The sequence below is a fragment of the Carex rostrata genome, chromosome 11 (assembly GCF_964058835.1).
Source record: "Carex rostrata chromosome 11, lpCarRost1.2, whole genome shotgun sequence".
Lineage (NCBI taxonomy): Eukaryota > Viridiplantae > Streptophyta > Magnoliopsida > Poales > Cyperaceae > Carex > Carex rostrata.
This window is the reverse complement of record NC_135928.1, coordinates 366,173-427,293: the sequence shown is the minus strand read 5'-3', so window position 1 is coordinate 427,293 and position 61,121 is coordinate 366,173. Positions and strand designations below refer to the sequence as shown.

The following is a 61,121-nucleotide window of genomic DNA, read 5'->3' as shown; positions in this document are numbered from 1 at the left end:
GAACTGCTAAAGGATTGCTTCTGAGTCCAATTTTGCATCCCTGGTTAACATAGGAAAACATCTTTAAAATTCATGAAAATTGACCTACATGTAGTCTTGACATCGTAGAACAAGTCTGTGAAGTTTTATTTAAAATCTCTGAACAGGTCGTGAGATATCATCTCTCAAAAATTGTCCGAACTGCTAAAAGAGTGCTTCTGAGTCCAACTTTGCATCTCTAGTTAACATAGGAAAATATCTTCAAAGTTCATGAAAATTGACCGACATGTAGTATTGACATCGTAGAACAAGACTGTGAAGTTTCATCCAAAATATCTAAACAGATCGTGAGATATTATCACTCAAAAATTGCCCGAACTGCTAAAAGAGTGCTTCTGAGTCCAACTTTGCATCCCTGGTTAACATAGGAAAACATCTTTAAAATTCATGAAAATTGACCGACATGTAGTCTTAACATCGTAGAACAAGTCTGTGAAGTTTTATTTAAAATCTCTGAACAGATCGTGAGATATCATCTCTCAAAAATTGCCCGAACTGCTAAAAGAGTGCTTCTGAGTCCAACTTTGCATCTCTAGTTAACATAGGAAAATATCTTCAAAATTCATGAAAATTGACCGACATGTAGTCTTGACATCGTAGAACAAGACTGTGAAGTTTCATCCAAAATATCTAAACAGATCGTGAGATATTATCACTCAAAAATTGCCTAGGCCATTTGAAAAAAGCAAAACAAAAAAATTTCGGACCGCAAATATTCTAGGCGGTCCGAATTTTTAAATCCAAAAAAAAAAAAAAAAATTTCGGACCGCATATATTCTATACGGTCCGAATTTTTAATTCGGGCCGCACAGAATATATGCGGTTTGGGTAAAAATAAATTTTTTTGAAAAACGTGGTTATTTATAATAAAATTATTTATTTTTTGGATAAAAATAAAAATCTCGGAAAATTTTATATAAGCTTCATTTTTTTTTTTTTTTTTTTTGGACTAAGAGAAACTGTCGTTGTCAGCGTATTACATAATACCATGCATACAAATATTGATGCATTAAAATAAATATTTGTATTTGATTCATCAAACACGTGCGTACATATTGTATTGGATGTATTAATTTCACCATCATCCAAATAAGCGTTTGAATTTTGCGAACTACAATTAACAAAACTAAAAAAAATTCATCAAATCTAGTTGCTATGTGGGCGCCTCTAGGTGTGGCGCTCCACTAGCTATGTGAGGCGCCAGTCTGTCTGGCGCTCCATGGGGAGTATGGGCCGCCCGTGGGCCTGGTGGTCAGGGCATAAATAAAATAAAACCAGATACAGGGTTATTTTTAAAATTTTCTTTTTTGAAGGGGATATTAATAAAAATGGCCGGAAATTAAATCACTGCACAATTTAATATCAAATAAAAGCTAGTATACATGTTCGCATTTATACCAGGTATTTTTATATTTTTATTTTCTTTCTCTCAAGGCAACCGCATGTCATTGTCAAGTCGAAGATTCCCTTTTTATAGTTCTCTTAGATATTTAAAATTCTTTAGCATGCCTTGCGTGCTATTAAACAAATCCAACAAATAGAGGATTATAAGTTCATTTTAATATATTATTTATTATTATTTCTTGATAGGTTAACTTCCAATTTTTTAATTTATATCCAAAAAATAAATCAAATTACAAAAAATAACCACTTCGGCATGGAATTTCAAAAACTACCCAATTCCCGGATTAGTGAAATGGGTCCGGTTATTGGTTAACCGGAAATGAGCAAAATATTTGGTATGCTATATGTCCAGTTAATGGTGCACCGGTTTTGTGTTTTTTTAATATTAGAAATGTTGAATATATTTCTTTGAAAATAGATTGAATACAATATAATTTGATTTATTAGAAAGACTGCAACAAATAACCCGGATCAATATTTTTCAGGTCGGATTTTTCGCGACTGTAAGAAAAATTAATATATTTATTTATGTGTTATTGGAAAAAAATAAAAATGCTTAGATTCCGAGTTATTGATCCCGGTTCAAAAGTCACTTCTAGGTAATCTAGAAAATATTATGATCTTTCTAGTACATTTAATTTATTAAAAGTTGTATCTAAGAATTATTTTTGAATAAAAATCATTAAATAAATTAAAGTTTTTGTTTTTTTTCAAAATAGATACAACTTTTAATAAATTAAATGTACTAGAAAGATCATAATATTTTCTGGATTACCTAGAAGTGACTTTTGAACCGGGATCAATAACTCGGAATCTAAGCATTTTTTTTTTCCAATAACACATAAAGAAATATATTAATTTTTCTTATAGCCGCGAAAAATCCGACCTGAAAAATATTGATCCGGTTTATTTGTTGCAGTCTTTCTAATAAATCAAATTATATTGTATTCCATCTATTTTCAAAGAAATATATTCAACATTTCTAATATTTTAATACAAAAAAAATAAAATAAAAATTTCTGTTTTAAAAAAAAAACACACACACAAAACCGGTGCACCATTAACCGGACATATAGCATACCAAACATTTTGCTCATTTCCGGTTAACCAATAACCGGACCCATTTCACTAATCTGGGAATTGGGTAACCGAAAAAAAAAAATCCGGTTACTGGGTAACCGGATTGGGTAGTTTTCGAAATTCCATGCCGAAGTGGTTATTTTTTGTAATTTGATTTATTTTTTGGATATAAATAAAAAAATCGGGTTAACTTCGTACTAAATAAATTCAAAAATTTATAAAATTTGCATACAAATGCATTATTCATGAAATAGATTGGTTTTAATAATTTATATTTATCATTCGAAGCTAATATATATGATAGGTTTTAGTAACTGTAGCACAACATGTCACTAAATATGCATAACACTAGTAGAAAATGCCAAAAATTTTATTGACGGGAATTAAAAAAAATAAAAAATGGAAAAGATATTTGTATTATTTAAAAAATGGAAAGGCATCCACTTTTTATGACACTTGAATGTCATGGAAAAAAAATGAACAATATAGACTGCATCCACAACGACGTCCATTAATTTAATTTATTTTTTCTGATTTTTTACTTGGACTTCATTGAAGGTGAAGTCCACTAATGGCGTCAGGGAATAGACTGCATCCACGACGACGACATCCATTAATTTTAAAAATGGAGTTGACGTCAGATTGCCTTCCCATTTTAAAAATTCTTGCAATACTCTTCTCATTTTTTATTTTCTGTCAATAAGAATTTCGGCAGAAAATGACTCTGATTTGGGAGTTAAGTGTTAACGATCATCTCCTAATAAATATCCACAGAGCAAGCCCATGGGCCGACCAAATGCATATGCACGAATTTGCGGGGTACTGGGCTAGGTCTACAAATATACCGAATAATTTGCAGCCCTCTTAAGCCCGTAAAAGCCCTTTCTGGCTTTCCCATTTTTTTTTTTTAATTTAATAGTAAATATAAAATTAAAAATAAATACTGAATCGGTTCCGTCCCGTGTGTTTGGAAATTGGAAACGCAGCATGTTGCACAATGAACATTCTTTTCCATCACTGCATGTGCTGCACAGAAGAATACATTTTTTCTACATATTTTTCCCAATTCAATTGAAGAAACATTATTGTATATTATTGTAATCATCGATGTGCGGGTTCCTGTGAATTGAATCGTAGAATTTCGTACTTGTGAAATCTCATCTTACAAAATTTTGCGACAATCAAACATACCTTTAATATATTTTTGATTAAGATATATTTTTTTTCGATATGTAAAAGTCACATAAAAATCTTTATTTTATACTTTCAGTTACCACTGTGACACTTGGTTAAACATTTTATTCCTCCCAAATACATTATTATAGTGTTATTATGAACTCTCTAATTCCTGCCTGATAATTATTTTCAGCCTGGATAATTGTTACTGAGTTATTTTACCGAAGAAGCCCCTGCCCCCTGGTAAGAGTTGACAAGGAAAATGGAGAATGCAGAATTTTAATACACAACCCGGCTTTTGCTCAAAATATAATTACCAGAACCGTCTGATAATTATAAATTTTTTCTTGATGCTGCTGTTTATTAAACATTTTTATTTTTTAAGCATAAATCAATAAATATATTCTTAATTTTTTATATAATAAAAAAATGAAAACATTTCATCCTTATGAGTTATGATTCAGTACAAGTTAGCAACCCTGATGAACTTTCCTCTTGTAACCTTCCACAGTTACATGGTGCCTTTGTTTGATGTTATCACCTAAAGTAACTCAAATTTTGAATTTAGATCCAAACCGTCAGATGTATTTCGGCACAAAATTAAAAGAATCGGACGGTCTGTATAGAAACTCAGAATTTGGGGTACTCCAGAGTATGTAGACTGTTTACCTTAACCTCTTCCTGACAAAATCCCAAATCACACTTCTCCTCTCTTCTTTCTATCTTCCACTCGACCTCGACTCCTCCCCTCTTGATCTGATCCAGATCTCACTTAAAACCCACCACCTCGTGCCCAACCGCTCCGACCATCTCCGCCGCTCCACGGAGGTTTTTCCATGGAACAGCTCAAATCGTTCGGTCGTGAGCTCGCCATGGGCTCCCAAGGCGGATCTTCGAAGGAATTCCTCGATCTCGTCAAATCCATTGGCGAAGCACGATCCAAATCCGAGGAGGACCGTATCATACTGCGCGAACTCGAAACTCTCAGGCGTCGTCTCTCTGAACCGGACATACCCCGCAGGAAGATGAAGGAGTACCTCCTGCGCCTGGCCTATGCCGAGATGTTAGGCCACGATGCCTCCTTCGGTTACATCCACGCCGTCAAAATGGCGCACGATGATAATATACTATTGAAGAGAACTGGATACTTGACCGTGGCTTTATTCTTGGACGAAGGGCATGACTTGATTATACTGATCGTGAATACGATACAGAAGGATCTGAGATCGGACAACTACTTGGTCGTTAGCGCAGCTCTAGTTGCGGTGTGTAAGCTGATCAGTGAGGAGACCATCCCCGCAGTGTTGCCTCAGGTGGTGGAATTGCTGGGACACCCAAAGGAGGCTGTGAGGAAGAAGGCGGTCATGGCATTGCACCGGTTTTACCAGAGATCACCCAGCTCAGTGTCACATTTGGTTTCAAATTTTCGAAAGGTAATTATATGACCACTCTGACTCAGTTTATCCCAAATTTACCTTTTATAAGTGCGAATTTAGGTGAGTCACAGACTACCATACTAGGAAGGACGCTTTTATTTCCAACTGGTAATGCTTGCTAAATTAACTAGGCAAGTTAGACTGAATAAAATTTGCTCTGTTGCTATACAGTATTATCATAAAAAAAAACTGTTAGCTTGGTTTCTCGTTTGGATTAAAATTTTCAAAAGCTGAAGCCTTCGGTTTGTTATTGGAAACTTTCTGATTGGAATTAGCTTGTGGAAGTTTATGGTTTATGAATTTGGGAAGGTATCATCTTTTGGAGAAGTTGTCTTATGATCACTGAGCATTTTGATACCATCAGTTTGTGAGTAAAAAAATGTATAAAGTGAGAACAAATAAGAGCAGTCATTACTTTCTATAGGTTTCATCAGAAATTGCCTTGATTGGTTTCTTATATGCTTCCAAGTGTTTGAAAGGTAGGTAATTTGTCTTTACTTCAGTTTAGGGACCTTGATTTCAATTTAAATCCTTGCATGTAGAACTTCTAAAGGATGAATAGACCATTTCTGGAAATCAGAATTTGACAAATCGCACCCAATATTGTAGCCTTCACAAGGCAGCAAACTATTTTTTTGTGTAGCAACAGTTGTTTTTATCTGCATATCACCTCCCAAGAAAATGTAAAATCAGGGTAAGATAAGTCAAAAGATAACAAAATAAAAATAATAAAGTAAAAAATCTATTTTAGTATTTCTCAAGCAAATTACATGTCATCCTATTAAACAATAGCATCTATTCTTAATGCCAAACTTAGTGATTGCCAGTCACAACAATGTGCAATATTTTGTTACCATTTGAAAATCACAGAACATATTAGAGGCTGTTATAAAAGTAACTGTAATTTAATTTGATTGATGATTAATTCGTAAAATGTAACTGAATAATTTATGATTGATGGAATGCCAGAGGCTTTGTGATAATGACCCTGGAGTGATGGGGGCAACGCTGTGCCCGCTATTTGACCTGATTTTGGAGGATGCAAACTCATACAAGGATCTGGTTGTCAGCCTTGTCAGCATTCTCAAGCAAATTGCTGAGAAGAGGCTCCCTACTACCTATGATTACCACCATATGCCTGCACCTTTTATCCAGGTATTAAAATAAACCTACTTTTATGTTTCACATGTCTGTCTGTAATCTGTGCGTAGTGTGGGTACGATTTGTGTTTACTCAATTTCTTTCTTAAATGTTGGGTTTCTCAAAAAAACTTTGGCCAAATTAAAATCAGAGCCTGATAAACAGCTATGGAGAAAAGAAGAAGAGTTTTTGTGCCTGGTATTGGGTTAATATGTGCTTTTGCTAATTGGTACATACATGCTGAACCTGACTGGTCAGCTAGCTACAATCAGTCCATTCTGAGACCACACTTATGCTAAGCTTGCCGGTACACACAGGTACATTATTGGTTAAAATGTCTATATTGGTTCGTACATATACAGTAGGCACTGCTTGGCTCCCCTGGTACAATAGTAGTGGGTAAGTTGCTGAGCATTACCTACTGACGAGGTATTATATTGCTAGGTGCTTAGGTCTGACTGGCATGGGTATGATGTTGGACTGGTCAAAACTAGTTTATATTTGTATTAAGGAAGTTTCACTATTCTCGGTTAATTTGAAATATGATATTTGCAGATTAAGTTACTCAAGATTCTTGCTTTGCTTGGAAGTGGGGATAAGCAAGCAAGTAGCCATATGTATACAGTTCTCACCGAGATATTTAGAAAATGTGAATCTTCAAGTAATATCGGAAATGCTATTATATATGAGTGTGTATGTTGTGTCTCTTCTATTTATCCCAACTCGAAAGTACTAGATGCAGCTATAGAAGCCACTTCTAAATTTCTCAAGGTTAGCTTCCCTAAATTTGGTTCTATCGTGTAATTTTACCTTTAGTAATTTATTTTGAAGTGTCTTGGTTAATCACATGATAAGGAAATTTGGTTATAGCAACACAATATCATTACTGGTATCCTACTGGTCAGTTTTAAGATTGCAATCTCAAATTCTGTTACAAATATTTCAGGTTCTTATTGGTAGTGATTGCAATCTGAAATTTTGCTAAAAAGATTTCAGTTTCTTATTGGTATTGTATGCCAGAATTGTTGCAAGTAGCAGGTCAGGCTTAGTACCTTTGCTATTACGGCCTTTTGCTAGACAAAAATATATTTGCTTTTTTCACCAGTTACAATTTTTTTTTATTTATTGGTAGTTGTGTGTTTAATGAATTGTCCTGTACTGAAAAAAACCCACTAGATGTTATATTTTCATGATTCTTCATTGTTATGTTTGATTATTCTATATGTCAGAGTGAAAGCCATAATTTGAAGTATATGGGAATTGATGCGCTCGGTCGGCTTATAAGAATAAATCCTGATATCGCCGAAGAACACCAACTTGCAGTCATTGATTGCTTAGAGGTTTGTTCTGAACTATACCTCATTCTTTACCTTTTCATTTTTCAGTATTGAATGCTTTTTAAGGAAATCTTATAACTCTATATGTTGTCTTCTTGTAAAGTATCAAACAAATGTGCTGTCCAAGAATTTTGCCTTTTCTTTTGACAGTTAATTATTTTTATGCTTTCTGGTAGACAGAAGTATTAGAACAAAATTTGCAAATGTGGCCAGTATGCTGAGTTCTTTAGGAGTGACAGGTGTGAACTACCTTATATCTTTGTCCAGTAGATCTGCTTGTGCACTTAACACAAGAAGCTGCTGAATCCTGGTTCCTGTGTTCATCCTATTGTTATTGCAATCTTCCAAATTTTTAGGATCCAGATGACACTCTTAAGCGCAAGACATTTGAGCTGCTGTACAAAATGACAAAATCAACCAATGTTGAGGTCATAGTTGACCGCATGATCGACTACATGATCAACATCACCGATAGTCATTATAAGACAGAAATTGCCTCGCGGTGTGTAGAACTTGCTGAGCAGTTTGCACCTAGCAACCAATGGTTCATCCAGGTGGGTCCACATTCCCCTCTTCCTCTTACTCTAGCTCTCTATCATTTCATTGCTTAAATGCACCTCATGTTTTTACAACGCATGAAGGTGTGATTTCTCTATTTTTCATTTTTCTTTCCTTTTTGAAAGACTAAAAACAAGTCCAAAATAAGCCATGTTATATCTTTGCATCGATGTATTCATTAAATTTGAGGTTAGGTATTGAATTTAGTTCATGCAGCTTTATTTTTGATGTGGTTGCGCAACATATTATGGGAAATGTAAAATTTTAACCTTTGTGTCTTGTGCTTCTTTTTGTCCATTTTTCTCCTTGGCTCTTTTAAAATACAACGGTCTGTTATTTGCTTGACACCACATGAAGAAGGCAACAGTTTTCTCATCTTATTGCTTAAGAAAGTCCAGTAAGTGTTGATTTAAAATAAGAAGTTAAAAAGACAGCAAAGGACTAGCCATTTAAGGACGCTACTGACCTAATTTTCAGTATATAATACTTTATTTCCCACTCATAATATTATCTTTAAGATGTAAATACTTCTGAGTTTTCTTTTGTTCGGATTATTTTCCATAAAAGGTTACACAACAAAACTCAAGAGGTTATTTTCTTTTTATTAATACTAAAGATTGCTAGTTCTCGTAGTGTGAAAAGCTTCTTTGTTAGTTGTTTTATTGTTATTTTTTCGATGTATATCCAGACAATGAACAAGGTATTTGAGCATGCCGGAGATCTCGTGAATCCGAGAGTGGCACATAATCTCATGCGGCTGATTGCTGAAGGATTCGGGGAAGATGATGAGGGGGCTGATACCCAGCTCCGATCTTCAGCTGTACGTAATCCGTTCCATTTGTTGGTTCTGATTCCATTTTAACATTTTATCTACTCTTTTAGATAACAACTTTGCAGAGTTGGAAAAACCAAGCCAATGCCAACACACCCTCAGAACCACTGGACCAGTATGATATTTGGTGTTTTTTTGTTGATCCTGAATCCTCGGGTAGCAAGACTAGTTTGGTAACACCACCTAATCTAACCTGAAGCTAAGCAAGTGAACCGAACAAATCTAAATCCTAGACCCAACTTGACCTGAAGAATTTAACCCAATCTAAACTAAAAGATTTTTTTTCTTCTTTACACTTCTGAGTCAATTTGTTTGGGACAATGTGTATGGATGCCTGTGATTTGGTAAGTGATATCTGAGTGGACTCAAAACCTCAAATGACCCTTAACCTGGAAAAGATCTCCATAACCAAAATTCAAATATTGCTGACACCTGGATTCTATTTGACCTACCTGCTTATCTATCTCTCATAATATTTCAATTGCACATCTAATTATGTGCTCTTTATGCAATTTTACGGTTAATACAAATTTCTACCGAGACCAAAATAAACCAGCCATACCTGTTACATCTGGGTGCCAGGGAGTTGCTGTATGACAAAAATCGGGTATCATCTTCCATAGTACTTGGTAACACCATCTTGAAAAAATTGAGGTGACTCTAATGTGACTTAGTTAAGTATGACTATTTAAACAGAAATGATGATTTCATATGCTGTTGTTAATCTTTGTGCAACATTCTGATGGCAATTTTATATCCTTATCATATGATATTCCAGGTTGATTCGTACCTGAGGATTCTTGGAGAACCAAAGCTTCCTTCTTTGTTTCTTCAAGTATGTTCCATGTTCTTACTAATATTTTCAATAAGGACTGGCCTGCTAAGGTTGCTTAATAGTTAGTAGGTGTAGTAACAGTTTTGGAATAAAGGTAGAACTTATTTTAAGCTCTCAACTGAAATATTATTTACTTCCATGTAATGATGTACCGAGATTTTAGCTTAATGTTACGCTTGTAGTTTTAAGTTGGTTGTATCTTGTAATTATCACTGCCATTAAGCACTGGGATGTAAAATAAATGTAAGCAATAAATAGTTTTGAGTTAAACCAGCATCAGAAAGGGAATTGTGGGCATCTGTTGTCCTTCAAGGATTGTTGACAGTAAACTAATTGTTCCTTTTTAAGTGTAGGTGATTTGTTGGGTTTTGGGAGAATATGGTACAGCTGATGGCAAGTACTCTGCTTCCTACATCATCGGCAAATTGTGTGATGTTGCTGAGGCCCACTCTAGTGATGATACTGTCAAGGTACACTAGTTCATGTATCCTGCTTGAGTAGTTTGGTATGGGAGCAGTCTGGTACGAGCCATATTGTTTTATTTTTCGGGTCTCCTCTGTTTTGAAGATTTGAAGTTGAAAATTGAAACACTTAGCATAAACCCAAGTTTGATTTTGAACCAACTGATGTAGGTGATGGTTTCAATTGAAGGGTAACTTGAGCATCTGAGTTAAATATAGGCTCATCTCTCTCTTGTTATTATTTATTTTGATGTTGTTTTTTGAAAGTTCTATATTTGTAGGATTTGAATTTTATCCAACTAATATAGCATGTTGTGTTCTTTTCTTGGAAGGCATATGCTGTGTCAGCAATTATGAAGATATTTTCTTTTGAATTAGCTGCTGGAAGGAAGGTTGAAATGCTACCTGAGGTAAAATAAACCCTACATTTTTGTCAAAAGAAAACTAAAGAACCAAAGTTTTCTACATGTTGCGTTTGTAATAGTTGCTTTGCTAGTACACTGAGGATTTAAAAATCTATTGTAATTTCCTTGCTGTACCAGTTCTTCACCTGTACTGCACAGATAGTATCTCTTTTTTAATTTGTATAAATCAAGTTGAGTTGGGCTATGGTGAGTTGCGAAATAAGGGACTTGTTTTACTTCATGCCCATATTTTCTACATTTGAAAGTCCAAGATAGGAACCGCTCAACATAATCTCTACATGAAAATGTCCTCGTATACCAAATTTTATATTTTTTTAGATAGGTAGAAAATCGCCGGTCCAGAATCCATCCAAAAACAGCGATTTTCTACCTATCTAAAAAAAAAAAAATTCTCAAATATATAAAATTTGGTCTCCCGCCACATTTTAATATGGTGATCATGTTGAACGGTTCAGATCGACTGTTTGGATTTTGAAAAGGAGGTATGGACGCGAAGTAAAACAAAGTCCTTTGCTTCACAACTCACCGTAGACTCACTCAATAAAGTTTTGGTTAATTATGTGCTTTGCTGAGCACGAACAGGTAAATTGTTGACCAACTTATTGAAGGAACCAATTAATGCCATTTTTGCAACACCGGTCAGGTCAGGATAGATTACTACTAGCAATACCACTACCAATGGAAAATCCCTTTTTTAATAACTTGCCTTCTAATAAGGAAATTTACTCCAATTCTTGTACAGTGCCAAACATTAATAGATGAGGTGTTAGCTTCCCATTCAACAGATCTACAGCAACGTGCTTACGAATTTCAAGCTTTATTAGGACTAAGCCCACAAGTCATCGAGAATGTGATGCCCCCTGATGCCAGCTGCGAAGATATTGAGGTATTTCGTTCAATCAACTTAGCTTCCGTTCCAGTGAAAATTGACTGATATTGTAGCAGCACCCCTAGTTATGCAATTATGTTGAATTTAACTCACGAGCTCTTAATCCCATAAACGAGAAGCGAGACAGAAGAAAGGCCCAACATACATGTAGCCTAAATTAAATCTGCTGTGCAATTGCATTTACTTTAGGCTAATGAGGCTTCTGTAAGCATCAATGGTGCTCAATTAGTCTCTATCTTCCTGAGGTGTTATTGAGTAGCACAGATATAGTACCAGTGCAGTAGGTCTGCTTCTTGATTATCACAGCAAAGCCCCACTTCAACTTTTTTAAGCCCTTGGTTTCTGAAATGAGACACAATGAAGCATCATTTCAACCTAATTAAGTAAAATTCCTCCCCAACTTGAACTCAAACTACTGTGTTGTTTAATAAAACAGAAAATAGGCCAAAAGTAAAAGTAGAAAGTAACATGACTGGGACAAAAAAAATGAACTTGGAAAAACTGGAGTTTTGCTACAATTCAGGTTGCAGAGGACATTGATCGAAACAATATTATAGTTTACTCGTTTTCATCTGTTTGCAAAACCAACAACTTAATTTTTGGTTTTTTTTTTTTCTTCCCTCTTTTATTTGTTCAGATAGATAAAAGTCTTCCCTTTTTAAGTAACTACATAAACCAAGCAATAGAGAATGGGGCTAGGCCTTACGTCTCGGAGTCTGAGCGATCTGGAACAGCAAGCACCATCACCGTAGCTAGTGCCAGCCAATACCAGCATGATACATCATCAGTTCACTCCCTTAAATTTGAGGCCTACGAGCTACCTAAGCCGCGGGGCCCAGCCCCCAGTATTCAGTCATCATCAATGTCTTCTTTACCTACTATTAGCAGTGACCTGGTACCGGTCAGTGATGCAACCTACACAACAAGAGAAGAACAGCAAAACCCTAAAGTTCAAACACTAGCTGATCAAATATCGGCTGAAATTGGAGTTCGCCTCAGGCTTGACGGGGTTCAAAAAAAATGGGGGCGGCAGACATACTCTTCCCCATCAGCCCCTTCTACATCATCGAGCTCCAGCACACAAAAGCCAAGTAATGGAATGGTGACAAGTGAGACAATTCGTGAAAGCACACTTGATTCAAGAAAGCAGCAGATCCCAGAGGTCTCGGCTGAGAAACAGAGGCTTGCAGCTTCTCTGTTTGGGAAGAAAGCAGTAGAAAAAAAGACACAGGCTGGCACACGCAGACCGGTGAAAGAGATCCAACCAGCTGTTGCCACATCAGCTCCGGAGGCACCGAAGGAGGACAAAGTCATTGCTCCTGCTGCGCCACCACCAGATCTACTTGATCTGGGGGAACCGAGTGAAACAGCTACACAGACCATAGACCCCTTTAAGCAACTTGAAGGGCTGTTGGGACCTGGAGCTGGCAGTGATGGGGCTTCTGGTCCAGGCCCATCTGTCAGTGATGTGGCAACAGCAGATCTGATGTCGATGGTTACAGACATGCCACCAATAATTGACAGTAAGAGTTCTGATAAAGGGGTAATTAGTTCAACTGTGGCTAAAAAGGGTCCAAATGTGAAAGACGCATTGCAAAAGGATGCAACAGCTCGTCAAGTGGGTGTGACGCCAACCGGGAATAATCCTAATCTTTTTAAAGACTTGCTTGGGTAAAATTGACTTTGTGGCAGTGATATGGTCAACTTGTTTAAAATGTCGGACAATAATGGATTGTGGCTGTAATTTTGACTGGATGAGAATGATGTGGCTCTTTTTTTTATTCTTTTTATTCTTCTTTGTTTTTTTGTTTTCAATATTTTATTATCTTTTCTTTGAGGGTGGAAGTGTAAGATGTGGTTAAGTTGTAGGTGTAGATGAATTGATGTGAGAAGAGTTGAATGGGTTTGCTTTCTTGCTTGTAGAAGGGGTAGTTGCATTGAAAAATAGTTTTGGCTGTCAAAAATATTTTTTGACGTTATTATGAAATAATAAATGGACATGTCTTAATATTTGGTCCGTTGGTCGAGTATGTATGTGAGGTTATTACCAATAACTGTGGCAATATTAGCTGAAGGCTAAGGTACATTTTCTTTGTTGATTCACTTTTTTATTTATTTTTTATTCAGACTTCAGAGTGGTTTAGCCGTTTGTTACCCACAGTTCTTTGTACCTGATTGTGCGTGTTTGCGATACGTCAATTAAAATTTACATTTCGGCTTGGGTTGATTTACTATTTTAAGACATGGCACCATCTACAGTTTATAGTTTATTCGAAACATGACCAGAATTACCAGCTGTTAATTTTCTTTACGTGGTGCTGCTTATCCCCACAACAAGAGCAGACAAAACAGAAATAACGACCAGCAAAATCCATACTATTTTGGGGACCTGATTGCTCGACATGAATAACTTGCAAGTTTTTAAGTTTCGCTACAAATTGAAGCCACTTGTCAACTTTCATTATCTTTTTGTACTGGCTTGAATAAAGACTTTCCCCTTTGTTTTGAAGGTTTACCTTCCAAAACCTTCAAAACAAAGGGAACTTTTTGGAGATTGGTGTAAAATGGGGGGCTTCGTGATCACTGGCTTACCTGATATCCAGACAAAATTTGAAGGAAAAGTCACATTTTATCTGGTAGTATGTGCGCTTATTGCGGCCACCGGTGGATTGATGTTTGGTTACGATATTGGCATTTCTGGTAATTTCTAAACGGTCCTTGTATGATTTATTTTCCTCTGCAATCTCTGGAACAAAAAATGATATGTACCCAGCTGGTACAGCAAGTTTCACCACTTTCACAGCACATCAACAATTGGGAAGGGGCAACAGGGGTGCAAATGTCACAACCCTGCCAACTCGTGGAAGGTTTCAAAGAAGCTGTGCAAATGTCTTGAACCATAAACTTTTATTGTATTAAGGGCAATCTTCGTTTCATGCAGAACTAGCCACTCTTACAAGTTTTTCTTTTAATTGATAAATTAACACGTATAGGTGGTGTGACATCCATGGACGACTTTCTCTTGAAATTTTTCCCTTTGGTTTATGAAAAAAAGAAGCGGGCGAAGGAGGATCTCTTCTGCAAGTATGACAACCACAAGCTCCAGCTGTTCACATCCTCTCTCTATCTAGCGGCACTTGTCTCATGCCTCTTTGCATCTAAGATGTGCCGGGGATTTGGCCGCAAGATAACGATCCAGGTTTCATCAATATTCTTTTTCATGGGTGTCATTCTCAACCTCGGGGCTGATAATTTACGCATGTTAATTGCTGGACGGATTCTTCTCGGCGTTGGTATAGGGTTTGCTAATCAGGTGATGTTTTTTGTCCCTTCAATCTATTTCTATCAATATTTTTAGTGGTCAAAATAATAAATTTAATTTTCTACAAACACAATAGTCAAGTGCATCAATATTTTTGGTGTATTATTGATGTGAATTGTTTATTTTGTATATAGCGTGCAAAACCTTTTTATTTTCTTAATACAATTGTTACTGGGTATCTTACCTATTTTTTTTTTGAAGGTCAGCTAGCAATGCTGACAATTCTGATTAGATAAAAGAGTATTTACAAAGCTCGCCCTAAATAATTACAATGAAATTACATAGATGCTCAAGTAATAAAGATGAAAATTAAGACAAAATTTGTCACTCTATCCTATCCCTATACTGATCCTATTGGAGGAGATTGCTGCCAACCAGTTTTTCGCATCCTGTTTGGCTAATTCCCCCAGAGGGTATCTTACCTATTAACCTTAAAAAAAAAAAAAGTGAATCAATTATCCTGAACTTGAAATTATGGCATTTATAGGCTATCCCCTTATTTTTGTCGGAGATTGCACCATTCCACGTCCGCGGTGCACTAAACATCCTTTTCCAACTAAACATAACCATAGGGATCCTAATTGCAAACATTATCAACTACTATGCATCAAAGATCCCGAATGGTTGGAGGCTCTCTCTCGGCCTCGCGGGTGTCCCAGCACTAATATTGTGCGTTGGTTCCTTCCTCATCTCTGAAACACCAACGAGCCTCATCGAGCGTGGAAGACATGCCGAAGGGCTAGAAGCCCTGAAGAGAGTTCGTGGGACCCACAACGTTGAAGCAGAGTTTAAGGAGATGCTGCATGCCAGTGAGACAGCAAGACAGGTGGAGCGACCTTTTATGAGCATATTTCAGAGAACAAGTTTCCCGCAACTCGTCATTGGAGCGTCCTTGCAGTTCTTTCAGCAGTTTACCGGGATTAATGCAATCATGTTCTATGCCCCTGTGTTGTTTGAGACACTCGGGTTTAAGAACAATGTGTCGTTGCTTTCTGCTGTCACAATTGGGATTGTGAATGTTTTAGCTACTATTGTATCATTGTTGACGGTTGATAAAGTCGGGAGAAAATTGCTGTTGCTAGAAGGATGCTTGCAAATGTTCCTTTCAATGGTAAATAATATGCTTTGCTTCCAATTTATCTTCTCCACTCTCGAGACATGAAACTTGCAAGTTGCAAGTTGCATCAATATTCCCATGACTAAATTGTTATTTTTATTCAGGCTGCGATCGGAGCTGTGTTAATGACAAATACGGGGCAAAACCAGGCACTAGACCCCGATTCTGCGAAGGGCGTCGTGATATTCACAGCCTTGTTTGTCACAGGTTTTGCCTGGTCGTGGGGCCCGCTGGGCTGGTTGATTCCCAGTGAGATATTCCCTCTCGAGACACGAACTGCGGGGTACGCGGTGGCAGTGAGCTCCAACATGCTCTTCACATTTGTGATCGCTCAGCTCTACTTATCCATGCTGTGCCGTATGCGTGCGGGGGTGTTCTTCTTCTTCTCGATGTGGATTGCAGTGATGGGTGTCTTTGTGGCGGTTTTCTTGCCTGAGACAAAGAATATCCCGCTGGACGAGATGGTGACGAGGGTTTGGAAGAAGCATTGGTATTGGAAGAGATACATGGATGATGGCACCAGGAGTTTCAAAGCAACAGATATATTAGATGCGTATAGTTACTGATTTCAAATAGCTAGTATGGTAAATTAATGATCATATATATTCTTTTTGAGGGAAATGATCATATAAATTTAGTGTTAGCTCACTCTAGAACTGGTACAATATAATATTCTTTTTCTAATATTATATTATATTATATATATAATGTTAGTCCATTTTGCCGACTTTTTCTTCTTCTTTTCTTTAGAGGATGAGTACCAATTAATTTACTCTCGCTCCCCGCTTTCCTAAGCGCCGATAACCATGCCGAACTCCAGGCGAAAAATAAGAAAAAGAAAAATTAAGTTCAGGATTTGCATGTCGTTCTAAACGATTTGGCCATTGTTCACTGCTCCATCTTTGTTAGAGCATGCGCTTTTGTTTAGCGGATCTTACCATCATTTTTCGGTGCTTCATTCAACCACTTTTCTTATCATCATTTTTCGTTTATTGGATCTAATCACCGCGCTTTCCTTCGACCACCTAAAGTTTTTATTCAACGCCTTTTCTTCTCTTCTCTCGAAATCTTCTTTTCCTCTTTGACAATAGAAGAGTGGGTGGAACGAGCTCTACATATAGTTATTTACTTTCTATGTTGTTGTATGTTTTTGGCTTGTGTTGATGTTTGTTGTGCTCTCTTTCTTCTGCTCCTCTTCTTTCTGGCTCTCACACTGGCGGCTTTCCATTGAGACTTCTAAGTAGTGACTGGTCAAGTCTAGTTGATTCAGTTCTAGGTCTGGTCCTTATTCGGTTGATTCAGTTTCTGGTCAGGTTTGATTCAGTGCCTCCATTGGGACTTCTAAGTGGTGACTGTTCTGGGTTGGTTAATTCAATTCTTGATCCGATTTAATTTAGTGTCTTCTATGATAAAATATGCCAGCTGGTTAAACTTTGCGCACAGAGGATACAATCTGTACGCTCCTACCATTTTCATCAAGTAAGGATGACCAAATTTGTGTCCACATAATACACATACTTTTGTGCGTTTTTAGTTTGTTTACAACTGTATATTTTTTAAGACACTTGTTGTCTCATCTTATGTAACAACTACTTTGTAATTCTTTTAAATAAATAAAATTGTCTACGGCCTTCACACCAAAAAAAAAAAAAAAATTACTCTTGTTTTATAGTAGGATTATTATACTTCATTCTCAATTTATTCAGTTTATCGATTTTATTTAAATAAATTTTAATCCAGTGTCAAATCGATCCAAAATGTAAATAATAAAGAGGTTAGAGTTTAAAATTTTAAGTATCCTGAATCGATTTAACCGAATCAAATCACACCCACCCACAACAAACACACCGGGGGTTTAAATTAATAGTCCCATTCTTGCAGTTTTATCATTTCTTCATTTATTTTTTTTAATAACAATTTTTTTTATAACTTATGTGCTAAAATAAAACCGTTAGATGTGACTTGTATTATCAATCTACGAACACATAAAAATTATTACTTTTTATTAATAAATTAAAAAATCAACTTTGAAAATAATCCACATTATATATTTTTCAAGACGTTGATAATAATAAAAAAAAAATTAAAATATCATAATCTTTTACATGTATATAGAAAAAAATAATATACATATAAACAGTTTTATTTTAACATTTAATTTTAAATTTGAAGTTACTAACTTGAACTTTAAAAACGAAGACATCATTTTCAAAATAGAGACATTATTTATTATTTTTCATTGGTCCAAGCCGATATTTTTTAGAAGCTACCGAAATGGCCTAATACGGCCCAGGAAAATTAACTAACTTGTTTTGTTTCACATTTTCCTTTTTTCCTGACCAGCTTCTCTCATTTTAAATTTTTAATAAACGAATATTACATTGACTTCCGATTCAGTACCGTTTTGTTTAACGATTTAGAAAATGACAAAACATAAAGACAAATTTAAAAATTAATAAAGACCAATTCAGTCACATTTACATGTTCCAATAAAATACAATGAAAAAAATCAGTTGTACAAAAGCTTATGTTGAAAAAAAGCTACTTGGACTTGATAGATAATGGTGTTCAAGTAATTTATTTATTTTTTATTTTTTGGTTTTCGCTGTTATTTGGATGTTGTAGAGTATAGTGTTCAAGTTGGATACCATAAAGATAACTACGACGTTTTGTCTATCTTCTAAAATATTCTCAAACTGTTTTCTATTTTTAATATAATATTGAATTGTTTTATTTCTTATTAATAAAAAATCGGCATAAATTTGGGACAAGTATTCTCTCACTCTCACGTATTGAATAGTAGGATCCACTACTTTACGGCTCACATTAACTCAATTCAATTGGTACGGGTACCTATTCAGAAATAGTGCATGAAGCCAGTATTATTTGGTGGGGATTCAGAAGACGGTTCAGATTTACTATCAGCTGGTGGGGATTCAGAAGGACAGAGGGGCAGAATTATTTGTGCTTTGAGATGCGTGCCAATCCATTTTCAGACCGTCCGATTCAATTATACTCAGTCAGGTACGCAGAAGAAATACAAATAGTCAAATACGAATTTACCTAAAACCCGACTACCAGTCTACCACTAGAGACTAGAGAGGGACGGAGGGAGAGAGAGAGAGAATGTCAACCATGGCAAAACTGGTTCTAGCAATCATTGTCACTGCGGCGGTTGTCTTTTTGGGTAGATACTATTCTATTCTATTCTATTCTATTTTTGTTTCTCATTTCTTAATTTACAGGGATCTAAACTTGATTTGTTGTTTCAAACAACTCCTATCTAGTTTCCGCCAAGAAATCTGGTGACGTCACCGAGCTCCAGATCGGTGTAAAGGTAAGCACTATCGCTATCTATTCTATTTTCTCAGTGATTTGTGATTTGTTTACATTGACTTCTGAGTTGTGTATTTGTACTATCTGTTTTGTTGTAATTTATCTTCTTCTTTTTTTTATCTTTTTTTTTTTTCAGTACAAGCCGGAAACATGCGACATCCAAGCTCACAAAGGGGACAAAATTAAAGTGCATTACCGGGTACATTTTTCTCATATTTAAGTTGGGGCCTTCTCATTGTAATTCTGTTATTTATCTAGATTGTTGAAATTAGAAATCCTGCTGCTGGTAACTTGAATAATGTTGATAACCTGGTACACAGTAGATGAGTATCAAGTTATCAACCCAAGTTGGCAATTTGTTATGTTCTCTTGTTGACCTTTGCTATGCAATGTTGCCTCAAATGAAAATCCAATTTAACCTTTGTTGTGCAGCTAAATACTGGGCTTTGAAAGAAAGCAACCACATGGGAACAAGAGATATAGGAAAATGCCTAATCCATACTATAATGTACAACCTGTCAATAAATATAGATACTGGTAGTAGACCAATAGGCCAATACTGATACCTGTCTGAAGTGCAGCAAGTGCAAAATTTAACTTATATTTGTTCAGTAATTGTGTACCCAACAAATGCCGAAGGTTGTATGGATATGGTTGCTTTTAAGCATAGTTCTTTTGACATATCAACTATCAGGTTGGGCTTATTAGAATTGTGGGGTATTGTATGTATATATATAGATAAGTGTGTTGTTTTTCACAATTAATAGAAGCGTCAAACTTGTGTGAATATGGGAACAATATTATCAGATTGAAAGGGCTGGATAATCTTAATTTCTCAAGTCTTAAATGGTTTGTGAATATCTGCAAAATTGTATCAAATATCGGCATGCATATTTAAGTCCTTTTGCTGTTTTTTTAACCATCCGTCCAACTTATTTTATGTCGTCCTTTTCTGTTTTAGGGGAAACTGACAGATGGTACAGTGTTCGACTCTAGTTATGAAAGAGGTGATCCATTTGAATTTACACTTGGCAATGGCCAAGTAATTAAAGGTAAATATTGGCATTAGAAGTTTGTATCAATCATGACCCATACAGGGTTGGAGTTGATGCATATGACACATACAGAAAGCTAATTGATTTTGGAGTTAGATCCAGTGATGAAATTTCCATCCATTTACCCTTAATTATAAAATCAAGCATTTAATAAGGCAAGGGAAATGGGTAAAACATTTGGTCATAACTATAGCCCTGTAAAGTTCATACAAATATTGTCTATTGAGGCTTTCTGAAGTTTTATACAAAAAGGACTGGTGCGCAATGGAGTAGACTGTAGAGTTACTAGGTCACTGTTGTGTTGCAGTCAATATACAGTGGGAATATTGTTCCTCAACAGAGGGGCTAGGGAAGACATTTATGACCTAATTTTGTGTCAGTGTGCAGAGATGCTTACAATTAACAGTAAATTGTACCGTTTAGCTCAAGCAAATGAGCAAAAGAAGCAAGTCTCGCTGAACTGAATTTGTACATTTAATCCCAAATTATCATAACTTTAACCGAGTATGCCCCTACTTGGTGAAGTATGATGCCACCCCAATAAAAACAAAAGAAGTCTGAAAATTGGTCAAACATGTACTGATACTGGTAGCTAGCTAGGTTTGATTTATGTAGTGAGTTTCATGCAATTTGGTTTGCTCTAGGCTGGGACCAAGGGCTGCTGGGAATGTGCGTCGGTGAAAAGAGGAAGCTGAAGATACCTTCTAAAATGGGTTATGGTGATAGAGGCTCTCCACCCAAGATTCCTGGTAATTCTCCTCCATCACAATTTTTTTTTTTGAAAAAAAAAGAGGAAACATGACAAATAAAGAGAAAACAAAACTGAATAATAGAGAACGAATATGAAAATTACTATCACCTCTACCTCTTTAACTCCGCCCCCTTCTCCATTATTTCGTTAGAGAGAATTAGAGCAAACAAAAAATGTTTTTCTTTCCTAAAAAAAGGGAAGCAAGAGGTGGACATATTATTTTCCATGTTGTGTTGGGTACTTGGGTTAACCACAATAGTTGTGATTTAGGGGTATTTGTGCTATTTTGAGATTTTGGAGGTTTTTGCATGAAATTTCGCATCTGTGCATGTTTTGTACAACCAAGTTCCTTGCAATCTTTTGATATACATAAAAACGACCTAGGTACACATATATAAATGCACCAACACACACAAGCAAATTATCAACCAAAATTTGATGTTTGTAGTATATGGTATATTGGATCAGTAGCTAATGTTCTGAAATAAGAAAAGCTGTATCATGTCCACAGAGGAAAACTGCAACTAGTTTGGTGATGTACTGATGTTCAATTTGGCATTTGAAATCATTTCCAAATAATAAAACTGACTGTTTCTATCAGTATCAGAACAAGCTTTAGACCAGTGGACTACTGACATTTTGCAAGTTGGATTCTTGTCCTCAAATGAAAATTTAAACCATTAAATCACGAGGATGGCTGATTTAGTTATTATGGAACATTATTTGATTAATTGACGGATTCATATCCTCTCCCGTGCACTGTGAAGCCTTCACTTTTAGGATGGTTTTTGGGGATTAGTTCCAGCATGAATCTTGATACAAATGGACAGTTCACAGTGCCTAGTACCTGGTGGCTGGTGCTATGCTGGGGAGGATGTGGATCCTTATTTGACACATCTCTTTTAAATTAGTCTGGACAAAAGCACCCCTGATTATACTTGTTTGGCAAAATGTGCAGTTTAAAATTAAAACATACCTCTTTCCTTTGTATCAAAGGAAAGGTTGCCTGACAAGATTTTTGGAATGATAGGTGGTGCCACACTAGTTTTTGACACGGAGCTCATTTCAGTCAATGGCAAATCAGCTGAGGGAGGAGCCAACAGCGAGCTTTAATTTTATTTTTAATCATTTTGCTTTTTAGAGGATTAATTTATAATTGAAACGAACAATTAAAATTTGACTGAGATCATCTCATGAATTGGGATGATGACATTTGAGTGGAGACAGTTTCTTGAAAGCATAACTAGTACGATCAGGTTATAATAAAGAAAGGTGATATATTTCTCCTGTATAGTACAAGTGTACAAGTGTATTGTTAGACATGTTGGGTCCATTGAGCACGAAACTGTAGTTTATTAGTTTTTAAGCATACCATTATAACATAGCAGAGATCCTTGAAATATGGAGCGACCACTTAATTATTCTGCACCTTTGTAATCAGACATGTCGGGTCGATCTGGATCTACATCAAGCAAACATCTTTCTTTTCTTTTCTTTTTTTTAACCCGATGAATTGCCCAACTCAACTCAACTACTCAAACATTGAGTCATAATTTGCACTAATATTAGAGAGGTTTTGTGAATTCGTGATGCGGGGTAGGTCTCATCGGGATATTTTCTGAGATCGATTAATGATTCGAGTTTTGAACGTACGACATTTCACACATAGAGCATTACTTTGAACACTAGACTAAAGACTGTTTTTTTTTTTTTTTTCTTACACTGTGATGTGGGTGCGATAAATTATGAATATCGGTGGGACTGAACTATTGATTCCATCCGTTTTAAAAAAGAATGATTGATCTTTTATTTTCTTAACATACAAAAATTGCAAAATATATTTATTTGATGGGGGCTGGGGCGTCTTACTAATAAAATAAAATTGATTTCCGGTTAAATTTGTAAAATATATTTATTTGATGCAATGTACCTAGTAGGCTAGGCTAGTACCTGTACCTGATATGATAAATGATAATTGACAACTTATGATAGCCAAATCTAAAACCAAAGTAAAGTACCCAACGAACGGTTCCAATTTTCCATGGTAAATAATTTATGAATACTGCGTGCGGCCGGCGGTCCCCTAGACCCTTACTCCCCGTTATCTGACAAGATTCGGATTCTATGTGGTAGGAGCATATGTACCATCCATGTGGCAGGTCATTACTTTTACATATTGCGTGCAGTTGGAATCAATCCGACTCGCACTTGTAAATTGTAATGCACAAAACCCTTAAATTTAAATTTAAATTTTGTGGCAGTATCAGTATATGAAGAACGCACCGGATTCTATGTCAACTCAAAAGTACCAGTGGAAACTTAACGGTATGGATTGTCCGTACATGCTCCAATGAATCTGAGACATCATCTGAAATAACAGTAATTATAAATCGCCACTTGCTTCCTCTGGTGGGGATTTAGCTGTTTAGTAATTAGTATCATCATCTCTGTCTCTGTCTCTGTCTCTCAGATTTGCTGTCAGTTTCAGTTTCACCTCCAGACCTCGTAAAATAGTATAGTAAATTCACCAATTAATGTATCATATCATTATCATATGCGAATTTCTGCTGTCTATCAGTCTATGTATGTTTGTGTTATCAAAGATTTTTTTATTTATTATTTCCAAATGGGACAAATCACCGAGCCAGAAGGTGGACCCACTAGCAGTTAATCAACTGATGTAGCAGTCAGGACTCAGGACTCAGGACTCAGGAGCCTTAATGCCGCTCGGCTCTTTATTAATCTACGTAGGTTTCAACAATAACTGCTGTCATTCAATGCATTTCAATTCTAATTTTTATATGCTTTCAACATTCCTATTTCCTAGTAGTAGTATGCATAAAATAAATCCGAAATGTCAAAAAAAAAAAATTAATATTTACATTTTTCTTATCATTATTAAAATTATCCGGAATTGAACCGCATTTTAATTACCACACAACTCCAACTTTCTCTGGCCTTTGTGTACTATTAGTATTAATTAGGACTGTAAATGAATCAAGCCGAACAAGATAAACCTTGAAATCTGACTTTAGTCATATATATATAGAGGTAAATGAATATGCTCTTCCGTGCTGCAAATCGTGTATAAATCAAAGAATTTAATTTGCGCTTTCTACTGAGTTGGAAAGAAAAAGTATCGGAAATAAATTTTATCCAAGTCATTTAACCGTCCCGTGGCCGTGCATATATATATATATTCTATCTGTTATTTTATTTTAAAATTCATTCGCATTAACATTTAACACCCATCCTGAAAAGCCTCCTTATCTTATGAGACCAACAGGTAGCGTGTTTTTTGGAAAATGGATGATGCAAGAGCAAGACTTACTGCTCTCTGTGCACTATTCCAACATTTTCAATTTCTTTTTTTGCATGATATTGCTTGTCATATTGCAGCTGTTCTGTTCTGTTCTGTTATGTTCTGTTCTGTTCTGTTGCATACATTTTCTTTTCCTCATTGCTCATGTATAGAGAACCTGGGAAGCGTGCACAGTATGGGAGATTTTTTTTTTTTTAAACATAGAATTCTCTTCTATAAAATTGAAGTTCTCTGGATCGATGCTAATATTTTTCGGAACTTGTCACCAAATATTGTTTTTTGACCATGCCAACATGATAGGCATGATATATATATTGATTTTTATGATTTTTATTGTATAGAAAAAAGTTAGACGACCGTCACTGAGTTGATATAACAAAAATTTCTTATATTATTTAGCTTTTATGTGCGTCTATTTTCATTTAGTATAAAAAAATAAATGAAAGAAAGACGGAAAAGGTAACGTGAAAAAGTCAATTTCTTCACATTTGAATTTAGAAGTGTTAATTAATCAGTGAGAAAAATAGGTGAAGACAAGTTGTATAATGATTTCACGTCGGCTCTCTTCTCTTCTCTTGTCCTTGTGTCCGCTCCTCTCCCTCCTCCCTCCTCCCTCCTCCCTCCTCATTTTATTGTTATAAATTAAGTGAGTAATCGATCGAGTGAAATTATAATTAGTCTCCTCTCCTCTCCTCTCCTCTCCGCTCCGCTTTCTTTTCTTCCTTAATTTTGTGTAACTAGATCTTCCTTAGACACAATTAATTAACAAGTTGTCACTTCAAGTTCAAACTCCAAATACAAGTAAATGAAATATATATAGACCCCAAAATTATTAAATGAATGTTACATAATCATTATGTTAATTTATTTGGTGGGATATATTCCAATCAACTCCCAAAAGGGTAGGGTAGATTGGTAGGTGTATTCTAGGTATGGTCAAGCAGGGATCGATGTGGTTGTTAGATCTTGACCTCATATATATAATATATATTTGTAGCTTATTCTAATCATAATTTCCTATAATTTAATTTTGGAAAGTTTCGATGGCACCCCTCACATATTCCAAATTTATGAGCAACTCACTTCAACCTCAATTTCCCAAATACCGAAATTGTACGGCAGCTTATTGTTGATGAATATTTAATTATTTACGATGGGTTATAAAAGAATGCAAATATGCAATACAATAATAAAGAATTAAATGATGATTTTTTTTTTTTAAAGGCACCCGAGGTTGATAAATGAATTATTTCTCTTTTAAATAGTGCATGAACATTGAACACTATGATTGATAACAAGTTCTGTTAATGTAATTTAAAATGAATGTTTTGACTGGGATGTTTACATAATAATATAATATAATATAATATATGTGTGATCCTCAGGCACTGTTACAATTATATTGACTTTCTTAACTAACTAAATTAATTCTGAGATGCTTATTTCAAAGCAATATACCCTTATCCTTTTAATTTCACGCTTCTTATATATATATATAGTATATACATACATGATACATGTGCCGGCCGGAGTAATTAAGATTTTGAATTTGGTTCAAGTGGCTGGGGACATGAATTTTGAGATTTAACTATCACTTAATAACCTCTCTCTATCTGTAAATGGTTAGTTTAATTTTCATAGCAATACATTTTTTTTTTTTTGATGGAACCCCACCAATAGTTCAATTGAAGCAATTTAATTTGGACAAAGGTCAGGTCAGAATTAATATCTTAAAAATACTGAAACCGTACTATATAATATTAGTATGGTTCCGAAAACCTGCACATGCTAAAAACCGTAAATATGATTCCATCTATTTCTCAAAGATAAGAAAAATAAATAATAATTATTATTAATTATTATTAATTTTTATTTCTAAAAGAAAATTTCGCAGTGCATGCTCAATTAAGATTAAGAATTAAAGATTTATGAACGAACTTGTGACAAACCTACGTATTAATTTTTTACAATTAGGCCTTTGTTATTTTCTACCATCGACCAACATGCAGCTACAGATTAAATATAATTAATATTACATGCCAGAGCGCAACTCCATGCATGTCACGTATTGGTCACCTAGCTAATGTTAATTTGACCCCCTACCTTAGCTACCTATGAATGAATTAGTAACCCCTGCATTAATTAACTCAAAAAAGGAATCTTTATCTGGACCGTTCAATGAGCTTTGAGATTCGTTCATATTAGATCCGCACTAATATTAAAGATCCCTTATGTTTTAGGCAGGGATTGAATGAGCTCCGTTCATGATCAGACGGCTGATATATATATATGTATTAACTCAAAAGATGCCTTTTGTTTTAGTTAATGCAGAAGATGCGGACTCAAAATTTATCTTCCTTCAGCATGTTGCACGATCCCTAATCGATACTAAATATTATATATAAAAAAATATATATATATATTATCTTTTAAAACGGAAACACAGAAGCTCGCATGAAATTGATGTGATAATTATAATTCAATTATTGCATTATTACATTGTTAATAGCATAATATCGTAGAAAATTTTAGTATTATAAAGTTAAATATGTTACATTAATACATCTAATATATATGATGTGCACTTTGCACAAATTTAATAATTACCATATGTTAATACATGACTGATACAGTATGAATTTGGTTGGTTCGTGCTTGTAAATAAATATATGTACTCGTCGTTCAGACAGAGTATCATCAAACAATTAATTAAAATGTGGTCGATTAATAACTATTTTATAGATAATTATGTGGTTTCATTGAAATTATCTGAATATATTCGTAATTTATTAAAATAATTAATTTAAGTCATCAAACTTATCAAATAAACTTATTTTAATTTAGTTTACTTGTTAATTAATAAAATTTCATAAAATTGCCATTTAAAAAAGGCCCAAATAAGAATAAACGGACTAAATCGAACAGACCGAATAAGAATAAACTGATCATGACTTAATAAAAGACGGACTAAACTGACTAAACGTCCATTTAAACAAAAAAAAAAGTGGTTCTACTAATTGGTGTCTATAATAGATAAACATGTACTATATTAACATAATTAGAGTTCATACTTCAATCCAAGAAAAGAAAATAGAGTTCATACTAAAAATGCATTTCTTTATATATAGAGTTCAAATACCTCGTGTCTTTCATGTCTCACATCTTTATCTTCATTTTTAAAATTTAAACAGTCGATTAGAACCGCTCAACATCATCTCTATATTAAAATGTGTTGGAAGATCAATTTTTATACTTTTTTTGGGTATTTTTTACTTGTTTTTTAGATAGATAGAATTTTTTTTAGATTATTGTGACTATTAAAAAACGGTGATTTTGTATCTATCTTAAAATATAGTAAAAATATAAAAAAAATATAATATTTGGTGTCCAAGTACATTTTAATGTAGACATTTTAATATAGAGATCATGTTAAGTGATTCGAATTGACTGTTTAAACTTTAAAAACAAAAATAAAGATGCGAGATACAAATAAAACATTAAAGACATGAGGTATTTGAAGTTTGAACCATACTAATTTATATTAGATAAATATTTAGTTATCCTAACAGAACTAACGTATATACTGAAAAGACACGCATTTATATTAGACAACCAAGTGTTATACTAATATAGCAACTGTTTATACTAACAGAGTATGCGCATACTAAAATAGGAAGCGTTTAATTGTCCACAGACTTTTGTTCATCATTTGTTCACAGCTTTAACTTGCGTGAATACTATAAAACTACTTCTACATGCTGTATAATTATACAATATATCACATAAAATATTTTAGTTAATCACAAAACATCCAGCAACTATTTGAAGTGGTTCCATGATAGTTAACAACAAATTGCAACTTGCACTACAGGCCAAAAAAATTGTACTTTCAAACTGTACTTTCGGATATTGCAATTATAGGAAGTTATTGACAGTTATTTTGACAAAAAATGTGATAAAAAGACAAAATTAAATTTTTCGATTAATTTTTTTATTCTTTTTTCAAGATTTAATGAACACACAAATAAATCATCAAAATATTGAATACTATAAAATTGACCACTTTACCTATAAAAATAAAATGTACAGACTATAAAATTACAGACATGCAAAATTCACATATGAAAACGATAAAATATAATGTTAAAAAAATATCAATTTTCAATACTGTAAAACTATCAAGTTAAACTGTAAAAACAACACGTAAAAACTATAAATTTTTAACAATGTAAAATTAGTAGATGAAAATGATTAAATAAAATTTAAAAAATATCAATTTTTAATACTATAAAATTGTCAACTTAAACTGTTAAAACAAAACGTAAAAACTATAAAATTTCAATAATGTAAAATAAGCAGATGAAAACTGTTATACTAAGTGCACCTCTAATTGCTCAAAAAAACTGAAATTAAATTGCAATTGAAAGTAAATATATGAGTTTAGAGAAATTTGACACGCAGGATGTTAACGGAGTTCGGCAAAACAAAAGCCTACGTCTCCGGGGCTTCGCAACCTCAAGTGGTGCACCTTTCTATTACCCAATACGAAAGGATTACAACTTGTGAACCGTTGAGCCCTTACACACCAAGCGGGAAGTCAAATGGTCAACTCAAAGAGATGAGAACAAGGTCTCTTAGTTCAAGCTACTCAAGAGAAACACTCAATAGATCACTCTAACCTAATCCAATTTGAGATTAGTGAAGTGAGTTTGAGGTTGTTTGAGGGATTTTAAAGTTTTAAGCTCTCACAACAATGGAGTAAGCTAAGCTCTCAGAAAATCACTTTTTAGAAGATTAGGGTCGACTGAGATGGATTGAGAAGAAAACCCAATCCCTTATTTATAGAGTCAGCTAAAAAATGAGCTGTTTGAGCTAAAACGTTACAACGTTTTATCTCGTAATGCGATTCTAGGTTTTTCAATTTTCTGACAGCTCAGCAAATGATCCAAAACATTATAACGATTGTCTAACGTTTCTATAACGTTTTGCACTGTAAAAATCTTGATCAAAAACAGGAATTTCTGAAGCTCAGAATTAATTAAAACGTTATAACGTTTGTGACTTGATTTTTGAATTTGATACAGCTGTTTTTAACATTCTGACATTTCTGAAACGTTACAATGTTTTAGAAAAATGTTATAACATTTCAAGTTGTTTCTATACAGTTGTGCTTTAGCAGTTCTGACAATCCTAAAACGTTATAACGTTTCTATAAACGTTACCAACATTTTAGATTCCTTCTGTGTTTTGATCAAGGTGTGCTAAAAACGTTACAACGTTTTACCAACGTTTTAGTAACGTTTGTCCCTGTTTAAACAGCCTCAAGCTTACTTGACTAAGCTTCTGATTTTACAATTTATGTTCTTCATAAGAGTCTTCATGATTTTTTCAGTCCAAGTATTCCATAATGCAATTCCATTTGACTTGAACCTACATATCTTTTAAAAAATAGAAGAAATCGTAAAATTCAATAATTGTATGTTTTTGCAAATTAGTCAAATAGACGAAAAATATTATTGCACGAACAACAAAAATGATAAAACAAAATGTAAAAAATACAAAATTTCAATACTATAAAATTGTCAACTTAAACTATAAAAATAAAACATACAACCTACAAAAACCAATACTGTAAAATTGCTACATCTAAACTATAAATCAATTGCATGTATACAACATCCAGAACATTCAAAATAAAAAATCAAAAAATAAAAACAACAATAGCTCAATACTATAAAATGACACATCTTAACTATAAATATAACAATTTCAAACTGTAATACACAATTGCTCAACAAAACACATCAGTTCAACAACATATTTTCAACACATTCATAATATTCACCACACAATACCAAACATAAGTATATCATTCAACATCCAAAATAGCATCAAACAAACTATGGAAAAATAAAACTTCTACATTAACAACCTTCTGTGAACATTGTTGGAATGAGTAAGAAGCCTCATCACAAGAACCATACGTTCTTTTGAGATATAATCCTACATACAAATAAAATAAACAATGTAACAAATTGGATTTATTACATGTAGGTATTGTAAAACTGTGAACTATATCCTATAAAACACTCTATGTATCATCTAAAACAGTGAACTATATCATGTAAAATTGTGAACTATATACTGTAAATATGTAAACATCAATAATAGATACTATAAAATAGTGCATATATCATGTAAAAATGTGAACTATATCCTGTAAAAACACTCTACATATTTCACCAGATCTGAAGTGGTATATGTTAATTGACTACTTCAGAGACGACAAAATCTCGTCGTGTTCTTCTTCCGAAGGTGAAATCGAATACTGTAAAACAAAATATAACATCATGTAATTTCGTACATCAAATAATTCAAAACAACGGCATAAAGAAAATGTACTATGCATTTCAAATCAGACCATCAGATAATGTGAGATCCGTTATTGAACAGTAAATGATACAATTAAAATTCAAATCAATGTTCATATAATGCATACACGTCTGAGACTACATCAATTCAAATGAAACTTCAATAGAAGCAAGGAAATCATGATTATCAATTCAAATCAATAGAAGGAATGAAACTTAAATAGATTAGTAAATAAACAAGTGGTTTTGAATACTGTAAAACCACAAGATACATATTGTAAAACTACAAAGTGAATACTGTAAAATAACCTGATTATGCTCCAGATCGCCTCGCTCTTATCTCTCTTCTCCAGATCACCCCGCTCTCATCTCTCTCCACCAGATCGCTCCTCTGGATTGCCTCTCTTATATCGTCTTTCTCCATTAGAATCTAAGGGAGATGCCGGAGAAGTCTGTCGGAGAGAAGAAAGCGCCAACAAGTAGTGGTGCCGGCGAGTAGTGGTGTTGCTGTTGAAAAATGAACTGTAGGAGAGTAGGCCGTTCAGATCTGCACGATCAAGAACTCGTCGAAGAGGAGACCGTCAAAGGAGAGGTCGTCAGAGGGAAGGGGTTGAGGAGAGGAGAACCGCCAAAGAAGAGGGAAGCATCTACCGCTAGAACTTTTGTTTCTGTGAAGAGAGAAAGAGAAATCGAAAAGAGAGAAAGAAGTTTTATGACATTGTTGAGAGAATGAAGAGGGAGAGATCTGGGTTAGAAGGGTAGAGAGAAAAGAGAGATCTAAGATGCTTAACCGTTAGAGTTTGATAATTAGTAGAAAGTGAATAAAGCTGTGGACAAATGGTGGACAAAGCCTTGTGGACTAAAATTTTTTCTCTATTAAAAAGATGAATAATCATTTCTGTACCCACGCTACAGTAACTCCATTTAGAGGAATAATGTATTATGGTCCCCACTAATTATATTGTGTCCACTAATTATTATTCTAAAAAGATATTATATAGTCTAAACTAATTATTATTCTAAAATCCCAGCAGCACCCTTTCAAAGCCTCGGCACTAATTCCGCGTCAACATTTCTCTAACAAAAATATAGTTGACTTCATAAAAATAAATACTTCAGTGCATATATATAAATACTTTCAATATTTAGATGTTAATACTTTCAGTGTCATATGTAAAAAGAGGAGGGATCCAATTACAACATTATGACAGTTTAGGTCCCCACAAGCAGTTATATAAAAATTACAACATTGTTTACTATATAGATATAAATATTTGTGTTCTTTGAACTATATACTTCAAGATTTGACTATTAATATTAAAAAAAGTTATAGATCTGGAACGGTTGCGGTCCCCACAAACAATTACGGCAGTTTAGGTGCGGGTACGACGTCAGAAATTTCAAAAAAAGGTGCGGGTAGGATTATTTAAAAGTAATTAATTTATCATTTACATTGTTTACTATATAGATATAAATACTTGTGTTCTTTGAACTATATACTTCAAGATTTGACTATTAATATTTTAAAATAAAGTTACAGATCTGGAACAGTTGCAGTCCTCACAAGTAATTATGGCAGTTTAGGTGTGGGTACGACATCAGAAATTTTTAAAAAAAGTGCGGGTACGATTATTTAAAAATAATTAATTTATTATTTACATTGTTTACTATATAGATATAAATACTTGTGTTCTTTGAACTATATACTTCAAGATTTGACTATTAATATTAAAAAAAAGTTATAGATTTGGAACGGTTGCGGTCCCCACAAACAATTACAGCAGTTTAGGTGCGGGTACGACGTCAGAAATTTCAAAAAAAGGTGCGGGTACGATTATTTAAAAGTAATTAATTTATCATTTACATTGTTTACTATATAGATATAAATATTTGTGTTCTTTGGACTACATACTTCAAGATTTGACTATTAATATTAAAAAAAAAGTTACAGATCTGAAGTGCAGTTATGGCAGTTTAGGTGCGGATACTGTAGCACGGGTACTCATATCAGCTTCCTAAAAAGATATGTGTTTATACAAATTTATCACAATCTTTATACATAAATAAAATCATTAACTGCATCTCTAGTACATTAATTACATATCACCGAAATCTTCCGAAATCATATATATATTGAATAAGAATATCTCTAAATCTTAAATCCTGCATTGGAACAAATATTTTCTTCAACGAACAAATATCATTTAATTTGATTTATCTTAAATCCTGCATTGAAATTTGATTTATCTGCTTTTGTGTGGGTGTGAGATCGATGCAGTATTTTTTATTTGAATAAAACGGAAGTTCATTTATATCATTTAATTTGAATATAATTTAAGTAAATGACAGGTTCATGATACAAATATAAGCTTTTGGGCCTATGAAATTCATTCATTCATAAAACTAGACTAAAATTATAATAAAATAACTAAAACTAATTAAAGTAATTTAAAAGTACTGCACTTATGTAATTACTTTTTTTTGTTTTTAATATTCAAAAATTACAAAAGAAATTTCTCTTGCATCAGAAATTAAATTATGATATGGATGAGCGAATAACAATTAATATTTTTACTAACATGGTGTTTTAAAATAATTTTATTAAATGAAATATTTTTTAGGAAGCTGATAATTGTACCCCAAACAAAGTACCCATGTGCGTCCCCCATCCTTCTAGAATATCGACGACAAAAAGATCAAGTTTTACTTCATACAGCGCAATAACAGTACCAATCTTTCTTTATTGTATAGAATTTCGTTGCATGAAGAGAAAAACGCTATGTTAAACAAATTTAACAAAAGCACCGCCAAATGCAGCGAAACAATCGTATAATTTAAATATATAAAAAAAAACGTTTAATCTACTACGTTCAAGTGTTTAACTTTCATTGTAAATGAGTTAAATTTTCATTTTTAAAAACAAAAACAAATCCCCGAATTCGTCCCTGAGCAAAAATTTACATATCTAAACTGGAATCAATCCCCAAGAACGTCCCAGAGCATGAAATTTACACCTCTAAATTTGTACTAATCCCCGAGGGCGTCCCCCAGCACAAATTTTCTTCATTTGTGCTGAATGTGCCAAGAACAGTACATGTGAATAAGTAAAGCATGTAAACCAATATGTACTGGCAAGCAAACAACATAAACAAAGCAGCATTGAAAATTTGTGCATATAAACCTGTGTTTACAAACGCATTTTAAAGCATATAAACCTGTATTTACAAACATTGAAAAATCTGTGTTTACAAACATATAAATCTGTGTTTACAAACACATTTTAAAGCTTATTCTTCAAACACATTTTAAAGCATATAAACATGTGTGTAAAGCAAGTAAACTAATATAAACCTGTGTTTACAAAAATTAAAAAATCTGTGTTACAAACATATAAACCTGTGTTTACAAACACATTTTAAAGCTTATTCTTCAAACACATTTTAAAGCATATAAACCTGTGTGTAAAGCAAGTAAACCAATATATACTGGCAAGAAAATAACATAAACAAAGCAATGAAAATTTGTGCATATAAACCTGTGTTTACAAATATTGAAAAATTTGTTACAAACATATAAACTTGTGTTTACAAACACATTTTAAAGCATATAAACCTGTGTTTACAAACACATTTTAAAGCATATATACCCTTGTATGTAAAGCAAGTAAACCAATATATACTGGCAAGAAAACAACATAAACAAAACAATGAAAATTTGTGCATATAAACCTGTGTTTACAAACACATTTTAAAGCATATAAATATGTGTTTAAAAATATTGAAAAATTTGTTACAAACATATAAACATGTGTTTACAAACACATTTTAAAGCATATAAACCTGTGTTTACAAAAATTAAAATATCTTTGTTACAAACATATAAACCTGTGTTTACAAATACATTTTAAAGCTTATTCTTCAAACACATTTTAAAGCATATAAACCTGTGTTTACAAACATTGAAAAATCTTCATTTAATGGATTACTTGTTCAAAATGGAGACTGTATTTTTAGTTATTAAATATCAAAAGCTGTTAATTTGCATAATTAAAATTAGAACCAATCCCCCATCACATCCCCGAGCTAACTGGGTTTAAATTGTACTTTAAAGTACGTTCAAGTAAGTAGTTAATTAATTATTACATGACTGTTAATAAGCTGGGGGACTAGCTCGGGGATTAGTGATTACAACTCCTCCTAACAGACTGTCCACGAAATTAAAGCGCAAGACAAAACCGTGCAAAACTAACATTTAAAGCAATCAATGTAAAATAACAATGCGCTAAAACATCGATGCGCTAATTAATGGCAAATTAACAAATTTTCGTTATTAGCGGACAGTTAAATCCAGTTAAACCAGTTCATAGACGAGCTCGGATTTTATGGCTCGGGGTACAAGAACATTTCTCTATTTTTTATTTGTGAAATTATCGAAGACGATTGTACAAACTCTTGTTGTTAACTTCTATGTTCAACAGTTCTAAATAAATTGTTCAATTTAGTATATATATATATTTTTTTTTTGCATCGTTAGTTTGTTACTCAGAATTCCAAAATGATATGACGCCAAATTGTTAAACTTAAAGTGTCCTATGTTTAAAAGTAAAAAATATATATCTAACCGAAATAAACTGACCGTCAAAGTCAAAACCAAAATTATTGGGTTAAAGTTTCATACACCAAAATATTTTTAAATAAGGATTAGACCATAATAGTAAAATTTAAGCACTAATCATGGATGTAAACAGGGGTAATGGAAATGAAATGGTCAAAAGGAAGCAGGATAATTGGTTGCATCCCATTCCCACCTCAGAACAACAAATTGGTTCACAGATAAATAAAAAATAAAAAAATTCAACAAAAATAAATTTTAAACTTAATAATAATATAAAATATGAAGGAGCGATCCAATCAGGATTCATTTCCTAACCCAACATGCATGTGACTGTCAGCAGCAATCCCAATGCCTGTCATAGAATAATCTCCATCTTATTTAATTAATTACACCATCCATTTATTAATAGTTTAATACAATGCCTAGCCTAGTTCATATTCCCTGAAATCCCCATCAATTTCAGTCATCTGCAATTTGGTATCCTACAAATCAGGATGCTGAGGTTGCTGTTTTACAAATATAATACTATTTTTAATAAAAAAAATTCAATAAATTTTTCTTCTTCTTTTTTCTGCATTTTTGACTCTTTTGTCTTTATATGCTTCTTAGATAATGTAACAAATTTACAAGATTTAAAAAAAAATGTTCTGATCTGTCTTTTACAATTTCCAAGCGGATTGCAATCAGAATTTTACTAATATATCTGGTTAGCAATCATTGAACTTCTGACGCTTTGATTTTACAATTACATAGGGTTCTGGAAAAGTAAATTTTCAGGACAGTATCTAACATTAAATTTTATTACCAAATTAAATTATGGAATCCAAATTCTGTGAAGAAACTCAATTTTTGTGTTTTAGATCGGGACCGTCGGATTCAAATTTAGGACAATTTATTTTGAAGTGAAGCGCACACATCGAATGACGGATTTGAATACTGAGTCAATCCCGAGCGACGGATTCAAATCGGACAATCCCGATCCAAAACCCCAAAAATTGAGTCACTTTAGGGGATCTGGACCCCAAATTATGAGGATGAACAATTTGATTGTGTATATGAGCATATCTATTTTAGCATGAGATGAAGAGTTTTTAGCTATTAAAAAGCACAAATAATTCATTTGACTTAAATTGTTATTTTTGTTGAATACATTTATTTAAACCAAAATAAATAGATAAATTTAATATGCACAATCAAATTTTTTGCACATCAAAGTCATCCAAAGTATTACATTTTCATAAATTAATACTTACGTTAGGATATAATTTTAAGATTGTGCTTCATAACTAACTTATTACAAAAACAAAAAAAAAGAACGGAAGAGGAGGAGAGAAGGCAGCGAATTCACCCCTTGTGCATTCCGAGGCAGCAAGTTCACCTCTTGTGCCTTCTCTCCTTTTTTTTTCGTTTTCCTCCATAATTTACAATTTTAGAACAAGTAACCGGCTCAAATAAAATCCGATGAGGCCTTTGTTTCTCTTTAGTCCTCTCTTTCCGCCGCGTAACTCCTTTGTGTAAAACAATTTATGCATCAAAATGCACATACTATGAATCCACATTTGTCAATTTAATACATTTATTTAAAAAAACATAATAAAGTTTGTTTATGAGATGCTTTGATGTGAATCAAAAGTTAATCATCAACATAGTAGTTTAAAAAAAAATGTTACCTAAAATCAATAGTTAATTGGGGGAGAGAAAGAAAGAAAACACCAATTAACCCTAAAATAGAAGATCCAGCTCTCCTCCAATCAAGCAAACTTTACTTGTAGTGGGGTTGGTTGATTTTTTTTTTTTCTCTCTTGGGGAAGGTTAAAGGATCTTTTCCAGCACTGGAAAAAAGTTAGTCAATGGAAACAGTGTAAAACAATGGAAAAGCAAAGTGTGCGGTTGAAGCAAAATAAATTACTCTTTTTATTTTTTTCTTTATTCCTTGGCTTCTTTCTAAAGATTTTGAAGCAGAGAAACAAACAACCTCAGAAGAGAACAGTACCCACTCTTACTGTGTACTATTCTGCCTGTGTGTAGTCAGTGTCGTTGTGCACATTTGATTACCTACTGAACAGTAAAGCATGAAAACGAAAACATAAATTTATAACTATGGTTTCTTTTTTCCCACCCCCACCACTCCACCAGAAACCAAAAAAAAAAAAAAAACATTGAATGGTATTTTAATTTGTGTAGTTATTCTAACTTGATAGTACCAAGTACCAAGTATATATATTATGTGGCGGTGGCGGTGGCGGAGCCAAACAGAGTTTAAAACGAAAATATGAGAAATCGAGAAAATTCGAGGTTTCGAAAGAAAGAAAGAGAGGAAGAAATACCAAATATGAGAGTTCGAAGAGACCCTCGGCTGCTTACTCGGTTCCAAACTAGATTTCTCGCAACAATCGGAAGTCTGAAAGAAACGGAAACTCACACGCTCTTTTTCTTCTCTCTTAGCCAAAAATCACTTGAAAATGGGAAAAATGACGAAGTGGGAGAGAGAGAAGCTTTGATTTGGGTTTTAGGGTTAAAATTACCCTGAATGCGGATGCACCCATCCGCACTGTGGGTGGCTTGACCCGCACTCAGCACTTGATCGTTTTCGGAAGTGAAATTTAACACAGAAATCACCCGCAGTGCGGGTGGCTGTTGGGATTTGCGCGGTGCTGTAACCAAAACCCCTTTTAGGCTTAAGTTGCGGAATGACCGTAGAACAAAAATTTCTACGGCCAACTTAAGCTCAGGATTAAACGGGGTATGTCAGGAAACTTTCCAAGGCGGTCCACCTTCAGTATTCCTTTGGCATCAAAACCCAATTTAATCCTTTTACAGATCTACTCCATGATTGATTTCTAAAACTTTAATCTACTTACAAATTAAATAGATTAATATAACATATTTATACCTTGTTTCCAAATCACAGTTGGAATGCAGACCGAGCGAGTAGAGCCTCACCAGGGAAGGAATCGACTCGGAGTATCACACGTGTGATACCTCTATCGGTTATCCACCAGGACTAACCGGAGAGCGGTTTATTTCTTCTGCCAGAAATACCGTAAACCGCGGAATTCTGCAAAAACACTATTCACGGGGAAAAGACGAAAACCCGTAAACACGAATTTTCGGTTGCTCAGTTTCATCAATATGCAAAACTGACATACCGCTAAATTCGGTAAAACACTATTTATCGATCCCGTAAATATTCTCCACAACAACCCGCAAGATTATACGTCAACTACGTATAACTTTCTTTTCTCAACCGAAACACTATTTGGGAGAGAAACCGAGAAAGAGAGAAAATACCGATTCGTTTCTGCACGAAAAGATACATGTGAATGTGCATATGTATATATGTGAATATATCTTTCTCTCTCTACCCCTCCACCCCTATTTATAGTGTTTAGATTCGGTTGCAAAAGACCAAAATGCCCTCCAAGTTCGGCCTATTTACAAGATATGCCATTGACACCTCATCCTTTTATATGTGAAATGACCAAAATACCCCTTCCACACCCTTCCACATTCTTCTCCATGCTTCTACACATGCAAGGTGGCATAGGTGTGAAATGACCATTTTGCCCTTGTGGATAGGATTGATGACATGTCATCTGGATAGGATCAATGACGTGTCATGCGGATAAGCACGAATCTGAAAAGACCCGAATGCCCTCGGCCCGAACACAAATAATATTCGTATAATTATTCTGAACAATTATATATATATTTTTCTTTCGGTTATTTGTTTCGGTATCGATGACGTGTCATCTGGATAGGATCGATGACGTGTCATGCGGATAAGGACGAATCTGAAAAGACTCGAATGCCCTCGGCCCGAACACAAATAATATTCGTATAATTATTCTGAATAATTATATATATTTTTCTTGCGGTTATTTGTTGTTTCGATAATTTATACAATGTGTCCTGCACATTTATAAATTAACCGGTTAACTTTTATACAACGTGTCATACACGTTTATAAATTAACCAATGTTTTTGCTTGTTATTTTTACATAACATTTATAATTTAATTATAACACGTATAATTAATTATAACCATCTTAATATTAATTATAATCAATTTATAATTAATCAGTAAGATTCTCCGAGTAACTCCTATATGGTGTGACCCAATAGGATCTGTGTTATGTTGGTAAACAGAGTTAAAACTGTTTTAACTTCTGTTAGTCATGGGTGGCATCTGGCAACACATCATGACCATCCAATTACACAGATGATGCTGTACTGTACAATATCACGATCCAGTAAACAATTTACTTGTGTCTGTTCTTCTGTCTCATAGCTATCAGATTAGTTTCAAGGTAGATGTGTGTCATCCTTGCTAACTTAATCTTTTCTTGATCTTGAGCAGATTATCAAATATAATTACTCTTGTAACTATACCGCTAGCAGATAATCTTACTCTATCAAGGGGCCCAGTGATGCTATAGCTCGTATAGAGATACGAGGGACAAATAGTATTCTTGGTAAACTATCACTTCCTCAGCTAAGCTATACATATGGAAAAGCTACCGTTATGACTGCTTTTTACGGACAGCGGTGGATAAAAATCACACATACATATTTCTCAGTGGGAACGATAAATACCTCATACTGTAGAACGTGACACTGAATGAAAACATAAATGACACGAACACAATTCTATTTAATGTTTCATTCGGGGTCTGTCAAATACCATGTTCCTAGAACATGTATCTATGTGATTAAAATGACATCTCGTGTCAGGTGGTTTGTAAAACTTAACCATCTTTTAATCCACATACTAACCTTATAGCGGTAATTAGTGTTCCTGCTAATTACCTTGGTCAGTGACCTTTTAAGAGTATATATCATCTATATTATGGAGTTTCACAATTTCAGTCATGAACTCGAAATGATCCATAAATTCAATAATACTCAAGGCAACAAAATGATATTAATCATCCAATTCATGAACAAAGCTTTATGATAAATTATCGTATTATTGACTTCTAGATTATTACAAACTAACAGTGGCTTCACCCGCAGTCAGGACTTAGTAGATTTTTGGAATGAATTTTAACACAGAAATCACCCGCAGTGCGGGTGGCTTTACCCGTAATCAGGACTTAGTAGATTTTTGGAATGAATTTTAACACAGAAATCACCCGCAGTGCGGGTCACTCACCCGCACTCGGGACTTAGGCAAGAGTTCAGGAAAAGTCCGAGCGTAGTGCGGATGAATTCCACCCGCAGTGCGGGTCAACCTCATCCGCACTCAGTACTTAGCTGTTTTCAGGAATTTCAGTTCAATACAGGAATTCATGAGTGCGGCTGAACCCATCCGCAGTGCGGGTCACTCACCCGCACTCAGTACTTAGCCAATTTTTCAGAATTTCAAATCAACACATGTTTGAATGAGTGCGGATGCACCCACCCGCAGTGCGGGTCAACCCATCCGCACTCAGCCTATAAAATCTCAAAATCTCAAAATTTCAACGCGGTTTTAATTCATACTTAATTTACTTATTTAGGGGAACCTTAATTAAGATTTAAACTTCCATTTTATTAGCAAAATTTTTGATTCTTGCTTTTAAATCCTTTGACTTTAATTATTAAAATTTGGTAACGTAACAATTATACTATAAATACAGAATACACACACTACTGTTCTTATTACTTCAAAAATCACTGTTTTAATTAATATTTTCCAACTTGTTGCATAATTAAAATATGGTAGCCACTAAATCATACAACGAAATGACTGATTAAACATTATTATACTTATAATTTTGAATTTATTAATTGTTTCATAGGATAATAAATAATTAAATACAATATACTATTATCCGAGAAGTTAATAAAAAAAAATCATACTTGTCATATAGATTGATAATCAAATAAATTGCTTTTATTAAAAATATCTAAAACAAGTCGCTGACTTCATAGATGAATATAGGCTCCAAATTTATTTATTTATTTTGAATTTTAAATAATGGACTTCAAACACGGAGAAATTTGACTTAAATTCATGCTCTGGACACCACTCCAAGAGCAAATGCGCAATCAAGACTGCGTATAAATACTTCCATTATATAAAGGTAATTGAATAGGAATTTCGCAAAAAAGAAAACCTCTTCCCTAATTTATAGTCAAATTGAATACAATTTATAAATCACCAAAGAACAGTATTCTCTCTTTTTTCAGGAGAGAGATTCAAAGGGAATGTGACTCAATCAGGAATGGAGCTTAGATGTAAAATACGTCAGGCACCTTTCTTTCAAAGCACTAAAATATTTCATGTACTTTTAGTCTTTTACCAAAGAGAAGGAAAAAGGGGGAAAAAAAAAAGATGTGTGCCAAGTCCCAATAAAATGCATCAGCTAACAAAGTAACAAACCTAATTGAGATTTTTTATTATTATTATTATTTTTTTTTTTTTGCATAAATGCTTGATGCACAAAAATACTTACACAAATGAGTAATTGCCCACCGCTGAGCCAAATTTCTCTGTATTTTTTCCCCGATGAAGGCCGGTGATATTATTTTGACCAAAATTTTAGCATATAATAATAATATAGTATAAATATTTGATTCTTTATTTAGTAATGTAATGCGAAAATGAAAGAATATACTTACTACAATGAATAAAAATGTTATTATCTTACTTTGACATGCACTCTATTCCGATTATGAATAACGGAATTGGATGAATAAGATTCGAAAAAAATGACTGGGATACTCTTTCGTCCACTGTATGAAGGTAGTTGTGTGGTACATTTGGATGTACGTATAGCATTGAATGGAATGGCGACGTACTCTGTGGCGAATAGGAGTGATATTAAATTAAATTAAAGAGGGAAAGCGAAGTGCTAAGCATCCTTTTGTTCCCTTCTCGGCTTCTCCCTCCAATTAATGATTGGTGATCTCAATAACTTATCGCAAACAACATCTGCTTAGGGACTCGCACTCTGCACTCTGCACTCTATAACTATTATTATGTTGAGTATCATTATGCCCAAACACAAACAAACAATACATATAATATAATATAATATAATACCATAAATGATAAATCTCCGTTTCATTAGAAAGAAAGATTATACATACATTAATACATACATGATACATACATCCCCCCCCTTCACCTCTCCTTCCCCTCACCCTCACTTCACCCCATCCCCACCTGACCTCTTCACCTCTTTCTCTCTCTCTACTCCTTTTTTCATGGCAGAAAAGCTGTCTTAGAGCCCATAAAGATTTGTAGATTGCTAGGAGACAGAGCCCCCATTTTGATCTGCTCAGGATAAATCAGGTCACCTCTCTACTATAGTCTACTATAGATAAACAAAGTCAAGTTTCTCTCTCTTTCCTTTTCTACTTAAAAGGAGAACAAAAAAACCCCACTCTGTTCTCACATTCTCCATTCATTTCTCCGATCAGCTCCCACAAAAAGAAACTCAGCTTTGGTCCAGAGTTGAGAATAGTGCTTTCATTTCAAATATCAGGACAGATCTTAACAGCACTGAGCAAAGAAAGAATGAAGGAGATCTCCTCAACTCTACACTGAATTCTCCTACATTGCATGAATTTCTTACTCGTATCTCACAATTATCCCTTGGTACTTGTATTTATTTTGCCAATTGCGTGATTTCCTCTCAAAAACCAACAAATCAGTGCTAATTTCAAAAATGAACTGTGGAGAGTCGAGTGAAATGCCTCATTGTTTTTTAAATCTCAATTGGGATCAATCCATAGATCCAAATTCCCAATTAGACTCCGCACTCAACTCAATTGTCTCTTCTCCAGCACCAAATCTTATCTCACAACCCGAAATCTCGCCTCAGTCCCACTATATCAGTACCAACGGCACAATTGGTACCAGTACCGGGTCCCTTACTTCACCTCCACCAGAGCTTAACCTCTCAATGGGGGGAGGCAGAGCGGGTCTCATGCCTATGTTGCCTAATCTTGTACCAATGAACCATATAGACCAGTTCCAACCTGATTCTAGTTTCACTCAAAGGGCTGCCAGACTCTCTTGCTTTGACGGGCAGAATTATCCCGGGTTTATAACCCAATTTGATTTAACATCCATTAAGGATAAAAGGCCAGAAACTGGACTATTAGGTGGTGGACAAGTGACACAATTGCTGGATAAAGCTCAATTGGGGTTCAACAATGCTGTTAATGGTCATGACGAGTCATCAGTATCAGACCCGGTATCAGGTAGCGGTCAAATTGGGTTACCGGGTCCATCAGATATCGGTGTGAGAAAGAGAAAGGCATCAGCAAAAGGAAAAGGGAAAGAGACACAAAAGGTACGTGGAAAAAGTGGCACTAAATGGATCTTTAATCAGGGGTATTTTTGTAATTCTTCTTACTTAGCAACACTGAAAGGTTAAATGGAGGGTTTTTTTTTTTTTTATATTATTTGTAGTGCAGAAATTGTTGTTCAAATTTCTCTCTGCTTTACATAATTCTTTTTATTAAAAAAGTGGAAATTTTATAATAATTGAAACTAAAATTTTGCCACATTTACTCGCACCTTGATTTCATGAGCAGAAAATTGAAATTAATCAAGTAGAAGCCAATTAGGATAACTATTTAGCTCTCAAATTCTAGATTGAACAAAACTGACGAATAGACAAGGAAAATTACCTGCAATCCTGCATGAGCAATTAAGTATTATTTCCAATTTTTAATTAAACCCCAATTTAAGCATAATTAAGCTTCATAGCCCTCTCAGATTAGGAATCAGCATCAGTTCAGGCCAATTTATCTCAATTGAGCATCCATTGTTTATATTAGCCTCACATAGTACTGAATTGTACTTGTTCATACTCAATGGACACTTAATTTTCAAATTGGCACAAGATCTGATATTGTATTTCTTATATGCTAAAGGTTTCAGAGGATAAGGGATCGGATACAAAGAGATGCAAGTCGGTGGAGAGTAACGGGACACAAGAAGAGGGAATTAAGCCCAAATCAGAACCAAATGGGAGTGTCAGTACTGGTACAACAGAGAAGGGCAATGGTGCCAAGAGCAAAGGAAAGGATACTGGTACAAAACAACTACCCGAGCCTCCCAAGGATTACATTCACGTTAGAGCTAGAAGAGGGGAAGCAACCGACAGCCACAGCTTAGCTGAGCGGGTATGATTTTAAAATTACTTTTTCGAATTGCTCTTGTATTTTATGATCAATGAATATAATTTTCTTCTTTTTATGTTTTTGTTTAGGTTAGAAGAGAGAAAATTAGTCAGAGGATGAAGTTATTGCAAGACCTTGTACCAGGCTGCAATAAGGTGACAATTCTATGTTTTTTTTTTGACAATTTCATTCTTTGAACATATTGAAGCCCTCCTATGTAAAATATTCAAATGAATCCTTTTTAAATCAATCACTGCACTTTTATTAAGGTTATATAGAATTCCATTTGCAATGTTTTGAGAGTTCTACTGGTTTAGAGTAATTTTAATATATTTTGTTGGTGAATGTAGGTAGTAGGCAAAGCAGTAATGCTAGATGAAATCATAAACTATGTGCAATCATTGCAACGGCAAGTTGAGGTATGTATTAAATCTCTTCTATATACTTGTCCAGATTCAAAATAGCGATATCTATATAATTTTTATGTTTAATTTTCTGAATTTCCTTTTCTTTTTTTTTTAATTATTGTGATCAGTTTTTATCAATGAAGCTGGCGACAGTGAACCCCCAACTAGATTTCAACAATTTACCGAGCCTGCTTACCAAAGATGTAAGTTTTGTGTTTCTAAAAGGAAAACAATAATTCAGATTACGATGCTTGTAATAATTATACAATAGTAACAGGATCGTTGAATAAGAAAGGCACAATAAACAGAAATTTACTGTACCTAATTTGAGAAAAGGAAATGGCAACTTTACTAAAGTATAAACCCAACTGTACATGAAGTTAACAGCTTTTTTATTGGTATATGCAATTTTCTTTCTACTGAAGTAGGTCCCTGAGAATTTTTTGATTTCATGACCAACCTTATTCTGTCTTGTACTCATCAGCTTTGTTTGTTTATATTTGTTGTGGATGTGTGAATTCAGATGCAACAAGCATGCGCTCCATTGTTGAATTCATCATTTCCACTGGACACATCTGGTTTGGCCTTACCATTCACTAACAGCCAACAGCAAGCGAATCCCCTCCATTTTGTTTCCTCCAGTCCCTCTTCAGTTGACCCCCACAACACTATGCACCCTTTCTTTAATGCTATTACAGATGCTGCTTCTCAGGTAAACACTGTATAATTTGTGGAAAGCTTACTTTTCTCACTTTTGGGGGTTATATGTGATATTTTATTGCTTTCTGGGATACTGATGAAAATTTGCCTATAAGTTGTTAATTACTTTTCATATTTTTTTGTGGTAGCTTGGGGCGTTTTGGCACGATGATCTGCAAAATGTAGTTCAGATGGATATTAGACAAAATCAAGAAGAAATTCCTGTATCCTCTCAAGCTTTCAACGGTGCGTTTCATACAACCTTTTTTTTTTTCTCTCTGTTTAAAAAACTTTCAACTTAGTACCTGGTTGTGTTATTATTAAACCTTGCTTATATATTTTATATGTTACTGTTAAATTTTGTAGGTACAATTCAACAAGCTCATATGAAGATGGAACTATGAATCCTAAATTCCTTGTTTAGAGCTTAATGCTTCTGTGTACATAGAGATGAGATAGAGAGTTTGAGAGACGAGAGAGGAATGATCATGCAATGATTCAGCTAACCACCTATGAACCCGTTTAATGGCTGCTTATTTTTCAGGATATTGTTATTCTTTGGACAATCTATGTACCATTATAGATGTGTAATATTATGTTGTAGCTTAGTATTATTGTTACATAATTGGTGGTATGTTAGAAAAATAACCACCGTAAAATTAGAAACTTAAACAAGATAATATTGGTTGTCTTATTACCATTTTTTCTGAATATTCTCAGTTATTAATGCTATTATTAAATTATACTCTGCTTGGTTTTTTTTTTTTTTCTCTTTTCACTGAGGGAAGCAACATTTAGTAATGTCAAGTATATTTAATTACTAACTTCAAGTGATATATGTACCTGATCAGAATGCAATCCTCAACAACACTGAAATTTACAGCCTTTATCTATAACCGAAAATGTTCATATTTAACATACTTCTTAATATGTGAATCTGCAAGTGGTTATATCTAACATGCAAAGCATTCATCATTTTTTTTTCTTTTTTTCTGAATAATTAGAGGAAATTCAAGTTAATTTTTTTTGTTGAATAAATAAAAATATAACTTCTGGACTTTTTATTTTTTAGCGACAAAAGGAAATAACACTTTTATTATCAAGTTTTTTTACTCTTTAAAAGAAAATATCAATACACTTGTCTTAATTTTATTAAGATAACTAGCTCATCTTGTATCGATTCACTCCTTCACTCCTTACTATTTGAGAGGAGCCAAACCCTAGGTTATGCTACACGAAATCTAAGACGCTCTGATGGACACCAAACCAAATTCAGTTTGATACAATTAATGTCAGAGCCATTTGATCAGCATCAAGATTTGTGCTAATAATTGTATAATTAGTGCGGATCAAGTGCGCACGAATTTTGATGTGAATTGGACGACTCGGACCGGACATCGACTGAATTTGTATACTGGCAAGTTACATTAACCAGTAAGTTAATTGTTGCTAGTCATTTAAATTGTTATAACTGTGACTTATTTTCTTACTTTTGAAAAATTGTGGTGGTAGGTCAGATGCCTATCTACCAAATACTAATTAATTAAAGAAGAAATTATGGATACAAAATGAATAAGAACAATATCAACGCAAGTAAAAGTAACCATAGCTCCATCACATATATAATTTTTGCAATGTAATTACTCAAATTTTAATTTTGGCATATATACAAGTTTCTGATCGTTTAAGTGATGGGATACTAAAATGATTTTTAAGAAATCATGTTTTTAGTACTCCGTAGGAATGAAGTAAAAAAATGAGGAATTTTCGAGTCTTTTTTTATTTAACATAAAAAATTATGTGGCTTCTTAATTAACTCTTCAACTTTCCATATCGATGCCATATCTCAATTGAATCCCAAAATTTTCCTTTATTTTGACTTGATTTTCACTCCGAATGTACTCAAAACTCAAAAGAGAGCAAATTTCAAATTTGCATTAAACAAAAGTGAGATAACTAGCTAGCCATCTTCAACAAATCTGCTTGATGTCATGCCACAGAGCACAGAGGAGGAAATGTATATTTTTAGAGAATTCAAAAGTATCTTCTTTTGATAACACATCAACTAGCTGATAATGATTTTGAGATCTTGGCTAACACAAGTGCTTTTCCATAATAATAATTTAGAATCAGAACTCAATCATCATACCTTAAATATTGATCGTGTTCAACCTTGCAAGGAATGTAGCATCAAAAATTAAATTTGTGACAAGAGAATCCTCATTTTTTAGTTTGGATCTAGTCTCGTAGTCTACTATTTGCTTGTTACCTCAACATTCCTGATCTGTGTCCAAATAATTGATATGGTGATTAAACTAAGATAATCAGATCAACCCACCTTAATTTATTTTCTATGACCTCAACTTAAGATAATAAATCCGTGCATCAAGTTTTGTTGTGTTGTGTTGTTTGTATCGCTTGGTTGGTTAGATTGATTGAGTTGGCATCAAGCGTTAATTGTTTGAATAAGAACAGTGTGTCCTTTGATTCTGTCACATTGAACTTAATTAGCTTTGTTTCATGGCCGGGATACATGGCATAAAGAGAGATCAAGGAATCTAAACACCCAATCCCCCAAATAAAAATAAATAAATAGGATTTTTTTTTGTTTTGTTTTGGAAATTCTTAATGCCACTACTCCATTGGCTCCTTTTCTCTCTCTTATCTGTATCTGTAAGCCCATCCAATAATGTAGCATAATATATATATAGTATATGGGAATAATTAAATGGTCTATTTTTTGTGTCTTTGACTGTTTGCATTTGGGTCAATAGAGATTAATTCCCATCTGAGCTGTCTAGACTTGGTTCCTGGTTTTATATTGGCAAAATTGATGAATCAGATCTACTTCATAGTTCATAGTAATTCACTAATTCTAGTGCTGATGAATTGATTTCTATCTAGAAAAAAAAAAAAAACCTATTGCTGAAGAAAATACACAAATTCCAACAACTAATGTCATGAATGAATTCATTTTTTTTTATTGAAGAGGCAACTATTATTTAATGAATTTTTCTTTTTTAATATATATAATTTGATTTGGGGTCAATTGCTTCTTTGTAGAATTTAGCGTGTACTATAATTTTATCCATGTTTATTATACCTTCATAAGCCTTTTTTGGCTAAATAAAAATTACAAATGCTAACTTATACTTTCTAATACTCTGACTTATAATTTTTTTATTTTCTAATCTATAATTCTAATAACCAATCATAAATTCAAGAAATTTATTTTCATTTTAATCCTAAATTTAATCTAAATTACAAATTAAACATTCAGAGGGGAGCAAAATCGATCAGAACTTCCCGATCACTACTAAACTCAAAATCCAGGGGAGAAACTACATGGGTCTGCCATGTCTATTCGGGATAGCACAGGGTGACAGTATTATTTGTGCTTTGAGAGTCGCACAAAGTTAAAAAAAAAAAGGTCCGGATCCACTAATCTAAAAGATTTTTTTTTTTACGGGGAGGATCTTAGTTGGAGTGATACAAGGATTTTTTTTAATTTCCTAATATTGTGATATTAAAAATAAAAGTGAATATCACAAATTGACTATAATTTTAAGACTTAATTTTCTCCTAGTCAATTGTACTACCTCCCCTTTAGATAGTTGTTAATAGTTATGTCTTGATTGAATAGACAAGTATCAACTGATTCGATATGTAAGTGTGCATTGACATAATAGGTTAGTATGCATTTATACAATAATCAAGTGTACATTTCAAAGTGCGTAATAATCTCATGGGAGTGTATTAGGAGGTGAGTTCATAGGAGATGGTAATCAGTCTATGTTTGAGAAAAATATAAAATAATTATTGACATCATTTCTTATTATACCAAACTATTCCTTTTTTTTTGTTCAAAAACAACAGGCGCTATATGAAACTATGAGTGAGAGACTGATGAAAATGTCACAAACAATTTGTACACTCTCCTTTGTAATTATTCTCTGGCCCATTTGAAATAAATTGCTCTTTACATTTAAGACTCCTTTTCGGATAAAGGGGACACCAAATGGAACTTTGTACAAAGTAGGAGCCAGTTGTACATGCTTTTGGGGTTGTCTCTTGTAATATACTTGTACTAAAGATGTTATTTTGCTCCTGTAGAAGGAACAATTTGATTGAGAAAGTTTTGTGTAAAAGTCCCTGAATTATGCCAGTAGTCGCAAAATAAAAAAAAAGAGTTCTTTCTTTTTTGGAAGGGGACTTGAAATGATGCTTTCAGTAATAAAATAAAATAAAATTATTTTTATTTTCTTGCTGTACTGCTATTAAAAGTTAAACGTACTAACTAAGATCATAAAATCTCAAAACTTTTAATGTCGAATGACGAAAATAAAGTAATGAAGAATATTTCATTGGATTTCTCTCAGTGAACTGTTATTATCAGCTTAATTGTTGAGTATGGAGGAGGTTTTAAAATTCCTATAATAATGCACCTCATAATCACTCAACATTCCTTTTTGAAGGGTATCTTCAATAATTTGAAGTTTTTGAAGGGTCATCCTCAAAACTGTGTAAAAATTTTACTGTTAAGCCAGCAGCAGCAGCAGCAGCAGCAGGGGAGCATAAAAGAACAATGTGTACTAACTAGTAACTACAAAGATAAAGAGGCCAGTTGTAAATGCTAATCTTTCTTTATAGTTGTGTGATCCTCAAAGAATGAGAGATAGAAGAAGGTCACCAGTCAATTTTCGATGTTGACCCTGAATCAAACACTATTTGCGCAGTCCCCATTCCACATTTCTTTTTCACTGGTCCATTAAGATGGTGAGCCCAATTTTATCTTAGATCTAATAATTTACATACGGATTTTGATTCTAATAATTTACTCGGTTTATTTTGAGAAGCAGTAGTGGAAGGAATTGGAAAATGACAAGTTTGTCGACAAATTTAATATGTGCACAGTGAAGAGAAGGGGAAGGTACACAAAAGAGAAGAAACATACCGAAAACATTATATAACCAAAAATTAATATCAGTTCCTACTTCTATATATTTCGGTTTCAATTAGTTAAGTTAGTTGCGAATACTATTGAGCACTATGTGATATAGTACTTATTGAATGCACTAGGAGCATTTATGACACGTTAATTAAGCATAATTTGTAGACACACACATATATATATATATATATATATTGGGTCACCAAAATATTTGAAATTTGTTAAATTTGGTACTACTACGGCATCACATCACATCACATCACATGCATGAAACATAAGAGTTAATATGGGGTTGTAGTAATTAAATGGGGGCAGTTGGTGGTTAATCCTATTTGGGCCTCTTTTTAATTCTAATTGGATCTTCGGCTCTCAACAGGAGATTTGGGGCAGTTAGCTAGGCACTATATATAATCTACTCTGACCTTGTACATCAATATATATAATGTTAATTTATTACCTCTACATTAATTTTATAATAAGCTCAAGAGTGATATTTTCTAGCTGAACGTACTCTTCCAACTTAAAAATGGTTTTCTTTATAATTATAGATTTTTACTTTTGTTTTTGGGTGCATGGGTCAAACCAGGATATAGATATTGACAGAACAGGATATAAATTTTTACTTTTGTTTTTGTCTTTGTTTTTGGGTGCAGTGTTAATTTTGACTCTATTGTTTGTGCGCCGAATGAAACAAAAAGGTACTCTGTTGATATCTTTACCAGTCAAACCATACTCCTTACAAATTGATTCAGTTCTGCTATTAAATTAATTAAATAACTAATTTTCTCATGTGTTGTGCTGTTTGTACGTTGCATGAAACAAAAGAAGAGCAGCTCTTTGTTAGCTGTACTAATGGAGAAGGTTTGACAGAAACATTTTTTGAGGGGACCATTTGATGTGAAGCATCAAAGAGAGCAAATTCATGATAACAAGTACCTGTACCTGTACCTGTATCTGGTCATGGATGTATAATCTGTATGGAGCTGTTGTCTGACTCTGACGGCCCCAGCCGCATGGGTTCCACACACCACACAGACATAACTCCAGCTAACAACTTTGGGTACGTTTCGGCCCGCCCCGACTTGGCCCGTCAATAGTGTGTTAGTCTTAATTAGAAGAGTAAGAGAAAGTTTTAATTTAATAAAATGAAGAATGAGTGTTAATTTAATACTATTCAGAATAATAATATAAAAAAATTTATTTCAAAAGAGAAAAACACAAGACCTTTACTAAGAACATTCATTCTATTATGGGGTGAGTATCCCTTACGGTACCATTGGGATAAAATAACTCCTAAGTCCTAGCCGAACTAAAATTATTTCGGTGTCTATTGATATCACCGTATTTGATCTATTGTTTCAACTAATTTTTGAACCAAAATCTGCATTTTAAACAATTAAATAGCGTCTATTACATTGAATATCTATAGAATGTGATACTGCTGCGCTTTCATTCTTATTTTGCAGAAAACTGGCGAAATCAAGGAAGTTACTGACATTCTGAGACTCTGCACGCGACCCTCATCACATCTGACGCGAGTCGCATCACACCCTGATGTTACCACAGACGCGAGGCGCATCAGACAAACCCTGACGCGGGTCGCATCATTGCCAACGCGAGTCGCATCACTATTGACGCGGCTCGCATTGGAGTTTTCCAGAGCAAAAGGCGGAGGCCCAATGAAGGCCCAATTAAGGCCCAAAGTAGGAAGGGTTGTTTGGGAAGATTATAAAAGGACAGTCTCTGCCACTAACTGGAGGGAGGGAGCAGATTCCATCTACCTTGTTCTTGAAGTGTGGATCAAGAAAGAGAGCTGAGAAGTGAAGATTGGAAGTTCTTCACAGATCTACTTTCTTCTTCGAGTTTTATCATGATTTGTTCTTTCTTTACTTGTTTTACTTCTTTCTTGATCATGATTGAGTAGATCTTTTAGTTTATAGGATTAAGATGTAGTCTAAAACTCTGTTTGTAATGCATGATTTTGGATCTGAGCTTATATTTGTGTTTATTTGTCTGAGTATTATTTTCATTGCTTGATTGAAATTGTTTGAATGATTCTTGTTTTCTATTGTTGAATGTCTATAGCATCTCTTCTAGTACTTTGGCCTTGAGGTTTCTTACAATTAGATTAAGTATTTGAGGTAGATCTTTGATTCAAGAGGTGAGATCAATAGTAACTAAGAGATGAAATTTTCATTTATTGAGAGATAGTGGATACCTTTAACAAACTAGACAAATAACTTAGGTTGAATGCCAGTAAACGAGAGTTTGAGGTTGGAGATCTAAGAAGGTGAAGTTACATTTCCTTACCAAGTTCATTAAGCCAATAAACGAGAGTTGAGGTTTAGGAACATTAGGTACAGTCAATAGATCCTTACACAAATAAACAACTCAAAAACAGACACATGCTACATCCACTCGAGGGCCACACGGGTCACATCACATGGGTTGCATATGAAAGTATGCGAGTTGCGTGAAGGTCCAGAGAGGCAGAGTTAAAGATGAAATCTGAAACCCTGAAAACTTTTTTTTATAATCGAGTAAAATCAAACTTTTAATTGTTGTCATTTACTGTTATCGAATTTAGGAAACATAAACAAACAAAATCAACATTTTCTCACTTCTAGTACCTAACTGAGCTAAGTAAGAGTTCAGAATTAAACCGTCCCTGTGGATCGATATCTGATTATACTATTCGATAAGGGTTGTGCACTTGCAATCTAATTTGGGAGCTAAATCAAAGTTTAAAAGGTACAGCTCGCTGTACTGAAACTTTGTGTACACGTTTTGCGTTGAACATCTATGTAGGTCGTAAGAATTTGCTTTGAGATCGTATCAGATTAAACAGACGGTGCAAATCTCATTCTACACGGTTGGGTACCGCACCGCACTGGATCTGAACCCACAAATCTAGTGAGAAGAGATATTTACAAGTAGCAATACTACACAAAAGCCCACCTCAAAATCATAAAGCACAAAACAATAAGCCATACTAGGCCCAATTGCTCAAGGACAACCTTTCATAGATTGGTTACTTTGTTTGGGCTGGGTAAAGGCTGAATCCGTATTTTGGAATTTTAAGCAATGAATAATGAGGTTCTTTCGTCTCGTGTCAAATCTTTTAGACGGACCGGTTACTGTAACTCTACACTACCCTCCTATCTCTCTTTCGTCTGATATACATCTAATGATTAATATTTGGAATCTCAACCTTATCCCACCGTTCTTCGATCTCTCAAAACTTCCGCACTCTCCTTTCTTCTCTGGAATATTCCAGAGCTCTCGAAACTTCTTTTTCCTACTCACTTCCATCCTCGCTTCTCGCTCTCCTCTCGCGATCATGCAAGACCAGATTGCCATTTTTTTTTTAAGTTTGGAAGTATTCAGAAGTGGTTCATTCTTAAAGCTGATCTGGACGAATTATTGTCTGAAATTGAACAAACTTAATTTGCCTCGGATTGAGCAAATTTAATTTAAGTTGAGAAGGTTTAAATTATGATATTTTAATTTTATTATGGTTATCATCAAAAACTTGTAAAAATGTATAAAAATATACCGATGTGAATAATTTTTATACATTCATTTTTCTACTCACATAAAAATAAAATAGAAATATAATATTTTCTTATGAACAAGTAATAAAGAATCCATAAAAAAATAAAATAGAAATATAATATTTTTTTTATGAACAAGTAATAAAAATTATATAGAACATATCTAATAATTTTTTTTTAATATTTATATTTTAAATTTTAAATTATTAACGTTTTAAAAATAAAAATATAATATAGATTACACAGTTTTATTTTAATATTTATGTTTTAAATTTAAATAATATTTATATTTAAAAAATTTAGTTATTAAAGTTTTAAAAATAGAGTTATAATAGAAATAAAAAAATAAAAATATTTAAACTCTCATTTTATTTTATATTTTTTGTGCAGTACATTTTGACCATGCTCAAGAATCAGTTTAATTATGGAACAAATTAAATTGAACAGGGTGCACGAAGTTTGTCTGAGTTTACTAATTAGTTAGCTGCTCATGCAAATCAATATAAAATTTATTGCAAAGGCCCTGATCCACCTTAGACATTATATAACTAGTATATATATAGTTTCAAAACAACTGGTACCAAAAATTTTCATCTCCATTTTTAAGCTACTCGATCACAAGGCAAGACATTATTCAAATTAACAAGTTGACATTTTTACAGAAAAGCTCATACACAACAACTGACCGACCGATCATGGCCTTTCAATTGGTACGAAGGAGACCAGGAGCCGGGACCCTAGCCACGGTTTTACCACAACGACCGCCTCAAAAACCCTCTTTGCATGGCCTTCGTAATTTTCATGCACCACAACCCGCATGTAGTATTTCAGGCCCGAGACGACCTGTCGCTGAGCCTCTACAACCTGAGAGAAACTCAAGAGTTGTTCACTGGCCTTGTGATTTTCCTCAAGTTTCCGATTATACTCTTGCACCGCAAACCGGCCAAGCTCTTGCACGTCTTTGTTGGATTCAACATTTTTTACTTTGCTACGGCCCCCAACCTTACGACCGGGGCTGATGGTACCGGTACCGGTACCGGAGCCAGCGTCGCTTCTGACAAGGCGTATCGGACCAATTTGGAAAGCGGTGGAGAGAGTGAGAGAGAGGAGGAGGAGGTTTAGCAGGATGAGATAATTTAGTGCCATAGATCAGTGTCTTTACTCTTTAGTGATGCAGTGAGAGGTTTAGAATTTGGTGTTGAGAAGATATGAGATTTAGGGTTTATATAAGGTGGAGAATAAGGGGAAAAGTACAGATGGCAAAGGAGCTTCCAAATTCCAATAGACTTGGCGCATGCTTGAATTTAGCTTTTGGTTTTATGTTTTAATATTTTCATGAAAAAAAAAATGGAGAATAATTCATGAGTTTTCACCATTAGAGAAGTTAGCATGTAATTTTTCCGCATTAGAGTAGGTCGAAGGATTTTTTTGTTGATTTGTTTTTAACTTCATCTCCAGCTTTAAAAGGAATCCTTTTAATTATTTAATTATAGTCTTGGTCTATGAAAGAAATCCTAAAAGAGGAGAGGTTTGTTTTTTCTTGAAAAGATTCTCTCCGGTTATTATAGACACTGGAGAAGTCCTACCTTTCCTTTCGACATGAATCGACTCCAATTGCACCAGTGTCAATTTTGTCATGGAACAACTTGAACAAGCTCATTTCCTTTCGACATGAATGGGTGTTCAGTTAATACTTAATATTACATTACGTGGTATTCTGTACATAAGCTCTTCAGTTAGGTGAAAAATGGAGAAGAGTATTTTATTTCATAAAAATATAAAATGAGGTGGTGACGCAACCGAGGAAGAGTGTGGGACAGAGAAAACAGAAAAGATAGAGACGACTGACGAGAAAGGAAGCATGGATCTTATGCAGCTAAAGCTTGTGCCTAAGTCTAACAACGACGGAACATGTGGCCACAAAAGTCACATCTATCCGTTCAATTCATTCATAATCTCAAGTTCTCAACAATCAAAATTCAAATATTAATTAACGTGAAGCTTTGTATCCATTCCATGCCACAGAGAATCTAAATGAAGTGAAAGGGGAAGCGGAAACCTGACAACAGTGACACGTAGGAGGATGGCGCAGGTGCAGCGTGCAGGTAGGTCGTAGCTCGTAGGTGTGCCGCGCCGCGCCTCGTAACCGCATCACCTTCACCTTCACGTGGTCCATCATTTGGATTTTGGACCTTCTCTCTTCTTCTCTGCCACGTTGGCTTTCTGTCAAATCAAAATCTAAATCGTTCAAATTCAATCCTGTGTGCTCTATAGTCTATTCTATCTCTATCTATATCTGGTTTGGACTCTGGAGCATAGTAGTGTAGCTGTAGACTGTAGTGTGTGTAGTCTTTTGGGTTCAGAAAATTATTTGGGCCGATTGAATTTGAATTTGAAGGAATAGGAAATACTCAAGGACTGATTTATAATTAGGAGGTCCAATGATCCCTAAGCCCTCTTCTTATCCCTCTATTATTTTTCCAAGTCATCCAAGATATCCCAAAGCCCTCTTTTTTTTTCTTTTTTTTTCTTTTTTTCTGTCAACAGGGATTTTTGTTTGTCAGGGTCTCTAGAACGTGGATTAAAGTAATCTTTTGTTTGTTTAATTGGGTATTATCCCAATGCATGGCGAATATACCTAATCCGTTGCAATTGGCAAACTTCTAGTCAGAAATGTTTCGTTGCCACCACTTCTTTATTACATGTGGTAGTTTTTTTTTTTTTTAATATCTCATTATGAATTTAAAATCATATATTGGATTATACTTTTAAAAGTATCATATAAAAAAAAAATTACCGGGTTAGTTTCCACATTCATCCTTCGTTCCTCCGAAAAAGTAGTCTGACAAAATCTCCACCATACGAAAATGCATTCCAGGCAATCTCTCGGCCTTATTCGATTTCATCCCCAGACTTTTGGAAATCTCCCAAATTCCACCACCACAAAATTTGGTAATTATTCTTCCTTGCAAATAAATTTTACTATGAAATCCGGACGGTCTGATATCTTATTAGAGTTGTTCGATCCACATTAAAATTTGTTCGGACAACTTTAAGATTCATTCAGACCAAATGCTTCAGGACGGGTTTATGTGTATGTCAAGAAGTGCTAACCACCTAGTAATTTTAAATTTGTTAGTTATGTATATTAAAATTTTAATTTAATTTTTATATAGTTTAGCTCTTCTCATAAAATGACAAATGTGTGATTGTAGCATAATAATTAGAGTTCCACTTGGTGCTTCGGAGATTTTGGGTTCAATTTTGAGCGACCAATTTTTTTAAAATTTTCAAATATTATGTATTTTATACTTTAGCATCCATATTCAAAATTTCTAGTTCCGTCCATGAAGTGTGTATGAATCTCCATGTGAATTGAACGACACCGCTCGAGCATCAGACTGAATTTTGTCCGGTACCTGAGTTTTGTGATTGATTTTGGTCTAATATCAAAACATAGGACTAATGTATGACTGAGTTAATCTCAGCCAGGGGCAAACCCACATGGTTCCAGGGAGGACAACTGTCCCTTTTGGATTTTGAGTTGTAGTGGAGATCGGGACATTCCGATCGACTTTGTCCTCACTGGATAATTTTTTGTCCCTCTCTGGATGTTTGATTTGTAATTCGAGTTAATTTTATAATTAAAATAAAAATAAAAATAAATCTTTTGAATTATGATTGGTAATTAGAATTATAGGTTAGAGAATCAGAAATTACAAGTTCGAATATTAAAAAGTATAAGTTAAAGCATTATTTTTTATTGAGTACCTAATTAGTTAATGGTGTTGGCTTTTGGGAGTCCTTGACTTATTTGTTTGACTAGATTTGCAAAACATACATAAATTTCATTTAATATTTTTCTTGAGTTGAGATGTGTGTAGATTCATAAGATGTAGAAATGTTTCAATGAAGGCTAAGACTTCATAATTAACATCTACTCTTCACAAGCTTTCTGAAAAGTGGTCATATGCTGAAATCGGACACTCGAGCACCAAGATACGCCTATTTGAAGAGTGCTGAAGTTCTAGAACATTTAAGGACCGTTATAACGGTCCAGGGCGAATTATAACGGTAAAAATACATCCCAGAAAAGTCCGTGACGTATAAAATACCATTTAGCGTCACATAACGCTAAGCAATCCAGTGCCGAACCATTGCCAGGACCGTTATGGGCTGCCAGCCTGCGCACCTTTTGTATTTTGATCACCGTTTGATCATACGAACTCTGATTTAAGTGAATTAAAGCTTGAAATTCTCAGGATACGGAGATCTACAACTTTCATATATTAACTTTGTCCAAAATATGAACAAATAGATTGCTACAGGCCTTGGAATACAGACGTCCGATATGGAAACAAGAATAAACCTAGATTTGCTTCTCTCCCTTTGTATAGAAGCCAAAACTAGGTTTCTTGGGTGAGCTCCAGCTGTCATTCTTCTTCTCCACTCAAATAGAGAGCTACCTTGGTTGCTTGATCTTGAAACTTCAATGTTCATTCAACAATCGAAAATCTACTTCATACTCAATCTACGGTAAGAACTCGAGTGATTTGTGAGATATCTTTTATTCATACAAATCCTAGAGCCTTTGAGTGCTCGCTTCTCTTGTATTAGAGCCTTTAGTGCTCTTGAGCCATTTCCATGCTCGGGCCATGTGACTTCCCAAGTTTTATAAGGGCTCACCGGTTCCACCTTGTATTCCTTTCTCATTGGGTAAAGAAAGGCGCGCCATCAAGAAGGTCGCGAAGCCCCGGAGATATAGGCATTAGTGCTGAACTCTGTAAATATCTCTCGTGTCAAGTGTCTCTAAACTATACTCTTTACTTTATTTATTTTATATTTTAGGTTAGATTCAAGTTATTCGAGTTTCTGATAGGGGTCAAATTTGTCACGATTTTTCTTATCACTTAGCTTATATTATTGCCATTTATCAAGTTACAATTGTTTATTTTATAGAGAATCAGATTTCTTTTTGTTATTTCACTTGATTTTAGAGAATTGCATATTTTCAATGATATTGGAGCAAAAATAGGCATAAAACATACAATTCTGACACCTCAACCTCAGGCGCACAGATGCCGTCATCCGCATGCTATCCAGAAGTGCTTCCACAGGCGGTTGTACCGCCCATACGGATCTTAGCCAAACCGCATGCTATTCCGGTATCCACACGCAGAAACTGCCAGAACAGCAGTTACAGATCTAACTTCCCAATGAAGGCCTATTTAAGCAAATGGATGCCTGGGAAAGATCTCTCTCTCCGAATTGACATACCACAGAAGACAATACACATTTGAGAGCACTTAAAACTAAGGTTTCACTCTAGTGGAGGCTATGCAAAAGGAAATCACTAAGGAATAACAAAGTCTTAACTAGAAGAGAAGGAATGAACAAGGCGTGAAGACGGCGTGCATGAGATAAGGGGCAGCATAGGTGTTCTCCCTCCATCTCTCTCTATTGCTTATGTGCTTAAAGTGACCTCGTATGAATGGAGTGTACAATCCATTCATATCTAATTGGGGTTAACCAATATCCGAAGAACATAAGTTATCCTAGGTACAAGTAGAATAGACTGACCCGTTGACCGCTTGTATTCGAACCACAGTTAAGGAACCTATTAGGAAGTGGTTTAGCAGACGAATGTCACATTCCATCACCGATAGTGGGGTAATCTTGATTATTGCTATTACCAAAGGTTAGAGGAAAGACCGACCAAGTGAACTTGACCCTTTTGTAATATTAGTAATTAGGACTTATCATTAATCTACATGAAATTGTGCTAAGTATCCGACAGATACTTACTCAGTTAGGGTGTTGTGAGACTGACCGGAGATCAGCACTAAGATAGGATTAGCAGCTCTCAGATCGCATTGATACCAAATTACCAATATATGGTGTGTGCAGTCTTGGCCAAACTGTGTGCGATTCTGACTGGAGTTGAAACCAGACCTTGTACGATTTACCCAAATGTGTGCGGATGGTGACAGAGCTGCATGCTATTGAGTAACTTTGCAACTGACAAGTATTAGCAATAGCATGCGGATTGTGACAGAACCGTGCTCTATTTTGTTATGACAACCAGAACCTAGATTAAACAAGTTTGAATGATAGAATGTCTGATTCCCTAGAAGCCCATCTTCTAAACACTTAAACTACTATCACTTCTTTGTCGTAATTCAACATTACAACTAAGAAACCAATAATCAAACAACCAAACACAATCAACCAACCTAAAAGAACCAATAACCTAGACCTTAGTTTACATCTCAGATCTTTTAATACACCATCCATGCGGATCGACACCCCAGTCTATACTACATAGTACATTCATGCGCTTGTGAATCGACACTAAGTAGAAATTAGGGTTATAAATATTATTAGCATTGATTTCTACCCTATCAGTTTCTGCCGAGAATAACTTATAGACACACTAGATAATTTAATTTAGATTAAAAGTTTTAAAAGTACCTATTCACCCCCCCTCTCTCTAGGTGCCTTTGGGACCAACAAATGGGTTTAACTCCAATTAACTATTTAAAACTCAATTTGAAGAAAATTTTAGATCTGCCCTGATCTCAGCCAAATAATTTTTTATTCAAACATATTTTAAATGCACGATTAAAATAAACAGTCTGAATCTCATTTCACCTACGATACTTGAGTTAATCCCAACTGACCATTGTAACAATACAAAATAGAGCAGTGCCACTTAAGGCATAAAGCCCAAGTGACAAAAAAATTGCCATGGCGATTAGGCTGCCCCCCTCCAATCTCCCCTCTCCTCCATTTTCTCTATACCTTCTTCCTATCCATTTTTTTCATTTGAGTTAGTGCTTCTGTTTGGTGGATCTGATTATCGTTTTTGGTGCTTCCGCCTAGTGGAT

General features: G+C 34.3%; 4 protein-coding genes across 4 annotated transcripts; all 4 read left to right on the top strand.

The window, feature by feature from the left end:
* Positions 1-4,389: 4,389 nt before the first annotated feature.
* Positions 4,390-13,396, top strand: LOC144562000 (Adaptin family protein). Its single transcript, XM_078311119.1, has 11 exons — positions 4,390-5,132; positions 6,105-6,290; positions 6,831-7,046; positions 7,505-7,615; positions 7,969-8,166; positions 8,859-8,990; positions 9,781-9,837; positions 10,191-10,307; positions 10,631-10,708; positions 11,466-11,609; positions 12,250-13,396. The coding sequence occupies exons 1-11, from the start codon at positions 4,536-4,538 to the stop codon at positions 13,285-13,287; spliced, it is 2,874 nt and encodes a 957-aa protein (XP_078167245.1). The 5' UTR covers positions 4,390-4,535; the 3' UTR covers positions 13,288-13,396.
* A 418-nt stretch (positions 13,397-13,814) lies between these two features.
* LOC144562001 (sugar transport protein MST4-like) lies at positions 13,815-16,621 on the top strand. Its single transcript, XM_078311120.1, has 4 exons — positions 13,815-14,312; positions 14,606-14,925; positions 15,422-16,045; positions 16,156-16,621. The coding sequence occupies exons 1-4, from the start codon at positions 14,177-14,179 to the stop codon at positions 16,615-16,617; spliced, it is 1,542 nt and encodes a 513-aa protein (XP_078167246.1). The 5' UTR covers positions 13,815-14,176; the 3' UTR covers positions 16,618-16,621.
* Positions 16,622-19,138: 2,517 nt separating this feature from the next.
* LOC144562201 (peptidyl-prolyl cis-trans isomerase FKBP15-1-like) lies at positions 19,139-22,423 on the top strand. Its single transcript, XM_078311377.1, has 6 exons — positions 19,139-19,238; positions 19,339-19,388; positions 19,524-19,586; positions 20,349-20,439; positions 21,087-21,191; positions 22,224-22,423. The coding sequence occupies exons 1-6, from the start codon at positions 19,178-19,180 to the stop codon at positions 22,304-22,306; spliced, it is 453 nt and encodes a 150-aa protein (XP_078167503.1). The 5' UTR covers positions 19,139-19,177; the 3' UTR covers positions 22,307-22,423.
* Positions 22,424-42,607: 20,184 nt separating this feature from the next.
* LOC144561691 (transcription factor bHLH77-like) lies at positions 42,608-46,409 on the top strand. The gene is made up of 8 exons (XM_078310740.1): positions 42,608-43,788; positions 44,375-44,626; positions 44,713-44,778; positions 44,974-45,042; positions 45,159-45,233; positions 45,554-45,742; positions 45,879-45,975; positions 46,096-46,409. Exons 1-8 carry the CDS (start codon positions 43,159-43,161, stop codon positions 46,131-46,133), a joined length of 1,416 nt encoding a protein of 471 aa, XP_078166866.1. The 5' UTR covers positions 42,608-43,158; the 3' UTR covers positions 46,134-46,409.
* Positions 46,410-61,121: the final 14,712 nt, after the last annotated feature.

Excerpts from the sequence above, each read along its gene's own strand:
- LOC144562000 (XM_078311119.1), top strand. The coding sequence starts at position 4,536 with ATGGAACAGCTCAAATCGTTCGGTCGTGAGCTCGCCATGGGCTCCCAA. Across the intron at positions 7,616-7,968 it reads CAGTCATTGATTGCTTAGAG|GATCCAGATGACACTCTTAA; the intron begins GTTTGTTCTGAA and ends CCAAATTTTTAG. Across the intron at positions 10,709-11,465 it reads AGGTTGAAATGCTACCTGAG|TGCCAAACATTAATAGATGA; the intron begins GTAAAATAAACC and ends ATTCTTGTACAG.
- LOC144562001 (XM_078311120.1), top strand. The coding sequence starts at position 14,177 with ATGGGGGGCTTCGTGATCACTGGCTTACCTGATATCCAGACAAAATTT. Across the intron at positions 14,313-14,605 it reads TTACGATATTGGCATTTCTG|GTGGTGTGACATCCATGGAC; the intron begins GTAATTTCTAAA and ends TAACACGTATAG. Across the intron at positions 14,926-15,421 it reads GTATAGGGTTTGCTAATCAG|GCTATCCCCTTATTTTTGTC; the intron begins GTGATGTTTTTT and ends TGGCATTTATAG.
- LOC144562201 (XM_078311377.1), top strand. The coding sequence starts at position 19,178 with ATGTCAACCATGGCAAAACTGGTTCTAGCAATCATTGTCACTGCGGCG. Across the intron at positions 19,239-19,338 it reads TGCGGCGGTTGTCTTTTTGG|TTTCCGCCAAGAAATCTGGT; the intron begins GTAGATACTATT and ends ACTCCTATCTAG. Across the intron at positions 20,440-21,086 it reads CAATGGCCAAGTAATTAAAG|GCTGGGACCAAGGGCTGCTG; the intron begins GTAAATATTGGC and ends GGTTTGCTCTAG.
- LOC144561691 (XM_078310740.1), top strand. The coding sequence starts at position 43,159 with ATGAACTGTGGAGAGTCGAGTGAAATGCCTCATTGTTTTTTAAATCTC. Across the intron at positions 43,789-44,374 it reads AAGGGAAAGAGACACAAAAG|GTTTCAGAGGATAAGGGATC; the intron begins GTACGTGGAAAA and ends TATATGCTAAAG. Across the intron at positions 45,743-45,878 it reads TTACAGATGCTGCTTCTCAG|CTTGGGGCGTTTTGGCACGA; the intron begins GTAAACACTGTA and ends TTTTTGTGGTAG.